The 72,089-nt window shown below is 48.2% G+C and overlaps 2 protein-coding genes across 2 annotated transcripts in view; one reads left to right on the top strand and one right to left on the bottom strand.

The window, feature by feature from the left end:
- The window catches only part of LOC141054056 (uncharacterized), a 30,231-nt gene extending 7,634 nt beyond the window's left edge, over positions 1-22,597 (bottom strand). Inside the window, exon 1 of the mRNA XM_073551226.1 lies at positions 22,413-22,597. Within this exon, the coding sequence (XP_073407327.1) occupies positions 22,413-22,463 (51 nt within the window). The 5' untranslated portion in view covers positions 22,464-22,597. The remainder of the gene's footprint in view (positions 1-22,412) is intronic.
- A 6,695-nt stretch (positions 22,598-29,292) lies between these two features.
- LOC141054055 (uncharacterized) lies at positions 29,293-70,220 on the top strand. Its single transcript, XM_073551225.1, has 7 exons — positions 29,293-29,477; positions 36,036-36,152; positions 36,227-36,301; positions 45,778-45,819; positions 60,499-60,594; positions 64,854-65,003; positions 69,676-70,220. Exons 1-7 carry the CDS (start codon positions 29,367-29,369, stop codon positions 69,688-69,690), a joined length of 606 nt encoding a protein of 201 aa, XP_073407326.1. The 5' UTR covers positions 29,293-29,366; the 3' UTR covers positions 69,691-70,220.
- Positions 70,221-72,089: the final 1,869 nt, after the last annotated feature.

Here is a 72,089-nt window from a genome sequence, read left to right as displayed (position 1 = left end):
GAGCCTTCTCCACCCTATGAACCGGGCAAAGGGATGGTAGTGAAATTTCCTCATTGAGGTGGAAGTTGGACACGACCTTCGGAAGGAAGGATGGGATCGTACGGAGAACTACCTTGTCCTGGTGAAAAGCCAGGAAGGGCCGTCTGCAAGAGAGTGCTGACAGTTCAGACACCCTGCGTAGCGAGGTGATTGCCACCAGAAAGACCACCTTCTGGGATAGAAGGCGGAGTGGGACTTCCTTAAGGGGTTCGAAAGGTGGTCCCTGCAATGCTGTCAGGACCAGGTTGAAGTCCCACGTTTCTAGTGGACGTCTGTAGGGGGGAACCAATCGGGAAACCCCCTGAAGAAAAGTCCTTACTTGCGGCTTGTTAGGAAGGCGTCTCTGAAAAAGCACTGAGAGCGCTGACACCTGGCTCTTAAGCGAGCCCAGGGACAGCTTGGCGTCCAGACACGATTGGAGAAAACCAAGCACTTTGGGGAGGGAATAAGGGAGTGGGATCTGGCCGTGAGATTCGCACCAGGTAAAGAAGGTTCTCCAGGTACGGTAATAAATTTCAGCGGAGGCTGGCTTCCGTGCCCTGATCATGGTTTCGATGACGTCCGGCGAGAGCCCTGCCTAGGTTAGAACCCAGGTTTCAAGGGCCAAGCCGTCAAATTGAGAGCCCCTGAGTTCTGGTGGTAGAACGGGCCTTGTGACAGAAGATCGGGACGGTCGGGGAGACGCCAGGGGGCGTCTGCTGTAAGTTGTACGATGTCGGCGTACCATGTACGTCTGGACCAGTCCGGCGCGATTAGGATGGTTGGAACTCCCTCTTGTTTGATCTTCCTCACCACTCTGGATATCAGGGGGAGAGGTGGAAAAATGTACAGAAGCTGGAACCGGGTCCAGTCCTGAACCAGGGCATCTGCTCCGAGCGACCGCGGATCATGTGTCCTGGCCATGAAATTGGGGACCTTGGTATTGAGATGGGATGCCATTAGGTCCACGTCCGGGGTCCCCCAGCGATGGCAGATCTGGCGAAAAATTTCAGGATGGAGAGACCACTCTCCCGAGTCCATTCCTTGTCTGCTGAGGAAGACTGCTTCCCAGTTGTCCACACCCGGAATGTGGACCGCAGAGATTACCGACCCCGTGTCTTCCGCCCAGTGGAGGATATGTGTCACTTCTCTCATCGCCTGGGTGCTGCGGGTCCCGCCTTGGAGGTTCACATATGCCACCGACATTGTCCGACTGTACTCTGATATGAGAGGCTGCCAGTAAGTGACGAAAGGCTCTCAACGCGAAGAAGATGGCCCGAATTTCCAGGATGTTGATGGGCATGTTCGCTTCCACTGGTGACCACTTGCCCTGTGATGTAGGTGCACCGCACCCCAACCTGTCAGGCTCGCATCGATGGTCAGGACCTTCCATTGACCTGTGAGGAAGGATTTCCCCGTTGCAAGCGAGGTTGGCTTGAGCCACCAGTGTAGGGACCTCCTGGTTGACGATGTTAGCTGGAACTCCCTGTCGAGGGAAAAAGGGTTCCTGTCCCAGGACCTAAGAATGGCTAGTTGAAGAGGCCTGAGGTGAAACTGGGCAAATAGGAACCGCTTCCATTGCTGCCGCCATCCAGCCGAGGACTCTCATGGCAAACTGGAGAGATCGGGGAGGGCTGCAGAGGAGGATGCGAACTCCTAGACGGAGAGCCAGTGCCTTGTCCTTGGGAAGGAGCACCAGACCCCTGGAGGTGTCGAATAGCATCCCCAGGAAGGTCAAAGACTGACTCGGGGTAGTCGCTGACTTTTGTAGGTTGACTAACCAGCCCAGGCGACTCAGAGTGTCGATTGTGATTGAAACGCTGATCTCGCAGTCCTTGAAGGTGGAAGCCTTGATGAGGAGATCATCCAGGTATGGAACGACTACTATGCCTCTGGAGTGTAGAACGTCCATGGTGGCTGCCATGATCTTGGTAAACGCTCTGGGAGCCGTGGCGAATCAGAAGGGGAGAGCCACGAACTGGTAGTGGTCTTGGTTGATTGCGAACCTGAGAAATCTCTGATGGGCGGGAGCAATCGGTATTTGCAGGTATGCCTCTTGTATGTCTATGGAGGCGAGATATTCTCCCTGCTCCATGGACGCAATGTTGGACCGAAGGGACTCCATGCGAAAATGACGAACCCGTACATATTTGTTGAGTTGTTTTAGGTCCAATATGGGCCGTACGCTGCCTCCTTTTTTGGGGACTACAAATAGATTGGAGTAGAACCCTCAGAAGCGCTCGGCCGCGGGAACCGGTACTATGACTCCTGCTTGAAGAAGGGAGGAAACCGCTTGGTGGAAGGCACGAGCCTTGGCTGGCGGTTTTGGGGGGACAGAGAGGAAGAACCGGTTCGGTGGGATGGAAGTGAACTCTATCTTGTATCCAGAAGACACTATTTCCCTGACCCACCTGTCTTCTGTAATAGGCAGTCAGACTTGCTGAAAGAGCAAAAGTCGTCCGCCTACGGGTGGGATGTCTTCCGGAGTTCGCGAGTCATGATGAGCAGAAAGTCTGAGGTTTTCCTCCTTTGGGCTTCGGCTGGCCTGCTTTTGACTGCCAGGTCTTGTCTGGCCTTTGCGTCGCACGTGAGTTGTCCCTGCGTGGGGACCGGTTACGAGTTTGTGCTGTACGCGAGACGGACCAGCCCGAAGCATTCCGAAAGGATCGGAATCGTGTTTGGTTACGCCTTTTGTAAGTGCGTTTAGGCTTCAGTTGAGGGAGAGAGATACTCTTACCCCCAGTGGCGTTGGATATCATTGTGTCCAACTTTTCACCGAAAAGTTGCCCACTGAGGTACGGGAGGTGCGTGAGGGACTTCTTCGAAGCCGCTTCCGCTTTCCATTCACGCAGCCTGAGGATACGCTGAATCGTGATGGCGTTTGATGCTATCCCCGCTACACTCCTTGAGGAATCCAGAGCTGCATGAAGCATGTAATCTGCTACAACTGCTATTTGAACCACTTGGTCCGACAGCTCAGGAGTTGATGCTTGGAGGCCCGCTTGTAATTTTTTGGCCCAAGCCAGAATGGCCTTGGCAGCCCAGACTGAAGCGAACGCGGGAGCCAGGGAGGCCCCTGCAGCCTAGAAAATTGAACGAGCCATGCGTTCTACCTGCTGCGTCCCTGAGGGTTTAACTATCTGGCAGTGAGAGGAGGGTTTGCGCGGCTAGCCTAGAGACTGGGGGGGTCCACTTCGAGTGGATCTGTCCATTCCTTGGTGTCCTTCTGCGGGAAGGGATACCTTGCCTCCAAATATTTGCGATTGGTGAATTTCTTCTCAGGCTGTGAAAACTGCTTGTTAAGGATTGCCTTAAATTCTGGGTGATTAGAGAAGACCTTAGGCGGTTTTAGAACACCTTCAAGGGAAATCTTGTGTTCTGGGGCCTCCGAGGGTGGATCAGAGATATGCAGCACCCGATGGATGGAAGAGATTACGTCCTCAACTAGCGCTGTATTGCTAGGGGGAATTGGGATCAGGGACCCCTCCGTTTCGTTGTCTGAGTCGGAGTCACAGATGCCTTCCGAATCTTGTGTATCACAGAGGCGTCCCCTGGTGGGTGAACTGGGTTGGGGGTCTTCTGTGGTCGGAGATGGCTGTGGAGATCTGCGTTGTCTGTCCCTGGTAGGGGACTGTCTAGGTGACCTGGAGCTACGGTGTCTTTCCCTAGAGGGGGATGACTGTGTGCTATAGGATGACACAGGTGAATGCGACCTGTGGGTCCGCTTACGTCTGGATGTGCCTTGAACCGCCTGACTCTGAGTTAAGCTCTCCCTTTGCTGGGTAACGTTCATAGCCGCGGCATGACACTGCACTGAAGCAATGTGGAGGTTAGGTTATCTATAGACTGTGTCACAGTTTGTGACATGAGAGTAGCCCATTCCGGCGTGGTAGCAGACACCGAAGCAGTGGTAGGGGATTCTTGGGGTTCCGACCCAGTAGCCTGCATACAGTCCCGGCAGTGCGGGTAGGTGCTGCCACTAGGGAGAGAGGTTTTGCAGGCTGTGCAGAATGCATAAAAGCAGTGCTGCCTGGTTCTCTTGGACCTTGAGCCCGGCATAGTGCACAGGGTGCAGAAGAGCCTCTATGCAGAGGACTCTACAGGGGTGGCTATGCAGAGGACCTATAGGGGAATATGGATTCACAGCCTGAATAAAAAAAAAACCCAGCTGTGATATCTTACCCCACCAGTTTGCCCCTAGGTCCAGCGCCGAAGATCCACAGTCCTGTGCCCCCCGGAGACTGGCTGGCCTGGTCCTGCTGATGTCTCTGCTGCAGCAGAAATGGCCGCCGAGAAGAGGAGGAAGGAGAAGGGGGCGGAGAGCAGAAAAAGCACAGCAGAGCTGTATGAAAACGCGCCCTGTCTTGATCCGCCCCCTCTATGTCATATTTGTCATCCGGGGGGCGGGCCGGGGGGCAGAGCGGACGCGGCCTAAATTAGCTGCCTGATGCCTGGAAAGGCTCCAGGCCAGCGCGGAAGTCCCGGAGGGGGGCGGATCTGAACCGGACCCCCCGGGTTTAGAGGCAGGATAGCGGTGGAGCAATAAGTGGAAGGGGGGCCCTGTGAGGGTCCCTTTGAGGCGCTTAGAGCTGGTGCTGCCGCAGAGACAGGGGAGCAGGGAGCCCTGTGTCTGTATTGTGCGCTGCCTGCCTGCACTACCCCCGGCCCCGACAGGAGCCCGCAGCAGGGCTGGGGTTCCTGGAAGCGGTGCAGAGTGCTGCTTGTACAGACCCTACCTGAGGCGTCTCAACCTAATGCCCCCAGAGGGGGATTAGGGAGGGTGCTGCTGTCACCATCAGGGGTCTTTATCCCCGCCTCGACCTCAACCCAGAGACCAAAAGGAATTGGGGAAGGAGGGGGGTCTCGACTTCGAACCAGTACCCGAGGGACTGGGGAAGGAGCGGCATGGGGAATAGCCATCTCGACTTCAACTAGGCACCCCGTAAAAGGGGACCGAGGAAGAAGCCATGCCAGGAGTCTCACAGGAGACCCACTCTTCTTCATCTGTAATCCTCGGAAAAAAACGGAGTAAAAAAAAAAAAATTTAGGTGTGCCTCCTTCCGAAACTAAGCAAAAAATGGAGAAGGCTAACGCCGTCCAGGGATGTATACTGCAGAGGAGGAGCCATAGTTAATCTTTTTCGGATTATGCATAGTGTCTCCTCCTAGTGGACAGCAGCATAACACCCATGGTTCTGTGTCCACCAATGAGGCGACAGAGTAATATGTGCAGAATAGTGAGTGCAGCTCTGGAGTATAATACAGGATGTAACTCAGGATCAGTAATGTAATGTATGTACACAGTGACTGCACCAGCAGAATAGTGAGTACAGCTCTGGAGTATAATACAGGATGTAACTCAGGCTCAGTAATGTAATGTATGTACACAGTGATTGCACCAGCAGAATAGTGAGTGCAGCTCTGGGGTATAATACAGGATGTAACTCAGGATCAGTAATGTAATGTATGTACAGAGTGACTGCACCAGCAGAATAGTGAGTGCAGCTCTTGGGTATAATACAGGATGTAACGCAGGATCAGTAGTGTACAGTTGTGGCCAAAAGTATTGACACCCCTGCAATTCTGTCAGATAATACTCAGTTTCTTCCTGAAAATGATTGCAAACACAAATTCTTTGGTATTATTATCTTCATTTAATTTGTCTTAAATGAAAAAACACAAAAAGAATTGTCCTAAAGCCAAATTGGATATAATTCCACAACAAACATAAAAAAAGAGGGTGGAAAAAAGTATTGGTACTGTTCGAAAAATCATGTGATGCTTCTCTAATTTGTGTAATTAACAGCACCTGTAACTTACCTGTGGCACCTAACAGGTGTTGGCAATAACTAAATCACACTTGCAGCCAGTTGACATGGACTAGAGTTGACTCAACCTCTGTCCTGTGTCCTTGTGTGTACCACATTGAGCATGGAGAAAAGAAAGAAGACCAAAGAACTGTGTTGTGAGCTCATTTTCCCCTTCACTACTGAGGCCCGAGGAACACCCTCTTCTGGTAAAGAAAGGTAGTGAGCCTGATTATCAAACACCTGAGTCTGATGATGATGACTGGCTGAGTGGAGTTACTGACTGGATATAAGGCTGCCGACGCCCTTCTGCCCTGCGGGTGATTTCTCTGTGGGATCCTTGGAGACCAGTCTGAATTCCTGCTCCTCTAAAGCTAAGTTTTCTGCTCAGCTTTTTGCATTTGTGCTTAGACTTTGTTTTGCTTTGTTCTTCTGGATTTCTGCCATTCCCTGCTGGGGTGTGCTGAATTCCTTTAGCTCTGTCTTCTGAAAATACCTGAGTGCTGATTTAGTTTTTGAAGCCTAGCTGCTTCAGGGTCTTTTTCATATCAGCTTGTTGGCTTATGTCTTTGATAGGGTTTTGGCAGATTGCAGACAGCAACCTTCCTTTCCTGTTCTGTTTAACTAGCTTGGGCCCCATCGTTTGCTCAGCCTATCTTTCTGTGTGAGTGTTTTTTCATCTTGCTTCACCGTCATTATATGTTGGGGGCTGCCTTTTACTTTGGGGTCTGCTCTGGGGCAGTTTAGATTTCCTTTTCTGTCTTTAGGCTATTTAGCGCTCCGGCTGTGATCGAGGGGTCTAGGGCATCGTAGGAACCCCCCACGGCTACTGCTAGTTGTGTTGATAGGTTCAGGGGTCTGCAATCTGATAGTTGCCAACTTCTCTGGTTTTCTGGACGTAGCTTCTATTTTTGTGTCTGCCTCCTACGGTGACTCAATCATAACAGAATCACCCGCCATACCGCAGATCCTAGGGTACTCAATAGCAGGAAAGAATTGTATAAAAAAAAAAAAAAAAAAAAAAGTGTATATTTTTTACTCTATATCTCTGAGGCCATAGGGGGAATTCTTTTTTTTTCTCTCAATGGAGATAAAGCAATTGTCTGATCGTGTGGAGCAGCTCGCTGCGGAAGTGCGGGGAATTTCCGCCTACCTTGCTCATTCACATGCTGCTGAACCAAAGATTCCTACACCTGATGTATTTTTTGGGGTCGGTCTAAATTTTTGAATTTCAAAAATAATTGTAAATTATTTTTTGCCTTGAAGCCTAACTCGTCAGGGAGCTCCGCGCAGCAGGTTAAAATTGTCATCTCTTTGCTGCGTGGCGATCCCCAGGATTGGGCGTTTTCTTTGAAACCAGATGATCCTATTCTGACTAATGTGAACGCATTTTTTCAGGCCTTGGGGTTGTTGTATGACGAACCTAATGCCATTGATCAGGCTGAAAAGACCCTGCTGGCATTGAACCAGGGTCGTGATTCTGCAGAATTGTACTGTCAAAAATTCCGAAAGTGGGCAGTACTTACTACCTAGAATGATAATGTCTTGGCTGCTCTCTTTCGGAAGGGGTTGTCAGAAGCCGTAAAAGATACTATGGTGGGATTTCCTGTTCCCTCTGGTCTTGACGATTCTATGTCATTAGCCATTCAGGCTGATCGGCGTTTGCGCGAACGCAAAGCTGCACGAGAGGTGTTGCCACCTGTTGAACAAATGTCTGAACCTATGCAATGTGATAGAGTTTTTTCCAGAGAGCAGCGTCAGGAGTTCAGAAGGTGTAATAAGTTGTGTTTTTTCTGTGGAGATGCCTCGCATATTATTTCTGTCTGTCCTAAACGAGAGAAACGCTTTGCACACACGTTTTCTGTTGGTGGTGATCAACCTAAGTTTCTTCTGGCTATTACTCTGATCTGCTCCCTGTCCACATTTTCCGCCAAGGCTTTTGTGGATTCGGGAGCAGCCCTAAACCTAATGGACTTGGATTTTGCTAAACGTTGTGGATTTCCGATGACACCTCTGCAGACGCCTATCCCTTTGAGGGGGATTGATGCTACTCCTTTGGCTAAAAATAAACCTCAGTTTTGGACCCAGATGGTAATGCGGGTCGCCCCAGACCATGAAGAAAATTGCAGATTTTTGGTGTTGCATAATCTGCATGATACTATTGTTCTGGGGTTTCCCTGGTTGCAAATTCATAATCCAGTTTTGGATTGGAAATCTGTGTCTGTGGTGAGTTGGGGTTGTCGGTGTGCCTTTAGTGAGGCTCCGGTGTTTTCCACCTCTCCTCAGTCGCATGATGTTCCTGATTATTTGGCGGACTTTTATGATGTATTTAGTGAGAATGAGTCTGCGTCTCTGCCTCCTCATAGGAGTTATGACTGTGCAATTGAACTGAGCCCGGGGTGTAAATTTCCCAAGGGTCGGCTCTTCAATTTATCTGTACCCGAGCACGAGGCTATGCGATCCTATATTAAGGAGGCGTTGGAGAAGGGTCATATTAGACCATCCTCGTCACCCTTAAGTGCCGGGTTTTTTTTTTGTAGCCAAAAAGGATGGATCATTAAGACCTTGTATTGATTATCGTGCCGTCAACAAAATTACTGTTAAATATCAGTATCCGTTACCCCTGATTTCTGATCTATTCTCCAGAGTTAAAGGTGCTTGCTGGTTTACCAAGCTTGACCTCAGGGGGGCGTATAATCTTATTTGCATTAAGCATGGGGATGAATGAAAGACGGCGTTTAATACTCCGGAGGGACATTTTGAGTACCTGGTGATGCCTTTTGGGCTCACTAATGCCCCTTCTGTCTTCCAGTGCTTCATGAACGATATTTTCCGAGATTTTGTCGATAAATTTTTGATTATCTATCTGGATGATATTTTGATCTTCTCCAAGGATTGGGATTCTCATGTGGAACATATTCGGACTGTGTTCCGGATCTTGAGGGAGAATTCCCTGTATGTCAAAGGATCTAAATGCCTTTTTGGAGTACAGAGGATTTCTTTTTTGGGATTTATTTTGTCCCCGTCAACTATTGAAATGGACCCGGCCAAGGTACAGGCCATTTACGAATGGGTTCAGCCCACTTCTTTGAAGGCCCTCCAGAAGTTTTTGGGTTTTGCTAATTTTTATCGGAAATTTATAGCAAAATTTTCTAGTATTGCCAAGCCATTGACTGATTTGACTAAGAAGGGTGCTGATGTGTTAAATTGGTCTCCGGAGGCTGTTTGTTCCTTTCAGGAGCTGAAGCGAAGATTCACCTCCGCCCCGGTTTTACGGCAACCTGATGTCTCACTTCCGTTCCAGGTAGAGGTGGATGCTTCTGAGATTGGTGCAGGAGCTGTTTTGTCCCAAAAGGATCCTGTAACATCTAAAATGAATCCCTGTGCTTTCTTTTCCCGAAAGTTCTCTCCATCTGAACGTAACTATGATGTGGGGAATCGGGAACTGTTGGCCATGAAATGGGCATTTGAGGAGTGGAGACATTGGTTGGAGGGAGCTAAGCATCAAGTCGTGGTCCTCACTGACCACAAGAATTTGATTTACCTAGAGTCGGCTAAGCGCTTGAACCCTAGACAGGCTAGGTGGGCCTTGTTTTTTACACGTTTTGATTTTGTGGTTTCTTTTCTTCCTGGAACTAAGAATGTCAAGGCAGACGCCCTCTCTAGGAGCTTCTTTGCTGATTCTCCTGTGGTGACCAAGCCTGCTACCATCTTAGGCGAAGGGGTAGTTCTTTCTGCCATCTCGCCCGATTTGAGACGTGCTCTGGAAGAGTTCCAGGAGGACAAACCTGAGCGTTGTCCCAGTGGAAAGTTGTATGTTCCTGACCAGTGGAAGAAGTGAGTGATGTCTGAAGTTCATTGCTCTGCTTTGGCTGGTCATCCAGGTATTTTTGGTACTAGAGATCTGGTGAGTCGGTCTTTTTGGTGGCCCTCCTTGTCTCGTGATGTCAGGAATTTTGTGCAGTCCTGTGGGACATGCTCCCGGTCTAAATCGTGTTCTCGCTCTAGTGGGTTGTTGATGCCTTTACCTGTCCCCAAGAGGCTATGGACCCATATTTCAATGGATTTCATCTCTGATATGCCTGTCTTTCAAAGGATGACTGTTATTTGGGTGATTTGTGATAGGTTCTCTAAGATGGTTCATCTTGTACCACTCCCTAAGTTGCCGTCTTCCTCTGAGTTGGTGCCCCTGTTTTTACAACAGGTGGTTCGCTTGCACGGGATTCCTGAGAACATTGTATCTGACAGAGGAGTCCAGTTTGTGTCTAGATTTTGGAGAACTTTCTGTTCCAAGCTGGGAATTCAGTTGTCCTTCTCCTCTGCTTTTCACCCTCAGACCAATGGGCAGACAGAGAGAACAAACCAGACCTTGGAGTCATATTTGAGATGTTTTATTTCTGCTGATCAGGATGATTGGGTTTCATTTTTGCCCTTGGCCGAATTTGCTTTAAATAATAGAGCTAGTTCTGCCACTTTGATGTCTCCTTTTTTTTGTAACTTTGGGTTTCATCCTCGATTTTTTTTCAGGGCAGGTAGAGCCCTCTGCCTGCCCAGGTGTTGACACTGTGGTGGAGAGAATGCACCAGATCTGGGACCAAGTGGTGGATAAGTTATCTCTCTCCCAGGAAAAGGCCCAGCGGTTTTCCAACCGACATAGGACCATTGGTCCCCAGTTTAAGGTTGGTGATATGGTGTGGTTATCAACAAAAAATATTGCTATGAAGGTGGCTTCTCCTAAGTTTAAGCCTAGATTTATTGGCCCTTACAAGATTTTGGAGATTATTAATCCGGTCTCTTTTCGTTTGGCTCTTCCTGTCACATTTAAAATCCATAATGTGTTCCATAAATCTTTGTTGAAGAGGTTTGTTGAACCTGTTGTTCCGGGGGGTGGCACCTCCAGACCCTGTATTGGTTGAAGGTAACATGGAATATGAGGTAGAGAAAGTACTGGATTCCCGTCTGGCTAGACGGAGACTCCAGTATTTGGTTAAGTGGAAGGGTTATGGTCAGGAGGATAATTCCTGGGTCTCTGCCTCTGATAATCATGCCAAAAGATTGGTGCGTGCCTTTTATCGGGCTCACCCTGATCGCCCTGGTGGCGTGGTTGAGGGTTCGGTGACCCCTCCTCAAGGGGGAGGTACTGTTGTGAGTTCATTTTCCCCTTCACTACTGAGGCCCGAGCAACTCCCTCTTCTGGTAAAGAAAGGTAGTGAGCCTGATTATCAAACACCTGAGTCTGATGATGATGACTGGCTGAGTGGAGTTACTGACTGGATATAAGGCTGCCGACGCCCTTCTGCCCTGCGGGTGATTTCTCTGTGGGATCCTTGGAGACCAGTCTGAATTCCTGCTCCTCTAAAGCTAAGTTTTCTGCTCGGCTTTTTGCATTTGTGCTTAGACTTTGTTTTGCTTTGTTCTTCTGGATTTCTGCCATTCCCTGCTGGGGTGTGCTGAATTCCTTTAGCTCTGTCTTCTGAAAATACCTGAGTGCTGATTTAGTTTTTGAAGCCTAGCTGCTTCAGGGTGTTTTTCATATCAGCTTGTTGGCTTATGTCTTTGATAGGGTTTTGGCAGATTGCAGACAGCAACCTTCCTTTCCTGTGTTGATAGGTTCAGGGGTCTGCAATCTGATAGTTGCCAACTTCTCTGGTTTTCTGGACGTTGCTTCTATTTTTGTGTCTGCCTCCTACGGTGACTCAATCATAACAGAACTGTCTGAGGACTTGAGAAACCAAATTGTGAGGAAGCATGAGAAATCTCAAGGCTACAAGTCCATCTCCAAAGACCTGAATGTTCCTGCGTCTACCGTGCGCAGTTTCATCAAGAAGTGTAAAGCCCATGGCACTGTGGCTAACCTCCCTAGATGTGGACGGAAAAGAAAAATTGACAAGAGATTTCAACGCAAAATTGTGCCGATGTTGGATAAAGAACCTCGACTAACATCCAAACAAGTTCAAGCTGCCCTGCAGTCCGAGGGTACAACAGTGTCAACCCGTACTATCCGTCGGCGTCTGAATGAAAAGGGACTGTATGGTAGGAGACCCAGGAAGACCCCACTTCTTACCCCGAGACATAAAAAAGCCAGGCTGGAGTTTGCCAAAATTTACCTGAAAAAGCCTAAAACGTTTTGGAAGAATGTTCTCTGGTCAGATGAGACAAAAGTAGAGCTTTTTGGGCAAAGGCATCAACATAGAGTTTAAAGGAGAAAAAAAGAGGCATTCAAAGAAAAAAACACAGTTCCTACAGTCAAACATGGCGGAGGTTCCCTGATGTTTTGGGGTTGCTTTGCTGCCTCTGACACTGGACTGCTTGACCGTGTGCATGGCATTATGAAGTTTGAAGACTACCAACAAATTTTGCAGCATAATGTAGGGCCCAGTGTGAGAAAGCTGGGTCTCCCTCAGAGGTCATGGGTCTTCCAGCAGGACAATGACCCAAAACACACTTCAAAAAGCACTAGAAAATGGTTTGAGAGAAAGCACTGGAGACTTCTAAGGTGGCCAGCAATGAGTCCAGACCTGAATCCCATAGAACACCTGTGGAGAGATCTAAAAATGGCAGTTTGGAGAAGGCACCCTTCAAATATCAGGGACCTGGAGCAGTTTGCCAAAGAAGAATGGTCTAAAATTCCAGCAGAGCATTGTAAGAAACTCATTGATGGTTACCGGAAGCGGTTGGTCGCAGTTATTTTGACTAAAGGTTGTGCAACCAAGTATTAGGCTGAGGGTGCCAATACTTTTGTCTGGCCCATTTTTAGAGTTTTGTGTGAAATGATCAATGTTTTGCTTTTTGCTTCATTCTCTTTTGTGTTTTCTCATTTAAGACAAATTAAATGAAGATAATAATATAAAAGAATTTGTGTTTGCAATCATTTTCAGGAAGAAACTGAGTATTATCTGACAGAATTGCAGGGGTGTCAATACTTTTGGCCACAACTGTACACAGTGACTGCACCAGCAGAATAGTGAGCACAGCTCTGGAGTATAATACAGGATGTAACTCAGGATCAGTAATGTAATGTATGTACACAGTGACTGCACCAGCAGAATAGTGAGTGCAGCTCTGGAGTAGAATACAGGATGTAACTCAGGATCAGTAATGTAATGTATGTACACAGTGACAGCACCAGCAGAATAGTGAGTGCAGCTCTGGAGTATAATACAGGAGGTAATTCAGGATAAGTAATGTAATGTATGTACACAGTGACTGCACCAGCAGAATGGTGAGTGCAGCTCTGGAGTATAATACAGGATGTAACTCAGGATCAGTAATGTAATGTGTTGTGAGCTCATCTGTTCATTCATCTTTTGTGATCGAGGATCTCCCTCTTCTGGTGAAGGAAGGTAGTGAGGCTGATTTAGATGAAAGAAACCAAACACCTGATCAGGTGGATTGCGACTGGGTAACGGGAACTTCAGACTGGATATAAGGCAGCCGACGCCCTTCTGAGTCGCTGGTGATTTCTCTGCTGGATTCTTGGAGACCAGTCTGATTCCTGCTTCCCAAAGATAAGTTTTTGCTCTGCTATTGAACTTATTAGTTTTGGTTTTGTTTACTTTGTTTTTTTTTAGTTCAGCCATCCCCGGCCGGGGGTGTGCTGGATTCTTTTTCCTTGATCAGTGTTCTCTTTTGCTCTGCTTCCAGAATATTCTGAGTGTTGATATAGGGTTTGAAGTCTAGTGACTTCAGGGTTCTTTTTGCTTATCAGTTGTGTTGGTAATACTTTTAGCAGGGTTTTCTCGGATTGCAGACAGCAGCTTTTCGGTCCTGTCCTTTTTAGTTAGCTTGGGCCCCATCGTTTGCTCAACCTATCTTTCTATCTGTGTTAGTGTTTTCATCTTGCTTCACCGTCATTATATGTTGGGGGCTGCCTATTGCTTTGGGGTCTGCTCTGGGGCAGTCAGTTTTTCCCTTTTCTCTCTTTAGGCTTATGTAGATTTCCGGCTGTGACGAGGTGTCTAGGATCACCATAGGAACACTCCACGGCTACTGCTAGTTGTGTGATAGGATTAGGGGTCTGCAATCCGCTAGTTTCCAACCTCTCTGATTTTCTGGGCTGAGTTTGTGTTTTGTTTTTTCCTCCTCGGTGACTCAATCATAACAGAATCACCAGCAGCCATACCGCAGATTCTAGGGTACTCAAAAGCAGGAGAGAATTGTTTAAAAAAAAAAAGGTGTCAGAATTTTTTTTTTTTGTGTGTATATTTTTTCCTCTTTATCTCTGAGGCCGTAGGAGGAATATATATATATTTTTTCTGATGGAGTTTAAGCAATTGTCTGATCGCGTGGAGCAGCTTGCTGCTGAAGTGCGAGGAATTTCCGCCTATCTTGCTCATTCACATGCTGCTGAACCAAAAATCCCCACTCCTGATGTGTTTTTTGGGGATCGGTCTAAATTTTTGAATTTTAAGAATAATTGTAAATTATTTCTTGCCTTGAAGCCTAACTCATCGGGGAGCTCTGTGCAGCAGGTTAAAATTGTCATCTCTTTGCTGCGCGGCGATCCAAACGCCCAAGGATTGGGCGTTTTCTTTAGTACCAGATGATCCTATTCTAACTAATGTGGACGCATTTTTTCAGGCCTTGGGGTTGTTGTATGATGAACCTAATGCGATTGATCAAGCTGAAAAGACCCTGTTGGCATTGAGCCAGGGTCAAGATTCTGCAGAACTGTACTGTCAAAAATTCCGAAAGTAGGCGGTCCTCACCACTTGGAATGATGGTGCCTTGGCAGCTCTCTTTCGGAAGGGTTTGTCAGAAACCGTAAAAGATACTATGGTGGAATTTCCTGTTCCCTCTGGTCTGGATGGCTCTATGTCATTAGCCATTCTGGTTGATCGGCGTTTACGTGAGCGTAAAATTATACGGGAAATGCTGCCACCTGTTGAACAAATGTCTGAACCTATGCAATGTGATGGGGTTTTGTCTAGGGCGCAACGTCAGGAGTTCAGAAGGCGTAATAAGCTGTGTTTTTTCTGTGGAGATGCCTCTCATATTATTTCTGTCTGCACTAAATGAGAAAAACGTTTTGCACACACATTCGTAAGTTTATAGCCAATTTTTCTGTTATTGCCAAACCATTGACTGATTTGACTAAGAAGAGCGCTGATTTGCTGAATTGGTCTCCAGAGGCTGTTTCTTCTTTTCAGGAGCTGAAGCGGAGGTTCACTTCTTCTCCGGTTTTGCCACAACCCGATGTCTCACTTCCATTTCAGGTGGCAGAGACCACGGCCATGTCTGACTACATCCGGGAAAACTTGGCTCGAGATTTCATTCGGAAGTCATCATCCCCTGCCGGAGCAGGATTCTTTTTCGTCCGGAAGAAAGACGGATCCCTTCGTCCGGGTATTGATTACCGAGGTCTAAACAGCATTACAGTCAAAAATAGGTATCCTCTTCCATTGATCCCAGAACTCTTCGGCCGTCTGAGAGGAGCTCGGGTCTTTACTAAACTGGATCTACGGGGAGCCTATAACTTGATCCGAATCCGTGCCGGGGACGAGTGGAAGATGGCATTCAATTCTCGGGACGGCCATTACGAGTACTTGGTTATGCCTTTTGGTCTCTGCAATGCCCCGGCGGTTTTCCAGGAGTTCGTTAATGAAATCTTCCGAGACCTACTGTACTCTTGTGTCGTCGTGTATCTTGATGACATCCTCATTTTTTCACCCGACTTGTCCACCCACCGGAGGAGTGTTCGACTGGTCCTGCAACGTCTACGGGAGAACCGACTCTATGCTAAATTGGAGAAATGCCTCTTCGAGCAAACCTCATTACCCTTTCTAGGGTACATTATCACGGACTCCGGGGTGAAGATGGACCCTGAGAAATTGGCTGCAGTACTCAAATGGCCACGTCCGGTTGGAGTAAAAGCTATCCAACGGTTCTTGGGTTTTGCAAATTATTACAGGCAGTTCATTCCCCACTTCTCTTCTGTGACCAAGCCCATCTCCTCCCTGACCCAAAAAGGGACCAAAGCACATGTCTGGCCACCAGAGGCCGAAGAAGCCTTCCTTGCCTTGAAACGATCCTTTGCTACCGCCCCGATTTTACATCGGCCGACAGCTAATAGGCCCTTCACCCTAGAGGTGGATGTGTCCTCCATTGGAGCCGGGGCGGTCCTCTCTCAGCGGACGTCTTCTGGTCACTTGGTGCCTTGCGGGTTTTTCTCTAAATCCTTCTCTCCCGCAGAATGCAACTATTCAATTGGAGATCTGGAATTACTGGCCATTAAGATGGCACTGGAGGAGTGGTGGTATCTTCTGGATGGGGCGGTCCATCCATTCACAATCTTCACGGACCACAAGAATTTGGCGTATCTTCAGGCTGCGCAAAGGCTCAACTCCAGGCAAGCCAAGTGGTCGCTATATTTTTCCCGCTTTGACTTCAAACTCCATTTTCGGCCTGGCGATAGGAATACCAAGGCGGATGCCCTATCTAGGTCATTGCAATCACCCGAGACTGAGGAGGCTCCTTCATATATCATTGAGCCTGCCAAAGTTATCACCGTGGCGCCCGTGACGCTCTCCTCCATTCCGCCAGGCAAGACCTTCGTTCCACCGAATAAGAGGTCGGAAATCCTAGACTGGGGGCACTCCTCCAAAATTGCGGGCCACGTTGGGGTCAAGAAAACCCTCTGCCTTCTCTCTCGCTACTATTGGTGGCCTTCCCTTCGTTATGATGTGACAGATTTCGTAGCCTCCTGCACGACTTGCGCCCAGAACAAAGTTCCTAGGGGCCTGCCGTCCGGCCTGCTTCATCCTCTGCCTCCTCCTGAGGCCCCTTGGCGACAGATTGGTATGGACTTCATTACCGATTTACCTCGCTCTTCTGGATGTACCACTATCTTGGGGGTGGTCGACCGCTTCTTCAAGATGGCCCATTTTATCCCGTTCTCTGGTTTACCCACGGCACCCGAGTTGGCCAAGGTCTTCATTCACCAGATCTTCAAGCTTCATGGACTCCCTCAACGTATCGTCTCCGATCGAGGGGTCCAGTTTACCTCCCGATTCTGGAGGTCGCTCAGCAGGCTCATGGGGATATCTCTGGACTTCTCCTCCGCCTATCACCCCCAGTCCAACGGGCAAGTGGAACGGATCAATCAGGTACTAGCAGCCTACCTGCGTCACTTCTCTAACGCCCATCAAGACAACTGGGTCTCCCTCCTGCCATGGGCGGAGTTCGCCCATAACAACTACCCCAACGAGTCCACCACTAAAACACCGTTCTTCGTGGTTTTTGGCCAAAACCCTGGTGTTCCGCTACCCCTCTTCTCGCCTTCGGGTGTTCCTGCTGCAGATGCCCTCTCTTCGGAGTTCTCTCAAGTCTGGAGGGAGACCAGAGAGGCACTTGAAGAATCCAGTATCCGGATTAAAAGACATGCAGACAAAAGATGCAGGGACCTTCCACCATACCAACCTCGTGACAAAGTCTGGCTGTCAACTAAGCATATCTGCCTAAAGATGCCTTCTTACAAACTGGGTCCCCGGTACATCGGTCCGTTTGAGATTCTTGGACGCATTAACAACGTGGCTTATAAATTGAGGTTGCCGGCTTCACTCCGGGTCCCTAATGCCTTCCATGTATCGCTCCTTACACCTGTTGTTCTTAATCAGTATCGCCCGCTTCCACCTCCTGTCCCTCAACCAGTGGGGGCCGATGATACCTTTGAAGTAAGAGATATTTTGGACATGAAAAGAGTTCGAGGGCGAACCTTCTTCCTTGTCGATTGGAAGGGTTTTGGTCCGGAGGAGAGGTCCTGGGAGCCCAGAGAGAATGTTAATGCTCCTCTTCTTTTAAAGAAGTTTTTCTCCAACCTCAGGAGGGGGGGAGACGTAAAGGGGGGGGTACTGTCACGTCGGCGGCGGTGACCGCCGCCGTGCCTGCAGCGGCGTTGCCCGCCGCCGCCTGTACTCACCTGCCCCCATCTCGCCGCGCTGTGTTGGTCTCCCAGCGCTCGTCCTCCCGGTGTGTGGTCCTCACGCGCAAGCGCCTTAGGCCGCGGTCGCGCGCCATGCAGGGTTCTTAACCCTGCAGCGCCCGCCCTAAGGTCCTGTCCTCCTATCAGGTCACAGCCTGGGGTATATCAGGCGTCTCCAACATGGTGGAGACGCCTGATTATCGTGTGCCTAGCCCGCGGTGCTCTGACCAGCTTGCAGGAGTTCTTCCTGTAACTTTCTCCTATTCCTTTCCTTGCCTCAGTCCTGTGTTCGTTTTCCAGTCCTGTACTCCGTGTCTCCGTCCTGTACTCCAGTGCCCAGTCCTGTGCTCCGTGTCTCCGTCCTGTACTCCAGTGCCCAGTCCTGTACTCCGTGTCTCCGTCCTGTACTCCAGTGCCCAGTCCTGTACTCCGTGTCTCCGTCCCGTACTCCAGTGCCCAGTCCTGTACTCCGTGTCTCCGTCCTGTACTCCAGTGCCCAGTCCTGTACTCCGTGTCTCCGTTCCATACTTTGACCTGCACCTCTTCTCCGCTCTGCATTCTATCCTCAGTTCTGTACCTCTCACTCAGTCCTGAGCCGCCCCTCTTGGTTCTAGCAGTCGCGGCATCTGTCTTCCGAGGGCCTTCCCCTAACGGCCCCTGTATAGGGGTCGGCATCACCTGGCGTGCTCGTCCCCGGGAGCTCCAGCGCCGCGACCCAGAGGGTCCACTCTCGGACGTACCTTCCTGGTCGTCACAGAGGTGGATGCTTCAGAGACTGGTGCAGGAGCTGTTTTGTCCCAAAAAGATCCTGTAACATCTAAAATGAACCCCTGTGCCTTCTTTTCCCGAAAGTTCTCCCCATTCGAACGCAACTATGATGTGGGGAATCGAGAACTGTTGGCCATGAAGTGGGCATTTGAGGAGTGAGACATTGGTTGGAGGGAGCTAGACATCAAGTTGTGGTCCTCACTGACCACAAGAATTTGATCTACCTTGAGTCGGCTAAATGCTTGAATCCGAGACAGGCCAGGTGGGCCTTGTTTTTCACACGTTTTGATTTTGTGGTCTCCTTTCTCCCGGGCACTAAGAACGTTAAGGCTGATACCCTCTCTAGGAGTTTTTTGGCCGATTCTCCTATTGTGACCAAGCCTGCTACCATCTTAGCTGAGGGGGTGGTTCTTTCTGCCATCTCGCCTGATTTGAGACGTGCTCTGAAGAAGTTTCAGGAGGATAAGCCTGAGCGTTGTCCCAGTGGTAGGTTATATGTTCCTGACCAGTGGAGGAGGAAAGTGATGTCTGAGTTTCATTGCTCCGCGTTGGCTGGTCATCCAGGTATTTTTGGTACTAGAGATTTGGTGAGTCGGTCTTTTTGGTGGCCTGCCTTGTCTCGTGTGTCAGAAATTTTGTGCAGTCCTGTGGGACTTGCTCTCGATCTAAGCCTTGCTCTTGTTCTAGTGGGTTGTTGATGCCTTTGCCAGTGCCCAGGAGGCCATGGACCCATATTTCAATGGATTTTATTTCTGATCTGCCTGTCTCTCAGAGGATGACTTATCTGGGTGATTTGTGATGGATTCTCTAAGATGGTCCATCTTGTACCACTCCCTAAGTTGCCATCTTCCTCAGAGTTGGTGCCCTTGATTTTGCAACAGGTGGTTCTCTTGCACGGGATTGCTGAGAACATTGTATCGGACAGAGGAGTTCAGTTTGTCTCTAGATTCTGGAGGACTTTTTGTTCCAAGTTGGGAATTCAGTTGTCCTTCTCCTCTGCATTTCACCTTCAGACCAATGGGCAGACGGAGAGAACAAACCAGACTTTGGAGGCTTATTTGAGATGTTTTCTATCTGCTGATCAGGATGATTGGGTCTCATTTTTACCCTTGGCCGAATTTGCTTTAAATAATAGAGCTAGTTCTGCCACTTTGATGTCACCCTTTTTCTGTAACTTTGGGTTTCATCCTCGATTTTCTTCAGGGCAGGTGGAGTCCTCTGCCTGTCCAGGGGTTGACACTGTGGTGGAAAGAATGCAGCAGATTTGGGACCAAGTGGTGGATAAGTTGTCTCTTTCCAAGGAAAAGGCCCAGCGGTTTTCTAACCGGCATAGGACCATTGGTCCCCGGTTTAAGGTGGGTGATATGGTCTGGTTGTCATCAAAGAATATCTCTTTGAAAGTGGCTTCTCCAAAGTTTAAACCTAGATTTATTGGACCTTATAAGATTTTGGAGATTATTAATCCGGTCTCTTTTCGGTTGGCTCTTCCTGTCACATTTAAGATTCATAATGTGTTTCATAAGTCCTTGTTGAAGAGGTTTGTTGAACCAGTGGTTCCTATGGCGGCACCTCCTGACCCTGTGTTGGTTGAAGGTAACATGGAATATGAGGTAGAGAAGATACTGGATTCCCGTCTGGCTAGACGGAGACTCCAGTATTTGGTTAAGTGGAAGGGTTATGGTCAGGAGGATAATTCCTGGGTCTCTGCCTCGGATATTCATGCCGAAAGATTGGTGCGTGCTTTTCATCGAGCTCATCCTGATTGGCCTGGTGGCTTGGATGAGGGTTCGGTAACCCCTCCTCAAGGGGGAGGTACTGTTGTGAGCTCATCTGTTCATTCATCTTTTGTATCCGAGGATCTCCCTCTTCTGGTGGAGGAAGGTAGTGAGGCTGATTCAGATGAAAGAAACCAAACACCTGACCAGGTGGATGGTGACTGGATAACGGGAACTTCAGACTGGATATAAGGCAGCCGACGCCGTTCTGAGTCGCTGGTGATTTCTCTGCTGGATTCTTGGAGACCAGTCTGATTCCTGCTTCCCAAAGATAAGTTCAATAGCAGAGCAAAAACTTATTAGTTTTGGTTTTGTTTACTTTGTTTTTTGAGTTCAGCCATCCCCGGCCAGGGGTGTGCTGGATTCTTTTTCCTTGATCAGTGTTCTCTTTTGCTCTGCTTCCAGAATTTTCTGAGTGCTGATATAGGGTTTGAAGTCTAGTGACTTCAGGGTTCTTTTTGCTTATCAGTTGTGTTGGTAATACTTTTAGCAGGGTTTTCTCGGATTGCAGACAGCAGCTTTTCTGTTCTGTCCTTTTTAGTTAGCTTGGGCCCCATCGTTTGCTCAACCTATCTTTCTATCTGTGTTAGTGTTTTCATCTTGCTTCACCGTCATTATATGTTGGGGGCTGCCTATTGCTTTGGGGTAGTCAGTTTTTCCCTTTTCTCTCTTTAGGCTTATATAGATCTCCAGCTGTGACGAGGTGTCTAGGAATACTCCACGGCTACTGCTAGTTGTGTGATAGGATTAGGGGTCTGCAATCCGCTAGTTTCCAACCTCTCTGATTTCTGGGCTGAGCTTGTGTTTTGTTTTTTCCTCCTCGGTGACTCAATCATAACAGTAATGTATGTACACAGTGACTGCACCAGCAGAATAGTGAGTGTAGCTCTGGAGTATAATACAGGATGTAACTCAGGATCAGTAATGTAATGTATGCACACAGTGACTGCACCAACAGAATAGTGAGTGCAGCTCTGGAGTATAATACAGGAGGTAACTCAGGATCAGTAATGTAATGTATGTACACAGTGACTGCACCAGCAGAATAGTGAGTGCAGCTCTGGAGTATAATACAGGAGGTAACTCAGGATCAGTAATGTATGTACACAGTGACTGCACCAGCAGAATAGTGAGTGTAGCTCTGGAGTATAATACAGGAGGTAACTCAGGATAAGTAATGTAATGTATGTGCACAGTGATTGCACCAGCAGAATAGAGAGTGCAGATCTGGAGTATAATACAGGAGGTAACTCAGGATAAGTAATGTATGTACACAGTGACTGCACCAGCAGAACAGTGAGTGTAGCTCTGGGGTATAATTCAGGGTGTAACTCAGGATCAGTAATGTAATGTTTGTACACAGTGACTGCACCAGCAGAATAGTGAGTGCAGCTCTGGAGTATAATACAGGATGAAACTCAGGATCAGTAATGTAATGTATGTACACAGTGACTGCACCAGCAGAATAGTGAGTGTAGCTCTGGAGTATAATACAGGATGTAACTCAGGATCAGTAATGTAATGTATGTACACAGTGACTGCACCAGCAGAATAGTGAGTGTAGCTCTGGAGTATAATACAGGATGTAACTCAGGATAAGTAATGTAATGTATGTGCACAGTGACTGCACCAGCAGAATAGAGAGTGCAGATCTGGGGTATAATTCAGGGTGTAACTCAGGATCAGCAATGTAATGTATGTACACATTGACTGCACCAGCAGAATAGTGAGTGCAGCTCTGGAGTATAATACATGATGTAACTCAGGATCAGCAATGTAATGTATGTACACATTGACTGCACCAGCAGAACAGTGAGTGCAGCTCTGGAGTATAATACATGATGTAACTCAGGATCAGTACTGGATTAGCAGTGTAATGTATTAACAATCTGGTTATGTAGGATTGTTCTTTATATTAATTGCATAATTTTATAGGTAATTAGTAATAATGTAATTTGATCAGTCCCTTAATGCAACTATTTATGCTCTGGCAGCCGCTCCTGATCTTACTGATATAATGCAGGCTTCACTATCTGACATCATACATCAGTTATTACTGATTTACGGTTGAGTTTATAATCCCCCGGTTATTGGTAGGCAGTAAGAGTCAATCATGAGTACATACCTGCCCAGGGGTCATAGTGATGCCAGGGGCTGGGATGCTGCAGAGTGACATCTGTGTGACATGGGAGCAGGAAGCTGCAGGGTCTCTGTGTCACCTCTGCTGCTCCGCACACGGCAGTACAAGGGTTAAATACTGTGCATAGTGCAGAGGCCAGGAGCCACAGCCTCCTCCCAGCATGCACTGCTTCACACAGCCTCTACTTCCTGATAGCCCATCTGGAAAACTACAATTCCCAGAGTCCTCAGGTTTGCGCCCCCTGTGGCTATTAAATGTACTGCAATTGGGAAAGAGGAAAGGACAAATGACAACAATCATCATCTGGAGCCGTGTATCTAATCCTCTCCTGTGTGATACTGACTGCTGAGCCGTGTATCTAATCCTATCCTGTGGGATACTGTCTGCTGAGCTGTGTATCTAATCCTGTCCTGTGTGATACTGACTGCTGAGCCGTGTATCTAATCCTCTCCTGTGTGATACTGACTGCTGAGCTGTGTATCTAATCCTATCCTGTGTGATACTGACTGCTGAGCTGTGTATCTAATCCTATCCTGTGTGATACTGTCTGCTGAGCCGTGGATCCAATCCTCTCCTGTGTGATACTGTCTGCTGAGCCGTGTATCTAATCCTATCCTGTGTGATACTGTCTGCTGAGCCGTGTATCTAATCCTATCCTGTGTGATACTGACTGCTGAGCCGTGTATCTAATCCTATCCTGTGTGATACTGACTGCTGAGCTGTGTGTCTAATCCTATCCTGTGTGATACTGTCTGCTGAGCCGTGTATCTAATCCTATCCTGTGATACTGACTGCTGAGCCGTGGATCCAATCCTCTCCTGTGTGATACTGTCTGCTGAGCCGTGTATCTAATCCTCTCCTGTGTGATACTGTCTGCTGAGCCGTGTATCTAATCCTCTCCTGTGTGATACTGACTGCTGAGCTGTTTATCTAATCCTATCCTGTGTGATACTGTCTGCTGAGCCGTGTATCTAATCCTATCCTGTGTGATACTGACTGCTGAGCTGTGTATCTAATCCTATCCTGTGTGATACTGACTGCTGAGCTGTGTGTCTAATCCTATCCTGTGTGATACTGACTGCTGAGCCGTGGATCCAATCCTCTCCTGTGTGATACTGTCTGCTGAGCCGTGTATCTAATCCTCTCCTGTGTGATACTGTCTGCTGAGCTGTGTATCTAATCCTATCCTTTGTGATATTGTCTGCTGAGCCGTGGATCCAATCCTCTCCTGTGTGATACTGTCTGCTGAGCCGTGTATCTAATCCTATCCTGTGTGATACTGTCTGCTGAGCCGTGTATCTAATCCTATCCTGTGTGATACTGACTGCTGAGCCGTGTATCAATCCTGTCCTGTGTGATACTGTCTGCTGAGCCGTGGATCTAATCCTCTCCTGTGTGATACTGTCTGCTGAGCCGTGTATCTAATCCTCTCCTGTGTGATACTGTCTGCTGAGCCGTGTATCAATCCTATCCTGTGTGATACTGTCTGCTGAGCCGTGTATCTAATCCTCTCCTGTGTGATACTGACTGCTGAGCCGTGTATCTAATCCTATCCTGTGTGATACTGACTGCTGAGCCGTGTATCTAATCCTATCCTGTGTGATACTGACTGCTGAGCTGTGTATCTAGTCCTATCCTGTGTGATACTGACTGCTGAACTGTGTATCCAATCCTCTCCTGTGTGATACTGACTGCTGATCCGTGTATCTAATCCTATCCTGTGTGATACTGACTGCTGAGCTGTGTATCTAGTCCTATCCTGTGTGATACTGACTGCTGAACTGTGTATCCAATCCTCTCCTGTGTGATACTGACTGCTGATCCGTGTATCTAATCCTATCCTGTGTGATACTGACTGCTGAGCTGTGTATCTAATCCTATCCTGTGTGATACTGACTGCTGAGCTGTGTATCTAGTCCTATCCTGTGTGATACTGACTGCTGAACTGTGTATCCAATCCTCTCCTGTGTGATACTGACTGCTGATCCGTGTATCTAATCCTCTCCTGTGTGATACTGACTGCTGAGCAGTGTATCTAATCCTCTCCTGTGTGATACTGACTGCTGAGCCGTGTATCTAATCCTATCCTGTGTGATACTGACTGCTGAGCCGTGTATCTAATCCTCTCCTGTGTGATACAGTCTGCTGTTTCTAATCCCCTCCTGTGTGATGCTGTCTTCTGTATCTAATCCCCTCCTGTGTGATACAGTCTGCTGTATCTAATCCCCTCCTGTGTGATAGTCTGCTGTATCTAATCCTCTCCTGTGTGATACAATCTGCTGTATCTAATCCTCTCCTGTGTGATAGTGTGATGTATCTAATCCCCTCCTGTGTGATGCTGTCTGCTGTATCTAATCCACTCCTGTGTGATACAGTCTGCTGTATCTAATCCCCTCCTGTGTGATAGTCTGCTGTATCTAATCCCCTCCTGCTTGATGCTGTCTGCTGTTTCTAATCCCCTCCTGTGTGATACTGTATGCTGTATCTAATCCCCTCCTGTGTGATACTGTATGCTGTATCTAATCCCCTCCTGTGTGATACTGTCTCCCGTATCTAATTCCCTCCTGTGTGATACTGTCTGCTGTATGTAATCCCCTCCTGTGTGATACAGTCTGCTGTATCTAATCCCCTCCTGTGTGATGCTGTCTCTAATCCACTCCTGTGTGATACTGTCTCCCGTATCTAATTCCCTCCTGTGTGATACAGTCTGCTGTATCTAATCCCCTCCTGTGTGATACAGTCTGCTGTATCTAATCCCCTCCTGTGTGATACAGTCTGCTGTATCTAATCCCCTCCTGTGTGATACTGTATGCTGTATCTAATCCCCTCCTGTGTGATACTGTATGCTGTTTCTAATTCCCTCCTGTGTAGTAGTCTGCTGTATCTAATCCCCTCCTGTGTGGTACTGTCTGCTGTATCTAATTCCCTTCTGTGTGATGCAGTCTGCTGTATCTAATCCCCTCCTGTGTGATACTGTCTCCCGTATCTAATTCCCTCCTGTGTGATACTGTCTGCTGTATCTAATCCCCTCCTGTGTGATACTGTCTCCCGTCTCTAATTCCCTCCTGTGTGATACAGTCTGCTGTATCTAATCCCCTCCTGTGTGATACTGTATGCTGTATCTAATCCCCTCCTGTGTGATACTGTCTGCTGTATCTAATCCCCTCCTGTGTAGTAGTCTGCTGTATCTAATCCCCTCCTGTGTGGTACTGTCTGCTGTATCTAATTCCCTTCTGTGTGATGCAGTCTGCTGTATCTAATCCCCTCCTGTGTGATACTGTCTCCCGTATCTAATTCCCTCCTGTGTGATACTGTCTGCTGTATCTAATCCCCTCCTGTGTGATACAGTCTGCTGTATCTAATCCCCTCCTGTGTGATGCTGTCTGCTGTATCGAATCCCCTCCTGTGTGACAGTTTGCTGTATCTAATCCTCTCCTGTGTGATGCTGTCTGCTGTATCTAATCTTATCCTGTGTGATACTGTCTGCTGAGCTGTGTATCTAATCCCCTCCTGTGTGATACTGTCTGCTGTATCTAATCCCCTCCTGTGTGATACAGTCTGCTGTATCTAATCCCCTATTGTGTGATACTGTCTGCTGAGCTGTGTATCTAATCCCCTCCTGTGTGATACTGTCTGCTGTATCTAATCCCCTCCTGTGTGATACTGTCTGCTGTATCTAATCCCCTCCTGTGTGATACAGTCTGCTGTATCTAATCCCCTCCTGTGTGATGCTGTATGCTGTAGCTAATCCTCTCCTGTGTGATGCTGTCTCCCGTATCTAATTCCCTCCTGTGTGATACTGTCTGCTGTATCGAATCCCCTCCTGTGTGACAGTTTGCTGTATCTAATCTTATCCTGTGTGATACAGTCTGCTGTATCTAATCCCCTCCTGTGTGATACAGTCTGCTGTATCTAATCCCCTCCTGTGTGATACAGTCTGCTGTATCTAATCATCTCCTGTGTGATACTGTCTGCTGAGCTGTGTATCTAATCCCCTCCTGTGTGATACTGTCTGCTGTATCTAATCCCCTCCTGTGTGATAGTCTGCTGTATCTAATCATCTCCTGTGTGATACTGTCTGCTGAGCTGTGTATCTAATCCTATCCTGTGTGATACTGACTGCTGAGCCGTGTATCTAATCCTATCCTGTGTGATACTGACTGCTGTATCTAATCCCCTCCTGTGTGATGTTGTCTGCTGTATCTAATCCCCTCCTGTGTGATGCTGTCTGCTGTATCTAATCCCCTCCTGTGTGATACAGTCTGCTGTATCTAATCCCCTCCTGTGTGATGCTGTCTGCTGTATCTAATCCCCTCCTGTGTGATGCTGTCTGCTGTATCTAATCCCCTCCTGTGTGATGCTGTCTGCTGTATCTAATCCCCTCCTGTGTGATGCTGTCTGCTGTATCTAATCCCCTCCTGTGTGATACAGTCTGCTGTATCTAATCCCCTATTGTGTGATACTGTCTGCTGAGCTGTGTATCTAATCCCCTCCTGTGTGATACTGTCTGCTGAGCTGTGTATCTAATCCCCTCCTGTGTGATACAGTCTGCTGTATCTAATCCCCTCCTGTGTGATGCTGTCTGCTGTATCTAATCCCCTCCTGTGTGATGCTGTCTGCTGTATCTAATCCCCTCATGTGTGATGCTGTCTGCTGTATCTAATCTTATCCTGTGTGATAGTCTGCTGTATCTAATCCCCTCATGTGTGATACAGTCTGCTGTATCTAATCCTCTCCTGTGTGATACTATCTGCTGAGCCGTGTATCTAATCCTATCCTGTGTGATACTGTCTGCTGAGCTGTGTACCTAATCCCCTCCTGTGTGAGGCTGTCTGCTGTATCTTATCCCCTCCTGTGTGATGCTGTCTGCTGTATCTAATCCCCTCCTGTGTGATGCTGTCTGCTGTATCTAATCCCCTCCTGTGTGATACTGTCTGCTGTATCTAATCCCCTCCTGTGTGATACAGTCTGCTGGTTCTAATCCCTCCTGTGTGATACAGTCTGCTGTATCTAATCCCCACCTGTGTGATGCTGTCTGCTGTATCTAATCCCCTCCTGTGTGATACTGTCTGCTGATCTGTGTATCTAATCCCCTCCTGTGTGATACTGTCTGCTGATCTGTGTATCTAATCCCCTCCTGTGTGATGCTGTCCGCTGTATCTAATCCCCTCCTGTGTGATGCTGTCTGCTGTATCTAATCCCCCTCCTGTGTGATAGTCTGCTGTATCTAATCCCCTCCTGTGTGATACAGTCTGCTGTATCTAATCCCCTCCTGTGTGATGCTGTCTGCTGTATCTAATCCCCTCATGTGTGATGCTGTCTGCTGTATCTAATCTTATCCTGTGTGATAGTCTTCTGTATCTAATCCCCTCATGTGTGATACAGTCTGCTGTATCTAATCCTCTCCTGTGTGATACTATCTGCTGAGCCGTGTATCTAATCCTATCCTGTGTGATACTGTCTGCTGAGCTGTGTACCTAATCCCCTCCTGTGTGAGGCTGTCTGCTGTATCTTATCCCCTCCTGTGTGATGCTGTCTGCTGTATCTAATCCCCTCCTGTGTGATGCTGTCTGCTGTATCTAATCCCCTCCTGTGTGATACTGTCTGCTGTATCTAATCCCCTCCTGTGTGATACAGTCTGCTGTATCTAATCCCTACTGTGTGATACAGTCTGCTGTATCTAATCCCCACCTGTGTGATGCTGTCTGCTGTATCTAATCCCCTCCTGTGTGATACTGTCTGCTGATCTGTGTATCTAATCCCCTCCTGTGTGATACTGTCTGCTGATCTGTGTATCTAATCCCCTCCTGTGTGATGCTGTCCGCTGTATCTAATCCCCTCCTGTGTGATGCTGTCTGCTGTATCTAATCCCCCTCCTGTGTGATACAGTCTGCTGTATCTAATCCCCTCCTGTGTGATAGTCTGCTGTATCTAATCCCCTCCTGTGTGATGCTGTCTGCTGTATCTAATCCCCTCCTGTGTGATACAGTCTGCTGTATCTAATCCCCTCCTGTGTGATGCTGTCCGCTGTATCTAATCCCCTCCTGTGTGATGCTGTCCGCTGTATCTAATCCCCTCCTGTGTGATGCTGTCCGCTGTATCTAATCCCCTCCTGTGTGATGCTGTCTGCTGTATCTAATCCCCTCCTGTGTGATACAGTCTGCTGTATCTAATCCCCTCCTGTGTGATGCTGTCTGCTGTATCTAATCCCCTCCTGTGTGATACAGTCTGCTGTATCTAATCCCCTCCTGTGTGATACAGTCTGCTGTATCTAATCCCCTCCTGTGTGATGCTGTCCGCTGTATCTAATCCCCTCCTGTGTGATACAGTCTGCGGTATCTAATCCCCTCCTGTGTGATACAGTCTGCTGTATCTAATCCCCTCCTGTGTGATGCTGTCTGCTGTATCTAATCCCCTCCTGTGTGATGCTGTCTGCTGTATCTAATCCCCTCCTGTGTGATACAGTCTGCTGTATCTAATCCCCTCCTGTGTGATGCTGTCTGCTGTATCTAATCCCCTCCTGTGTGATGCTGTCTGCTGTATCTAATCCCCTCCTGTGTGATACAGTCTGCTGTATCTAATCCCCTCCTGTGTGATACAGTCTGCTGTATCTAATCCCCTCCTGTGTGATGCTGTCTGCTGTATCTAATCCCCTCCTGTGTGATACAGTCTGCTGTATCTAATCCCCTCCTGTGTGATGCTGTCTGCTGTATCTAATCCCCTCCTGTGGATACTGCCCCTCTGGGTTGTGTCCTGTTGGGGGGTCGCTGCATTCTCCACAGATGTTTAACCCCATAGTGGCTTCATCCAGAGGGGGGAAGGGACAGAGACATTTCTGCCCCGCGGCTCCATCACACAGGAAGAGGGGGGAGGGCGGCTGTGACTGCAGCGCGGGGATCAGACTTTTGCATTGTTAATAGTGGGGAGCGTCCGGCAGAGATGAGGGCGCTGCTGGTGCTGGGGTGCCTGGCTCTGGGCCTCTTGTTGGTGGCCGCGTCTCATCAGGACCTGGAGGAGTCCGACAAAGAAGCTGGGAACGAGAGAGTCCAGGTAAGTGACCACAGGACAGGATGGAGGGCAATGTGACTGCGAGAGAGCGCAGCCTTATAGGTCCTGGATAGAGAGAGCGTAGCCTTAAAGGTCCTGGATAGGGAGAGCGTAGCCTTAAAGGTCCTGGATAGAGAGCGACATGAGAGATAGAGAGAGCACAGCCTTATAGGTCCTGGATAGAGAGAGGTAGAGAGAGCGCAGCCTTATAGATCCTGGATAGAGAGAGGTAGAGAGAGCGCAGCCTTATAGGTCCTGGATAGGGAGAGCGTAGCCTTAAAGGTCCTGGATAGAGAGCGACATGAGAGATAGAGAGAGCACAGCCTTATAGGTCCTGGATAGAGAGAGGTAGAGAGAGCGCAGCCTTATAGATCCTGGATAGAGAGAGGTAGAGAGAGCGCAGCCTTATAGGTCCTGGATAGAGAGAGGTAGAGAGAGCGCAGCCTTATAGGTCCCGGATAGAGAGAGATAGAGAGAGCGCAGCCTTATAGATCCTGGGTAGAGAGAGGTAGAGAGAGCGCAGCCTTATAGGTCCTGGGTAGAGAGAGCGCAGCCTTATAGGTCCTGGATAGAAAGAGGTAGAGAGAGCCCAGCCTTATAGGTCCTGGATAGAAAGAGGTAGAGAGAGCGCAGCCTTAGAGGTCCTGGATAGAGAGAGGTAGAGAGAGCGCAGCCTTAGAGGTCCTGGATAGAGAGAGGTAGAGAGAGCGCAGCCTTATAGGTCCTGGATAGAAAGAGGTAGAGAGAGCGCAGCCTTAGAGGTCCTGGATAGAGAGAGGTAGAGAGAGCGCAGCCTTATAGGTCCTGGATAGAGAGAGGTAGAGAGAGCGCAGCCTTAGAGGTCCTGGATAGAGAGAGGTAGAGAGAGCGCAGCCTTATAGGTCCTGGATAGAGAGAGGTAGAGAGAGCGCAGCCTTAGAGGTCCTGGATAGAGAGAGGTAGAGAGAGCGCAGCCTTAGAGGTCCTGGATAGAGAGAGGTAGAGAGAGCGCAGCCTTATAGGTCCTGGATAGAGAGAGGTAGAGAGAGCGCAGCCTTATAGGTCCTGGATAGAGAGAGGTAGAGAGAGCGCAGCCTTATAGGTCCTGGATAGAGAGAGGTAGAGAGAGCGCAGCCTTATAGGTCCTGGATAGAGAGAGGTAGAGAGAGCGCAGCCTTATAGGTCCCGGATAGAGAGATGTAGAGAGAGCGCAGCCTTATAGGTCCTGGATAGAGAGAGGTAGAGAGAGCGCAGCCTTATAGGTCCCGGATAGAGAGAGGTAGAGAGAGCGCAGCCTTATAGGTCCTGGGTAGAGAGAGGTAGAGAGAGCGCAGCCTTATAGGTCCTGGATAGAGAGAGGTAGAGAGAGCGCAGCCTTATAGGTCCTGGATAGAGAGAGGTAGAGAGAGCGCAGCCTTAGAGGTCCTGGATAGAGAGAGGTAGAGAGAGCGCAGCCTTAGAGGTCCTGGATAGAGAGAGGTAGAGAGAGCGCAGCCTTAGAGGTCCTGGATAGAGAGAGGTAGAGAGAGCGCAGCCTTAGAGGTCCTGGATAGAGAGAGGTAGAGAGCGCAGCCTTATAGGTCCTGGGTAGAGAGAGGTAGAGAGAGCGCAGCCTTATAGGTCATGGATAGAGAGAGCGCAGCCTTATAGGTCCTGGATAGAGAGCAACATGAGAGATAGAGAGAGCGCAGCCTTATAGGTCCTGGATAGAGAGAGGTAGAGAGAGCGCAGCCTTATAGGTCCTGGATAGAGAGAGGTAGAGAGAGCGCAGCCTTATAGGTCCTGGATAGAGAGAGCGTAGCCTTAAAGGTCCTGGATAGAGAGCGACATGAGAGATAGAGAGAGCACAGCCTTATAGGTCCTGGATAGAGAGAGGTAGAGAGAGCGCAGCCTTATAGGTCCTGGATAGAGAGAGGTAGAGAGAGCGCAGCCTTATAGGTCCTGGATAGAGAGAGGTAGAGAGAGCGCAGCCTTATAGGTCCCGGATAGAGAGAGATAGAGAGAGCGCAGCCTTATAGATCCTGGGTAGAGAGAGGTAGAGAGAGCGCAGCCTTATAGGTCCTGGATAGAGAGAGCGCAGCCTTATAGGTCCTGGGTAGAGAGAGCGCAGCCTTATAGGTCCTGGATAGAAAGAGGTAGAGAGAGCCCAGCCTTATAGGTCCTGGATAGAAAGAGGTAGAGAGAGCGCAGCCTTAGAGGTCCTGGATAGAGAGAGGTAGAGAGAGCGCAGCCTTAGAGGTCCTGGATAGAGAGAGGTAGAGAGAGCGCAGCCTTATAGGTCCTGGATAGAAAGAGGTAGAGAGAGCGCAGCCTTAGAGGTCCTGGATAGAGAGAGGTAGAGAGAGCGCAGCCTTATAGGTCCTGGATAGAGAGAGGTAGAGAGAGCGCAGCCTTAGAGGTCCTGGATAGAGAGAGGTAGAGAGAGCGCAGCCTTATAGGTCCTGGATAGAGAGAGGTAGAGAGAGCGCAGCCTTAGAGGTCCTGGATAGAGAGAGGTAGAGAGCGCAGCCTTATAGGTCCTGGGTAGAGAGAGGTAGAGAGAGCGCAGCCTTATAGGTCATGGATAGAGAGAGCGCAGCCTTATAGGTCCTGGATAGAGAGCAACATGAGAGATAGAGAGAGCGCAGCCTTATAGGTCCTGGATAGAGAGAGGTAGAGAGAGCGCAGCCTTATAGGTCCTGGATAGAGAGAGGTAGAGAGAGCGCAGCCTTATAGGTCCTGGATAGAGAGAGGTAGAGAGAGCGCAGCCTTATAGGTCCTGGATAGAGAGCGACATGAGAGGTAGAGAGAGCGCAGCCTTATAGGTCCTGGATAGAGTGAGGTAGAGAGAGCGCAGCCTTATAGGTCCTGGATAGAGAGAGGTAGAGAGAGCGCAGCCTTATAGGTCCTGGATAGAGAGAGGTAGAGAGAGCGCAGCCTTATAGGTCCTGGATAGAGAGAGGTAGAGAGAGCGCAGCCTTATAGGTCCTGGATAGAGAGAGGTAGAGAGAGCGCAGCCTTATAGGTCCTGGATAGAGAGCAACATGAGAGATAGAGAGAGCGCAGCCTTATAGGTCCTGGATAGAGAGAGGTAGAGAGAGCGCAGCCTTATAGGTCCTGGATAGAGAGAGGTAGAGAGAGCGCAGCCTTATAGGTCCTGGATAGAGAGAGGTAGAGAGAGCGCAGCCTTATAGGTCCTGGATAGAGAGAGGTAGAGAGAGCGCAGCCTTATAGGTCCTGGATAGAGAGAGGTAGAGAGAGCGCAGCCTTATAGGTCCTGGATAGAGAGAGGTAGAGAGAGCGCAGCCTTAGAGACTCCATGAAAAGTGGCAAAAAGAAATGACAGTGCAACTTACATCTTACAATTTGCTCTGCTAAAATGAAAACTGTGCTGTGATTGGTCGCTAGGGGCAACAAAGACCGATTTACATTTTGGATGATCAGGGATGATGGGAGTGATACATTGTGTGAGATCTGTGATCCAGAGATGATGGAAGTGATATATTGTGTGAGATCCAGGGATGATGGGAGTGATACATTGTGTGAGATCCAGGGATGATGGGAGTGATCCATTGTGTGTGATCCAGGGATGATGGGAGTGATACATTGTGTGAGATCCAGGGATGATGGGAGTGATATATTGTGTGAGATCCAGAGATGATGGGAGTGATACATTGTGTGAGATCTGTGATCCAGAGATGATGGGAGTGATACATTGTGTGAGATCCAGAGATGATGGGAGTGATACATTGTGTGAGATCCAGAGATGATGGGAGTGATACATTGTGTGAGATCCAGGGATGATGGGAGTGATACATTGTGTGAGATCCAGGGATGATGGGAGTGATACATTGTGTGAGATCTGTGATCCAGAGATGATGGGAGTGATACATTGTGTGAGATCCAGGGATGATGGGAGTGATACATTGTGTGAGATCCAGGGATGATGGGAGTGATACATTGTGTGAGATCTGTGATCCAGAGATGATGGGAGTGATACATTGTGTGAGATCCAGGGATGATGGGAGTGATACATTGTGTGAGATCCAGAGATGATGGGAGTGATACATTGTGTGAGATCCAGGGATGATGGGAGTGATACATTGTGTGAGATCCAGGGATGATGGGAGTGATACATTGTGTGAGATCTGTGATCCAGAGATGATGGGAGTGACACATTGTGTGAGATCTGTGATCCAGAGATGATGGGAGTGATACATTGTGTGTGATCCAGGGATGATGGGAGTGATACATTGTGTGAGATCCAGGGATGATGGGAGTGATACATTGTGTGAGATCCAGGGATGATGGGAGTGATACATTGTGTGAGATCCAGAGATGATGGGAGTGATACATTGTGTGAGATCCAGGGATGATGGGAGTGATACATTGTGTGAGATCCAGGGATGATGGGAGTGATACATTGTGTATGATCCAGGGATGATGGGAGTGATACATTGTGTATGATCCAGGGATGATGGGAGTGATACATTGTGTGTGATCCAGGGATGATGGGAGTGATACATTGTGTGGGATCTCTGATCCAGAGATGATGGGAGTGATACATTGTGTGAGATCCAGGGATGATGGGAGTGATACATTTTGTGAGATCCAGAGATGATGGGAGTGATACATTGTGTGAGATCCAGGGATGATGGGAGTGATACATTGTGTGAGATCCAGAGATGATGGGAGTGATACATTGTGTGAGATCCAGGGATGATGGGAGTGATACATTGTGTGAGATCCAGAGATGATGGGAGTGATACATTGTGTGAGATCCAGGGATGATGGGAGTGATACATTGTGTGAGATCCAGGGATGATGGGAGTGATACATTTTGTGAGATCCAGAGATGATGGGAGTGATACATTGTGTGAGATCCAGAGATGATGGGAGTGATACATTGTGTGAGATCCAGGGATGATGGGAGTGATACATTGTGTGAGATCCAGAGATGATGGGAGTGATACATTGTGTGAGATCCAGGGATGATGGGAGTGATACATTGTGTGAGATCCAGGGATGATGGGAGTGATACATTGTGTGAGATCCAGAGATGATGGGAGTGATACATTGTGTGAGATCCAGAGATGATGGGAGTGATATTGTGTGAGATCTGTGATCCAGAGATGATGGGAGTGATACATTGTGTGAGATCTGTGATCCAGAGATGATGGGAGTGATACATTGTGTGAGATCCAGAGATGATGGGAGTGATACATTGTGTGAGATCCAGAGATGATGGGAGTGATACATTGTGTGAGATCCAGGGATGATGGGAGTGATACATTGTGTGTGATCCAGGGATGATGGGAGTGATACATTGTGTGAGATCCAGGGATGATGGGAGTGATATATTGTGTGTGATCCAGGGATGATGGGAGTGATATATTGTGTGTGATCCAGGGATGATGGGAGTGATACATTGTGTGAGATCCAGGGATGATGGGAGTGATACATTGTGTGATATCCAGGGATGATGGGAGTGATACATTGTGTGAGATCCAGGGATGATGGGAGTGATACATTGTGTGAGATCCAGGGATGATGGGAGTGATACATTGTGTGAGATCCAGGGATGATGGGAGTGATACATTGTGTGAGATCCAGGGATGATGGGAGTGATACATTGTGTGTGATCCAGGGATGATGGGAGTGATACATTGTGTGAGATCCAGGGATGATGGGAGTGATACATTGTGTGAGATCCAGGGATGATGGGAGTGATACATTGTGTGAGATCCAGGGATGATGGGAGTGATACATTGTGTGAGATCCAGGGATGATGGGAGTGATACATTGTGTGTGATCCAGGGATGATGGGAGTGATACATTGTGTGTGATCCAGGGATGATGGGAGTGATACATTGTGTGTGATCCAGGGATGATGGGAGTGATACATTGTGTGATATCCAGGGATGATGGGAGTGATACATTGTGTGAGATCCAGGGATGATGGGAGTGATACATTGTGTGAGATCCAGAGATGATGGGAGTGATACATTGTGTGAGATCCAGAGATGATGGGAGTGATACATTGTGTGAGATCCAGGGATGATGGGAGTGATACATTGTGTGTGATCCAGGGATGATGGGAGTGATACATTGTGTGAGATCCAGGGATGATGGGAGTGATATATTGTGTGTGATCCAGGGATGATGGGAGTGATATATTGTGTGTGATCCAGGGATGATGGGAGTGATACATTGTGTGAGATCCAGGGATGATGGGAGTGATACATTGTGTGTGATCCAGGGATGATGGGAGTGATACATTGTGTGAGATCCAGGGATGATGGGAGTGATACATTGTGTGAGATCCAGGGATGATGGGAGTGATACATTGTGTGAGATCCAGGGATGATGGGAGTGATACATTGTGTGAGATCCAGGGATGATGGGAGTGATATATTGTGTGTGATCCAGGGATGATGGGAGTGATACATTGTGTGATATCCAGGGATGATGGGAGTGATACATTGTGTGAGATCCAGGGATGATGGGAGTGATACATTGTGTGAGATCCAGGGATGATGGGAGTGATACATTGTGTGAGATCCAGGGATGATGGGAGTGATCCATTTTCTGATTCTTTGTCAGGATGATTTTGTGAAGGACAGAGACATCAGATCAACGGGAGGAAAGAAAAGTAAATCGCTCAGGAAAACTGGAACATGGAGCACGCTGGCGAGACCGTCCAAGCCGAGGGAGAGGAGGGTCAGTGTGCAGCGCCTGCGGACCGTCACCGGGTCCGGGCAACCGATCTGTAATACTCCCATCATCTCTTACAGGGCGCTAAAGAATCCTCCCCTCAACAAGGGAAACCCAAGAGATGTCGCGGATGTTTCACATCTTTGATTACAATGGTATGTAACGTCCTCAACCTCCAAACCTTCTGTTGTGAGACTACAATTCCCAGCATGTCCTGACAGCCGCGGCCAATGACAACCATCTTTTCACACAAGTTTCCTAAAAATCCTCCACTCACGGAGGTAAATGGTAGAGGGGAAGTTCTGTCACTATTTCACATTATATAATTTTCTGTAACTTTCTGTGACTCTGACTTTGGCTCCTGGTGGACGTGGGGGAGAAGTTGAATCAATACGAATCATCTCTAGGTCTCGTCGTAGGGTGGCCACCGATCCTTTTTGTGGACGCTGCGCCCCTTAGTAGCCCTCCGGAGGAGCAATGTCCGAGTTTCAGGCTTCCATAAGTTTCTGGACCTGGTTGAAAAATATTAGAATTTGAGCGTCCTCAGTGGTTGATGCCTTTTGATGGCGAACTGAAAAGATGGTAACACATTGCAGATCTCTTCATCAGGCAGCGAATAATACAAAATCTGAAGAATCACAGATTTATAAACATCAGGACACACAATAAAAGCAATAGATAAGACAAGTGATGGGAAGCAGAACTATCAGTGTGGGCAGGGCAGTTTCTAGGGAATTTTGCCAACAGGGCGAACATCGAAAAAGCGTCCCCCCCCCCCCCGAACATTAACATACACAATGCATAGGACCCCAGATATTGGCACCCCCCCGATATTACACACACACAGTGCTAAGTACCCCAGATATTCATTCCCCGACCCCCGATATTATACACACACACCCAAATTATTATTTTCTGCCAGCTGTTTCACTTCAGGGAGGGGGTTATCGCATGCCTGCCTGTGCTTGTAGGCAGGGCCGGCTCCAGGTTTTTGAGGGCCCCAGGCAAAAAAGTCTCAGTGGGCCTCCCCTTAACACATACCACGATTCATGCCATGTGACATCCATGGTGACGGCCAAAAACGGACTTGTCTCCGTGTGGATCACACGGACACTCGCTCTGTGGCAAAACACGTTCATGTGAAGGAAGCTACTGATTAGTAGTGTACGCATGAAAGAAAGGAGAGAGAAAGAACAGAGATAGAACAAAGAGAAGAAAGAAAGAGGGGAAATAAAGAACAGAGAGAAAGAAAGGAAGAACAGAGAGAGAAAGAGAAAGAACAGAGAAAGAAAGAACAGAGAAAGAAAGAAGGGAAATAAAGAACTGAGAGAAAGGAAGAACAGAGAGATAAAGAGAAAGAAAAGAACAGAGAGAAAGAGAAAGAAAGAGGGGAAAGAAAGAACAGATAGAGATAGAAAGAGGGGAAAGAACAAAGAAAGAAAGAGTGGACAGAAAAAAAGAACACAGAAAGAAAGTACGAAAGAGGGGAAAAAAGAACAGAGAGGGAGAGAGAAAAAAAGAGGGGAAAGAAAGAACGGAGAAAGAAAGAACAGAGAGAAAAAGAGTCGACAGAAAAAAAGAACAGGGAGAGAGAGAGAAAAAGAAGGCGGGGAAAGAAAGAAAGAACAGAGAGGTAGAGAGAAAAAGGAGGGGAAAGAACAGAGAGAAAGAAAGAGGGGGAAAGAAAGAACAGAGAGAAAGAGAGGAAAGAGAGAACAGACAGAGAGAGAGAAAGAACAGAGACAGAAAGAAAGAAAGAGAACAGAGAGAGAGAAAGAGAACAGAGAGAGAGAAAAAAAAAAAAAAAAAGATTAGAGAGAAAGAAACAGAGAAAGAAAAATTCTATAAAGATACCATAGCAGCCTGGCTCCCACTGTAATGCCCACCTGAGCCTCCTGGTGCAGGACATATCATGATCCGCTCATATGGCCGACATCCCTGATTCCAAGGCGATCCCGCTGTCTGCTCTGTCAGAGGAGGACACGGTGATGGATCTGAAGCATTCCCTGAAGTGCCTTCGTGGTTCTGTCACAATCTCTTACTGAAATTACCTAATTTCTGGTCAGCTTCCAGCACGTCACTTCCGGTAGAACGTTACGTGCGAGTTTTAAATTGCTCCTTGGGGCTCCGCTGTGTACTCCTGTGTCCCGCGGGGAAAGTAAGCTCCTGGCTGGGGCAGTCTCTCTCTCAAAATCAGGACTGTCTCGCTGGATCCGGGACGGTTGGGACTCGGGAGGTATAAATGCTCCCCACCATACACCTCGTACACGCACGGCTCCGCTTTGTATGCCTCGTACACACATGACTTCGCTCCGTACACCTTGTACACACGCTGCTTCAATCCGTACACCCCCGGCTCTGCTCCGCTCCATAAACACACGGCTCAGCTCCGTACACACAGGGCTCCGTTCCGAACACCTCGTACACACACGGCTCTGCTCCATACACCTCGTACACACACGGCTTTGCTCCGTACACCTTGTACACACACGGCTTTGCTTCGTACACACACGGCTCCGCTCCGTACACCTCGTACACACACGGCTCCGCTCCGTACACCTCGTACACACACGGCTCCGCTCCGTACACCTCGTACACACACGGCTCTGCTCCATACACCTCGTACACACACGGCTCTGCTCCGTACACCTTGTAAACCCCTCCTGACCCCACCCAAGAACACACACGGCTCTGCTACATCCACCTTGTAAAACCCCTCCTGACCCTACACAAGTACACACACGACTCTGCTACATTCACCTTGTAAAACCCCTCCTGACCCTACACAAGTACACACACGGCTCTGCTACATCCACCTTGTAAAACCCCTCCTGACCCCACACATAAGTACACACATGGCTCTGCTACATCCACCTTGTAAACCCCTCCTGACCCTACAGAAGTACACACACGGCTCTGCTACATCCACCTTGTAAAACCCCTCCTTACCCTACACAAGTACACACACGGCTCTGCTACATCCACCTTGTAAACTCCTCCTGACTCCACACAAGTACACACACGACTCTGCTACATTCACCTTGTAAAACCCCTCCTGACCCTACACAAGTACACACACGACTCTGCTACATCCACCTTGTAAAACCCCTCCTGACCCTACACAAGTACACACACGGCTCTGCTACATCCACCTTGTAAAACCCCTCCTCCTGACCCCACACAAGTACACACACGGCTCTGCTACCTTCACCTTGTAAAACCCCTCCTGACCCCACACATAAGTACACACACGGCTCTGCTACATCCACCTTGTAAACCCCTCCTGACCCCACACAAGTACACACATGGCTCTGCTACATCCACCTTGTTAAACCCCTCCTCCTGACCCCACACAAGTACACACACGGCACTGCTACATCCACCTTGTAAAACCCCTCCTCCTGACCCCACACAAGTACACACGCGGCTCTGCTACATCCACCTTGTAAAACCCCTCCTCCTGACCCCACACAAGTACACACGGCTCTGCTACATCCACCATGTAAAACCCCTCCTGACCCCACACAAGTACACACACGGCTCTGCTACATCCACCTTGTTAAACCCCTCTTGACACCACACAAGAACACACATGGCTCTGCTACATCCACCTTGTAAAACCCCTCCTGACCCCACACAAGTACACACATGGCTCTGCTACATCCACCTTGTTAAACCCCTCCTCCTGACACCACACAAGTACACACGTGGCTCTGCTACATCCACCTTGTTAAACCCCTCCTCCTGACACCACACAAGTACACACACGGCACTGCTACATCCACCTTGTAAAACCCCTCCTCCTGACCCCACACAAGTACACACGCGGCTCTGCTACATCCACCTTGTAAAACCCCTCCTCCTGACCCCACACAAGTACACACACGGCTCTGCTACATCCACCATGTAAAACCCCTCCTGACCCCACACAAGTACACACACGGCTCTGCTACATCCACCTTGTTAAACCCCTCCTGACACCACACAAGAACACACATGGCTCTGCTACATCCACCTTGTAAAACCCCTCCTGACCCCACACAAGTACACACATGGCTCTGCTACATCCACCTTGTTAAACCCCTCCTCCTGACACCACACAAGTACACACATGGCTCTGCTACATCCACCTTGTTAAACCCCTCCTCCTGACCCCACACAAGTACACACACGGCACTGCTACATCCACCTTGTAAAACCCCTCCTCCTGACCCCACACAAGTACACACGCGGCTCTGCTACATCCACCTTGTAAAACCCCTCCTCCTGACCCCACACAAGTACACACGGCTCTGCTACATCCACCTTGTTAAACCCCTCCTGACACCACACAAGAACACACATGGCTCTGCTACATCCACCTTGTTAAACCCCTCCTCCTGACACCACACAAGTACACACATGGCTCTGCTACATCCACCTTGTTAAACCCCTCCTCCTGACACCACACAAGTACACACATGGCTCTGCTACATCCACCTTGTTAAACCCCTCCTCCTGACCCCACACAAGTACACACACGGCACTGCTACATCCACCTTGTAAAACCCCTCCTCCTGACCCCACACAAGTACACACGCGGCTCTGCTACATCCACCTTGTAAAACCCCTCCTCCTGACCCCACACAAGTACACACACGGCTCTGCTACATCCACCATGTAAAACCCCTCCTGACCCCACACAAGTACATACACGGCTCTGCTACATCCACCTTGTTAAACCCCTCCTGACACCACACAAGTACACACATGGCTCTGCTACATCCACCTTGTAAAACCCCTCCTGACCCCACACAAGTACACACACGGCTCTGCTACATCCACCTTGTTAAACCCCTCCTGACACCACACAAGTACACACACGGCTCTGCTACATCAACCTTGTTAAACCCCTCCTGACCCCACACAAGTACACACGGCTCTGCTACATACACCTTGTTAAACCCCTCCTGACCCTACACAAGTACACACACGGCTCTGCTACATCAACCTTGTTAAACCCCTCCTGACCCCACACAAGTACACACATGGCTCTGCTACATCCACCTTGTAAAACCCCTCCTGACCCCACACAAGTACACACACGGCTCTGCTACATCAACCTTGTTAAACCCCTCCTGACCCCACACAAGTACACACATGGCTCTGCTACATCCACCTTGTTAAACCCCTCCTGACCCTACACAAGTACACACACGGCTCTGCTACATCAACCTTGTTAAACCCCTCCTGACCCCACACAAGTACACACACGGCTCTGCTACATCCACCTTGTTAAACCCCTCCTGACACCACACAAGTACACACACGGCTCTGCTACATCAACCTTGTTAAACCCCTCCTGACCCCACACAAGTACACACGGCTCTGCTACATACACCTTGTTAAACCCCTCCTGACCCTACACAAGTACACACACGGCTCTGCTACATCAACCTTGTTAAACCCCTCCTGACACCACACAAGTACACACATGGCTCTGCTACATCCACCTTGTAAAACCCCTCCTGACCCCACACAAGTACACACACGGCTCTGCTACATCCACCTTGTTAAACCCCTCCTGACACCACACAAGTACACACACGGCTCTGCTACATCAACCTTGTTAAACCCCTCCTGACCCCACACAAGTACACACGGCTCTGCTACATACACCTTGTTAAACCCCTCCTGACACCACACAAGTACACACACGGCTCTGCTACATCAACCTTGTTAAACCCCTCCTGACCCCACACAAGTACACACGGCTCTGCTACATACACCTTGTTAAACCCCTCCTGACCCCACACAAGTACATACACGGCTCTGCTACATCCACCTTGTTAAACCCCTCCTGACACCACACAAGTACACACATGGCTCTGCTACATCCACCTTGTAAAACCCCTCCTGACCCCACACAAGTACACACACGGCTCTGCTACATCCACCTTGTTAAACCCCTCCTGACACCACACAAGTACACACACGGCTCTGCTACATCCACCTTGTTAAACCCCTCCTGACCCCACACAAGTACACACACGGCTCTGCTACATCCACCTTGTTAAACCCCTCCTGACCCTACACAAGTACACACACGGCTCTGCTACATCCACCTTGTAAACCTCTCCTGACCCTACACAAGTACACACGGCTCTGCTACATACACCTTGTTAAACCCCTCCTGACCCCACACAAGTACACACACGGCTCTGCTACATCCACCTTGTTAAACCCCTCCTGACCCTACACAAGTACACACACGGCTCTGCTACATCCACCTTGTAAACCCCTCCTGACCCCACCAAAGAACACACACGGCTCTGCTACATCCACCTTGTTAAACCCCTCCTGACCCTACACAAGTACACACACGGCTCTGCTACATCCACCTTGTTAAACCCCTCCTGACCCCACACAAGTACACACAGGGCACTGCTACATCCACCTTGTAAACCCCTCCTGACCCCACACAAGTACACACACGGCTCTGCTACATCCACCTTGTAAACCCCTCCTGACCCCACACAAGTACACACACGGCTCTGCTACATCCACCTTGTTAAACCCCTCCTGACCCTACACAAGTACACACACGGCTCTGCTACATCCACCTTGTTAAACCCCTCCTGACCCCACACAAGTACACACACGGCACTGCTACATCCACCTTGTAAACCCCTCCTGACCCCACACAAGTACACACACGGCTCTGCTACATCCACCTTGTTAAACCCCTCCTGACCCCACACAAGTACACACACGGCTCTGCTACATCCACCTTGTTAAACCCCTCCTGACCCCACTGTCCCACACATAAACGTTACCTCATCCATCCAGACCAGCACCATAATGATAAGCGACCAGCACAGCAGAATCCTGCAGCCACCCTGATCATGTGACCCCTGACTCCTCCCCTCCTGTGACCTCATCACAGGTCCTGTGCCGGCGCCGCACACAAGATTACAGCTGAAGGAAGCGATGATCATTGCTGGCTGTAAGGGGCTGCGTCACTGCGTGGGTCCCTCGCGGAGGGCGCAGGATGGGGTCAGTACATGGGGGGCGTGGCGGCGGCCGGCGGGTATCCCAGACAGCGTGAGTGGGTCCTCCCATCTCGCCAGGGCCCCGGCACTTGCCCGGGTGCTGACGCCGGCCCTGCTAGGGAGATAGACACAGACAGCTAGGCACTAGGCAGGCGCCCCGGGCGATCGCACCCCCCCGGGCGATCGCACCCCCCCGTCCCCCCCTAAAAACGGCCCTGAGTATGGGAGAGGGAGAAACAGTTGTGGCCGTAAATATCGGAACAGCTCATAGTAGTCACCTACAACCCAAATCTGGAGGTGCTAAGGGGAGCTGCACGGAAATGACAACCTTTACTACAGAAAGATGCCCGGTTACAATCCATATTTCCAGGCCCCCCACTGCTGTGTTTTAAGCAGCCCCCAGATCTAAGAAGCGTCATTGTCAGAAGCTCCCTGTCCTCCCCAACAGCTGCAGGAACCTTTCCTTGCAAACAGAAAAAGGTAAAACCTGTCCATATATAATGACCACGGACACGATAAAGATCCCAACTCACATCAGGACTACAAGATCCCAGGTACTCTCAGCTGCATCACATCTAATGGGGTGTACTTAATTATTTGAACTAAATGTCCAACTGGGGGTCTGTATGTGGGGGAGACAGGGAAAAAGCTTAGAACAAGGATGAATGCTCATCGTTACACAATGAGAGAAAAAAGAATGGATCTACCTGAGGCCAAACATTTTTGTATCCCTGGTCATAGCATGGTGGACAGGAAATTACTGGTATTAAAAGGTAACTTCACATCTCAGAGAGAGTGAAGAGTCTGTGCGTACAAACTCATGACGACCTTTGACACTCTCAATGCTGGAATCAATGTGTCTCATGAATTTTTGTCTTTTTACGTCAATTAAGAAATCATAGAATGGTAGAGTTGGAAGGGACCTCCTGGGCCATCTGGTCCAACCCCCTGCTCAAAGCAGGATTCGCTAAATCATCCCAGACAGATGTCTGTCCAGCCTCTGTTTGAAGACTTCTATTGAAGGAGAACTCACCACCTCTCTTGGCAGCCTGTTCCACTCATTGATCACTCTGTCAAAAAGTTTTTTCTAATATCTAATCTGTGTCTCCTCCCATTCAGTTTCATCCCATTGCTTCTAGTCTTTCCTTGTGCAAATGAGAATAAAGTTGATCCTTCTACAATGTGACAGCCCTTTAGATATTTGTAGACAGCTATTAAGTCTCCTCTCAGTCTTCTCTTCTGCAAGCTAAACATTCCCAAATCCTGCAACCTTTCCTCATAAGACAGGGTTTGCAGACCGGTCACCATTCTGGTCGCTCTTTTCTGAACTTGCTCCAGTTTGTTGATGTCTTTTTTAAAATGTGGTGCCCAAAACTGGACACAATATTCCAGATGGTGTCTAACCAAAGAGGAGTAGAGGGCAATAATGACTTCACGTGATCTAGACTGTATGCTTCTGTTAATACATCCTAGAATTGCATTTGCCTTTTTTGCTGCTGCATCACACTGTTGACTCATATTCAGTCTGTGATCAGTTAGTATACCCAAGTCTTTCTCACATGTGCTGTTGCTTAGCCCTATTCCTCCCATTCTGTATATGCTTTTTTCATTTTTATTGCCCAGATGTAGTACTTTGCATTTTTCCCTGTTAAAAACCATTCTGTTAGTTGCTGCCCACTGCTCCAGTTTATTTATATATTTTTGAATCCTCTCTCTGCTCTAGTATTAGCTATCCCTCCTAGCTTTGTGTCATCAGCAAATTTAATCAGTTTACCCTCAATTCCTTCATCTAAATCGTTGATAAAGATGTTGAACAATACAGGGCCCAGGACAGAGCCCTGTGGTACCCCACTTGAGACATTCTTCCAACTGGATGTGCAGCCATTTACGACCACTCTTTGGGTCCGATCACTAAGCCAGTTATGAATCCACCTAACAGTTGCCTTGTCCATTCCATACTTAGCCATTTTTCCAATAAGGATTGTGTGAGATACTTTGTCAAATGCTTTGCTGAAGTCAAGATATACTATACCTACAGCATTTCGATGATCCACCCAGTCAGTGATTCTGTCATAGAAGGAAATTAAGTTAGTCTGACATGACTTATTAGTTAGAAACCCATGCTGACTCTGGTTAATCACTTCATTCTTATCCAGGTACTGATATACATGTTGTTTAATAATTTGTTTAAGGAATTTGCTCCTAAGACCTTGTGGGGGCATCACACAACACAGAACCAGACACCAATCAGAGGACAATAAAACTTTCACTCCTTATCTTTGAACTGTTCCAATATTTATGGACACAACTGTTTATCCCCCTCCTATCATGAAAGTTCTGCTTCCCGTCACTTGTCTTATCTATTGCATTTATTCTCTGCTGTGTTGTGTATAAATATGTGATTCTTCAGATTGTGTATTTTTCTCTGCCTGATGAAGAGACCAGAGGAGTCTCGAAAGCTGCAATGTGTTACCATCAGTTAAACACATCAACCACTGAGGACGCTCGAATCTAAATATTTATCCATCTACTGGCTAACACGGTACAAATGGACGTGGATATTAATCGTTGTTACTTTTATATTTATCTTGATGTTTCAGGAGGAATTGAAAAAATTCAACCCGCCTGTACGACATCATCGGGTAAGTGAGACTGAAAACTTGCTAATGTGAAGACAATAAGCAGACAGGAGGGGTAAAGTGACCCAGGGGCCTTAATTCTAAATCTGGGGCCCCCACATGTTATGTGCCACTATATAACCCAGACCTTTGCCCCCTTAGTGCAGAGTTGAGTGCTGCCCCTATAACTGTGGCCCTGGGGTTCTAAATTTTGTTCTTAAAGGGACAGATCATGACTTCAGTTACCAGACCAATCAGAAGTGAAAGAGAGCTGAAGCCACACCCCTCAGTCATTTCAGGCATAGACATGGCGCTCCTCCATGGCATTTAAAGGGAAACTCTATTAAAATCATTAGGTTGCTAGTTTAAAATGACAAAAGGGTTCTCTGCAGATCCTGGTGAGATCTGGATATGTTACTTTTTCTACAAGAGCTTGAAGCATTCCGATTAGCGGAGACCCCCAGGTGTGCAGTGCACCAAAAATTTCGGGCCCCTCCATATTGCTGCTACATGGGGGTATATGCACCCTCACATATGGATCCTAAGACTCTTGAGCAATAGATGGACGCCCACAGGGAAATTCCTCCTTCATTTTTGCAGAACAGACGACAGGCGGCAGCTGGTTCTTGAAGGGCGACATCTGGATTTAACAAAAAGTCTGTAAACAAAGCGAGAAGCAGACGAGACAAGAGCATCTAAGATTAATGAGAGGAAATAGGACATAACCATCTGCAGACTTGTTTCTTAGTAATAGGGAATTTTTTTCTTTGCCTTCACCGCATCCTGCGAGTCGTCACATATTTGGAATCCTGTGAAAACTGAATCAAAATGGACTGAACATAGAGAAAATAAATATACAAAACGTGAAAATGTGCTTCACAAGGATCAGTCCAGTGATAGGGTTAGGTTCCTGCTAAAATACCCTCTGGGGGCGCTGTTCCACTAGTGTCTATGGAAAAACTTGTTGGAATAGTGGTGAGAAATGGTACTGCACCTTATGGAAGTATGGTATCTGTAACCTGCAGATTTAGAGGAAGCATCTCCCAGAAATGACAGGTCCTCCGCAGAACACAGCAGTCCTGACATGCTCTGTGCTGCTGGGGACCTTGAAATGTATAATATCCAAATTGTCCCCTTCCATTTAACATCCGGCATAAGACAGAGACTCATATAAAGCCTCCTAGAAACATCAGCCCTTTATTTGTGAACTCCTCTCCTGAAATACTCTGTGCTGCTTGACAGACTATTAGACAAGACTATGGTCTCACACAAAAAGAACATACTGCTCTCCTGTAATCCTATGTGCTTCTGTGAACGTTGTACTTTGTATTTGTCATTCTGTGACTTGCTGCAAGATCAGCACACTCCTCTCCTAAAATACTCTGTGCTGTTACACTGACGATGCGACACTGTGACCCCACACAAGATCAGCACACTCCTCTCCTGAAATACTCTGTGCTGCTGGACTGACTCTGCGACACTGTGACCCCACACAAGATCAGCACACTCCTCTCCTGAAATACTCTGTGCTGCTACACTGACTGCAACACTGTGACCCCACACGAGATCAGCACACTCCTCTCCTGAAATACTCTGTGCTGCTGGACTGACTCTGCGACACTGTGACCCCACACAAGATCAGCACACTCCTCTCCTGAAATACTCTGTGCTGCTACACTGACTGCAACACTGTGACCCCACACGAGATCAGCACACTCCTCTCCTGAAATACTCTGTGCTGCTGGACTGACTCTGCGACACTGTGACCCCACACAAGATCAGCACACTCCTCTCCTGAAATACTCTGTGCTGCTACGCTGACTGCAACACTGTGACCCCACACGAGATCAGCACACTCCTCTCCTGAAATACTCTGTGCTGCTACACTGACTCTGCGACACTGTGACCCCACACGAGATCAGCACACTCCTCTCCTGAAATACTCTGTGCTGCTACACTGACTCTGCGACACTGTGACCTCACACGAGATCAGCACACTCCTCTCCTGAAATACTCTGTGCTGCTACACTGACTCTGCGACACTGTGACCCCACACAAGATCAGCACACTCCTCTCCTGAAATACTCTGTGCTGCTGGACTGACTCTGCGACACTGTGACCCCACACAAGATCAGCACACTCCTCTCCTGAAATAATCTGTGCTGCTACACTGACTCTGCGACACTGTGACCTCACACGAGATCAGCACACTCCTCTCCTGAAATACTCTGTGCTGCTACACTGACTGCGACACTGTGACCTCACACAAGATCAGCACACTCCTCTCCTGAAATACTCTGTGCTGTTACACTAACTCTGCGACACTGTGACCTCACACAAGATCAGCACACTCCTCTCCTGAAATACTCTGTACTGCTACACTGACTGCGACACTGTGACCCCACACAAGATTAGCACACTCCTCTCCTGAAATACTCTGTGCTGTTACACTGACTCTGCGACACTGTGACCCCACACGAGATCAGCACACTCTTCTGCTGAAATACTCTGTGCTGCTACACTGACTCTGCGACACTGTGACCCCACACAAGATCAGCACACTCCTCTCCTGAAATACTCTGTGCTGCTGGACTGACTCTGCGACACTGTGACCCCACACGAGATCAGCACACTCTTCTGCTGAAATACTCTGTGCTGCTACACTGACTGCGACACTGTGACCCCACACGAGATCAGCACACTCTTCTGCTGAAATACTCTGTGCTGCTGGACTGACTCTGCGACACTGTGACCCCACACGAGATCAGCACACTCTTCTGCTGAAATACTCTGTGCTGCTACACTGACTGCGACACTGTGACCTCACACGAGATCAGCATACTCTTCTCCTGAAATACTCTGTGCTGCTACACTGACTCTGCGACACTGTGATCTCACACAAGATCAGCACACTCCTCTCCTGAAATACTCTGTGCTGCTACACTGACTCTGCGACCCCACACAAGATCAGCACACTCCTCTCCTGAAATACTCTGTGCTGCTACACTGACTCTGCGACACTGTGACCTCACACGAGATCAGCACACTCTTCTCCTGAAATACTCTGTGCTGCTACACTGACTGCGACACTGTGACCTCACACGAGATCAGCACACTCCTCTCCTAAATACTCTGTGCTGCTACACTGACTCTGCGACACTGTGACCCCACACAAGATCAGCACACTCTTCTCCTGAAATACTCTGTGCTGCTGGACTGACTCTGCGACACTGTGACCCCACACAAGATCAGCACACTCCTCTCCTGAAATACTCTGTGCTGCTACACTGACTGCGACACTGTGACCTCACACGAGATCAGCACACTCCTCTCCTGAAATACTCTGTGCTGCTACACTGACTCTGCGACACTGTGACCTCACACGAGATCAGCACACTCTTCTCCTGAAATACTCTGTGCTGCTACACTGACTGCGACACTGTGACCTCACACGAGATCAGCACACTCCTCTCCTAAATACTCTGTGCTGCTACACTGACTCTGCGACACTGTGATCTCACACAAGATCAGCACACTCCTCTCCTGAAATACTCTGTGCTGCTACACTGACTCTGCGACACTGTGACCCCACACAAGATCAGCACACTCCTCTCCTGAAATACTCTGTGCTGCTACACTGGCTCTGCGACACTGTGACCTCACACGAGATCAGCACACTCTTCTCCTGAAATACTCTGTGCTGCTACACTGACTCCGACACTGTGACCTCACACGAGATCAGCATACTCCTCTCCTGAAATACTCTGTGCTGCTACACTGACTCTGCGACACTGTGACCCCACACAAGATCAGCACACTCTTCTCCTGAAATACTCTGTGCTGTTACACTGACTGCGACACTGTGACCTCACACGAGATCAGCACACTCCTCTCCTGAAATACTCTGTGCTGCTACACTGACTCTGCGACACTGTGACCTCACACAAGATCAGCACACTCCTCTCCTGAAATACTCTGTGCTGCTGGACTGACTCTGCGACACTCTGACCTCACACAAGATCAGCACACTCCTCTCCTGAAATACTCTGTGCTGCTGGACTGACTCTGCGACACTGTGACCTCACACAAGATCAGCACACTCCTCTCCTGAAATACTCTGTGCTGCTGGACTGACTCTGCGACACTGTGACCTCACACGAGATCAGCACACTCCTCTCCTGAAATACTCTGTGCTGTTACACTGACTGCGACACTGTGATCTCACACGAGATCAGCACACTCCTCTCCTGAAATACTCTGTACTGCTACACTGACTGCGACACTGTGACCTCACACGAGATCAGCACACTCTTCTCCTGAAATATTCTGTGCTGCTACACTGACTGCGACACTGTGATCTCACACAAGATCAGCACACTCCTCTCCTGAAATACTCTGTGCTGCTGGACTGACTCTGCGACACTGTGACCCCACACAAGATCAGCACACTCCTCTCCTGAAATACGCTGTGCTGCTACACTGACTGCGACACTGTGACCCCACACAAGATCAGCACACTCCTCTCCTGAAATACTCTGTGCTGCTACACTGACTCTGCGACACTGTGACCCCACACAAGATCAGCACACTCCTCTCCTGAAATACTCTGTGCTGCTGGACTGACTCTGCGACACTGTGACCCCACACAAGATCAGCACACTCCTCTCCTGAAATACTCTGTGCTGTTACACTGACGCTGCGACACTGTGACCCCACACAAGATCAGCACACTCCTCTCCTGAAATACTCTGTGCTGCTGGACTGACTCTGCGACACTGTGACCCCACACAAGATCAGCACACTCCTCTCCTGAAATACTCTGCGCTGCTACACTGACTGCGACACTATGACCCCACACGAGATCAGCCCACTCCTCTCCTGAAATACTCTGTGCTGCTGGACTGACTCTGCGACACTGTGACCCCACACAAGATCAGCACACTCCTCTCCTGAAATACTCTGTGCTGTTACACTGACTCTGCGACACTGTGACCCCACACAAGATCAGCACACTCCTCTCCTGAAATACTCTGTGCTGCTGGACTGACGCTGCGACACTGTGACCCCACACAAGATCAGCACACTCCTCTCCTGAAATACTCTGTGCTGCTGGACTGACTCTGCGACACTGTGACCCAACACAAGATCAGCACACTCCTCTCCTGAAATACTCTGTGCTGCTACACTGACTCTGCGACACTGTGACCTCACACAAGATCAGCACACTCCTCTCCTGAAATACTCTGTGCTGCTGGACTGACTCTGCGACACTGTGACCCCAGACGAGATCAGCACACTCCTCTCCTGAAATACTCTGTGCTGCTGGACTGACTCTGCGACACTGTGACCTCACACGAGATCAGCACACTCCTCTCCTGAAATACTCTGTGCTGCTACACTGACTGCGACACTGTGACCTCACACGAGATCAGCACACTCTTCTCCTGAAATACTCTGTGCTGCTACACTGACTCTGTGACACTGTGATCTCACACAAGATCAGCACACTCCTATCCTGAAATACCCTGTGCTGCTACACTGACTCTGCGACACTGTGACCCCACACAAGATCAGCACTCTCCTCTCCTGAAATACTCTGTGCTGCTACACTGACTCTGCGACACTGTGACCTCACACGAGATCAGCACACTCCTCTCCTGAAATACTCTGTGCTGCTACACTGACTGCGACACTGTGACCTCACACGAGATCAGCACACTCCTCTCCTGAAATACTCTGTGCTGCTACACTTACTCTGCGACACTGTGACCCCACACAAGATCAGCACACTCCTCTCCTGAAATACTCTGTGCTGTTACACTGACGCTGCGACACTGTGACCCCACACAAGATCAGCACACTCCTCTCCTGAAATACTCTGTGCTGCTGGACTGACTCTGCGACACTGTGACCCCACACAAGATCAGCACACTCCTCTCCTGAAATACTCTGCGCTGCTACACTGACTGCGACACTATGACCCCACACGAGATCAGCCCACTCCTCTCCTGAAATACTCTGTGCTGCTGGACTGACTCTGCGACACTGTGACCCCACACAAGATCAGCACACTCCTCTCCTGAAATACTCTGTGCTGTTACACTGACTCTGCGACACTGTGACCCCACACAAGATCAGCACACTCCTCTCCTGAAATACTCTGTGCTGCTGGACTGACGCTGCGACACTGTGACCCCACACAAGATCAGCACACTCCTCTCCTGAAATACTCTGTGCTGCTGGACTGACTCTGCGACACTGTGACCCAACACAAGATCAGCACACTCCTCTCCTGAAATACTCTGTGCTGCTACACTGACTGCGACACTGTGACCTCACACGAGATCAGCACACTCTTCTCCTGAAATACTCTGTGCTGCTACACTGACTCTGTGACACTGTGATCTCACACAAGATCAGCACACTCCTATCCTGAAATACCCTGTGCTGCTACACTGACTCTGCGACACTGTGACCCCACACAAGATCAGCACTCTCCTCTCCTGAAATACTCTGTGCTGCTACACTGACTCTGCGACACTGTGACCTCACACGAGATCAGCACACTCCTCTCCTGAAATACTCTGTGCTGCTACACTGACTGCGACACTGTGACCTCACACGAGATCAGCACACTCCTCTCCTGAAATACTCTGTGCTGCTACACTTACTCTGCGACACTGTGACCCCACACAAGATCAGCACACTCTTCTCCTGAAATACTCTGTGCTGCTACACTGACTCTGCGACACTGTGACCTCACACAAGATCAGCACACTCCTCTCCTGAAATACTCTGTGCTGCTGGACTGACTCTGCGACACTGTGACCCCAGACGAGATCAGCACACTCCTCTCCTGAAATACTCTGTGCTGCTGGACTGACTCTGCGACACTCTGACCTCACACAAGATCAGCACACTCCTCTCCTGAAATACTCTGTGCTGCTGGACTGACTCTGCGACACTGTGACCTCACACGAGATCAGCACACTCCTCTCCTGAAATACTCTGTGCTGTTACACTGACTGCGACACTGTGATCTCACACGAGATCAGCACACTCCTCTCCTGAAATACTCTGTACTGCTACACTGACTGCGACACTGTGATCTCACACAAGATCAGCACACTCCTCTCCTGAAATACTCTGTGCTGCTGGACTGACTCTGCGACACTGTGACCCCACACAAGATCAGCACACTCCTCTCCTGAAATACTCTGTGCTGCTACACTGACTGCGACACTGTGACCCCACACAAGATCAGCACACTCCTCTCCTGAAATACTCTGTGCTGCTACACTGACTCTGCGACACTGTGACCCCACACAAGATCAGCACACTCCTCTCCTGAAATACTCTGTGCTGCTGGACTGACTCTGCGACACTGTGACCCCACACAAGATCAGCACACTCCTCTCCTGAAATACTCTGTGCTGCTGGACTGACTCTGCGACACTGTGATCTCACACGAGATCAGCACACTCCTCTCCTGAAATACTCTGTGCTGCTACACTGACTACGACACTGTGACCCCACACGAGATCAGCACACTCTTCTCCTGAAATACTCTGTGCTGCTGGACTGACTCTGCGACACTGTGACCTCACACAAGATCAGCACACTCCTCTCCTGAAATACTCTGTGCTGCTGGACTGACTCTGCGACACTGTGACCTCACACGAGATCAGCACACTCCTCTCCTGAAATACTCTGTGCTGCTGGACTGACTCTGCGACACTGTGACCTCACACAAGATCAGCACACTCCTCTCCTGAAATACTCTGTGCTGCTGGACTGACTCTGCGACACTGTGACCTCATACGAGATCAGCACACTCCTCTCCTGAAATACTCTGTGCTGTTACACTGACTGCGACACTGTGATCTCACACGAGATCAGCACACTCCTCTCCTGAAATATTCTGTACTGCTACACTGACTGCGACACTGTGATCTCACACAAGATCAGCACACTCCTCTCCTGAAATACTCTGTGCTGCTACACTGACTGCGACACTGTGATCTCACACAAGATCAGCACACTCCTCTCCTGAAATACTCTGTGCTGCTGGACTGACTCTGCGACACTGTGACCTCACACGAGATCAGCACACTCCTCTCCTGAAATACTCTGTGCTGCTGGACTGACTCTGCGACACTGTGACCTCACACAAGATCAGCACACTCCTCTCCTGAAATACTCTGTGCTGCTGGACTGACTCTGCGACACTGTGACCTCATACGAGATCAGCACACTCCTCTCCTGAAATACTCTGTGCTGTTACACTGACTGCGACACTGTGATCTCACACGAGATCAGCACACTCCTCTCCTGAAATATTCTGTACTGCTACACTGACTGCGACACTGTGATCTCACACAAGATCAGCACACTCCTCTCCTGAAATACTCTGTGCTGCTACACTGACTGCGACACTGTGATCTCACACAAGATCAGCACACTCCTCTCCTGAAATACTCTGTGCTGCTGGACTGACTCTGCGACACTGTGACCCCACACAAGATCAGCACACTCCTCTCCTGAAATACTCTGTGCTGCTGGACTGACTCTGCGACACTGTGACCCCACACAAGATCAGCACACTCCTCTCCTGAAATACTCTGTGCTGCTACACTGACTGCAACACTGTGACCCCACACGAGATCAGCACACTCCTCTCCTGAAATACTCTGTGCTGCTACACTGACTCTGCGACACTGTGACCCCACACGAGATCAGCACACTCCTCTCCTGAAATACTCTGTGCTGCTACACTGACTCTGCGACACTGTGACCTCACACGAGATCAGCACACTCCTCTCCTGAAATACTCTGTGCTGCTACACTGACTCTGCGACACTGTGACCCCACACAAGATCAGCACACTCCTCTCCTGAAATACTCTGTGCTGCTGGACTGACTCTGCGACACTGTGACCCCACACAAGATCAGCACACTCCTCTCCTGAAATAATCTGTGCTGCTACACTGTCTCTGCGACACTGTGACCTCACACGAGATCAGCACACTCCTCTCCTGAAATACTCTGTGCTGCTACACTGACTGCGACACTGTGACCTCACACAAGATCAGCACACTCCTCTCCTGAAATACTCTGTGCTGTTACACTAACTCTGCGACACTGTGACCTCACACAAGATCAGCACACTCCTCTCCTGAAATACGCTGTACTGCTACACTGACTGCGACACTGTGACCCCACACAAGATTAGCACACTCCTCTCCTGAAATACTCTGTGCTGTTACACTGACTCTGCGACACTGTGACCCCACACGAGATCAGCACACTCTTCTGCTGAAATACTCTGTGCTGCTACACTGACTCTGCGACACTGTGACCCCACACAAGATCAGCACACTCCTCTCCTGAAATACTCTGTGCTGCTGGACTGACTCTGCGACACTGTGACCCCACACGAGATCAGCACACTCTTCTGCTGAAATACTCTGTGCTGCTACACTGACTGCGACACTGTGACCCCACACGAGATCAGCACACTCTTCTGCTGAAATACTCTGTGCTGCTACACTGACTGCGACACTGTGACCTCACACGAGATCAGCACACTCTTCTCCTGAAATACTCTGTGCTGCTACACTGACTCTGCGACACTGTGATCTCACACAAGATCAGCACACTCCTCTCCTGAAATACTCTGTGCTGCTACACTGACTCTGCGACCCCACACAAGATCAGCACACTCCTCTCCTGAAATACTCTGTGCTGCTACACTGACTCTGCGACACTGTGACCTCACACGAGATCAGCACACTCTTCTCCTGAAATACTCTGTGCTGCTACACTGACTGCGACACTGTGACCTCACACGAGATCAGCACACTCCTCTCCTAAATACTCTGTGCTGCTACACTGACTCTACGACACTGTGACCCCACACAAGATCAGCACACTCTTCTCCTGAAATACTCTGTGCTGCTGGACTGACTCTGCGACACTGTGACCCCACACAAGATCAGCACACTCCTCTCCTGAAATACTCTGTGCTGCTACACTGACTGCGACACTGTGACCTCACACGAGATCAGCACACTCCTCTCCTGAAATACTCTGTGCTGCTACACTGACTCTGCGACACTGTGACCTCACACGAGATCAGCACACTCTTCTCCTGAAATACTCTGTGCTGCTACACTGACTGCGACACTGTGACCTCACACGAGATCAGCACACTCCTCTCCTAAATACTCTGTGCTGCTACACTGACTCTGCGACACTGTGATCTCACACAAGATCAGCACACTCCTCTCCTGAAATACTCTGTGTTGCTACACTGACTCTGCGACAATGTGACCCCACACAAGATCAGCACACTCCTCTCCTGAAATACTCTGTGCTGCTACACTGGCTCTGCGACACTGTGACCTCACACGAGATCAGCACACTCTTCTCCTGAAATACTCTGTGCTGCTACACTGACTCCGACACTGTGACCTCACACGAGATCAGCATACTCCTCTCCTGAAATACTCTGTGCTGCTACACTGACTCTGCGACACTGTGACCTCACACGAGATCAGCACACTCTTCTCCTGAAATACTCTGTGCTGTTACACTGACTGCGACACTGTGACCTCACACGAGATCAGCACACTCCTCTCCTGAAATACTCTGTGCTGCTACACTGACTCTGCGACACTGTGACCTCACACAAGATCAGCACACTCCTCTCCTGAAATACTCTGTGCTGCTGGACTGACTCTGCGACACTCTGACCTCACACAAGATCAGCACACTCCTCTCCTGAAATACTCTGTGCTGCTGGACTGACTCTGCGACACTGTGACCTCACACAAGATCAGCACACTCCTCTCCTGAAATACTCTGTGCTGCTGGACTGACTCTGCGACACTGTGACCTCACACGAGATCAGCACACTCCTCTCCTGAAATACTCTGTGCTGTTACACTGACTGCGACACTGTGATCTCACACGAGATCAGCACACTCCTCTCCTGAAATACTCTGTACTGCTACACTGACTGCGACACTGTGACCTCACACGAGATCAGCACACTCTTCTCCTGAAATATTCTGTGCTGCTACACTGACTGCGACACTGTGATCTCACACAAGATCAGCACACTCCTCTCCTGAAATACTCTGTGCTGCTGGACTGACTCTGCGACACTGTGACCCCACACAAGATCAGCACACTCCTCTCCTGAAATACGCTGTGCTGCTACACTGACTGCGACACTGTGACCCCACACAAGATCAGCACACTCCTCTCCTGAAATACTCTGTGCTGCTACACTGACTCTGCGACACTGTGACCCCACACAAGATCAGCACACTCCTCTCCTGAAATACTCTGTGCTGCTGGACTGACTCTGCGACACTGTGACCCCACACAAGATCAGCACACTCCTCTCCTGAAATACTCTGTGCTGTTACACTGACGCTGCGACACTGTGACCCCACACAAGATCAGCACACTCCTCTCCTGAAATACTCTGTGCTGCTGGACTGACTCTGCGACACTGTGACCCCACACAAGATCAGCACACTCCTCTCCTGAAATACTCTGCGCTGCTACACTGACTGCGACACTATGACCCCACACGAGATCAGCCCACTCCTCTCCTGAAATACTCTGTGCTGTTACACTGACTCTGCGACACTGTGACCCCACACAAGATCAGCACACTCCTCTCCTGAAATACTCTGTGCTGCTGGACTGACGCTGCGACACTGTGACCCCACACAAGATCAGCACACTCCTCTCCTGAAATACTCTGTGCTGCTGGACTGACTCTGCGACACTGTGACCCAACACAAGATCAGCACACTCCTCTCCTGAAATACTCTGTGCTGCTACACTGACTGCGACACTGTGACCTCACACGAGATCAGCACACTCTTCTCCTGAAATACTCTGTGCTGCTACACTGACTCTGTGACACTGTGATCTCACACAAGATCAGCACACTCCTATCCTGAAATACCCTGTGCTGCTACACTGACTCTGCGACACTGTGACCCCACACAAGATCAGCACTCTCCTCTCCTGAAATACTCTGTGCTGCTACACTGACTCTGCGACACTGTGACCTCACACGAGATCAGCACACTCCTCTCCTGAAATACTCTGTGCGGCTACACTGACTGCGACACTGTGACCTCACACGAGATCAGCACACTCCTCTCCTGAAATACTCTGTGCTGCTACACTTACTCTGCGACACTGTGACCCCACACAAGATCAGCACACTCTTCTCCTGAAATACTCTGTGCTGCTACACTGACTCTGCGACACTGTGACCTCACACAAGATCAGCACACTCCTCTCCTGAAATACTCTGTGCTGCTGGACTGACTCTGCGACACTGTGACTCCAGACGAGATCAGCACACTCCTCTCCTGAAATACTCTGTGCTGCTGGACTGACTCTGCGACACTCTGACCTCACACAAGATCAGCACACTCCTCTCCTGAAATACTCTGTGCTGCTGGACTGACTCTGCGACACTGTGACCTCACACGGGATCAGCACACTCCTCTCCTGAAATACTCTGTGCTGTTACACTGACTGCGACACTGTGATCTCACACGAGATCAGCACACTCCTCTCCTGAAATACTCTGTGCTGCTACTCTGACTGCGACACTGTGACCTCACACGAGATCAGCACACTCTTCTCCTGAAATACTCTGTGCTGCTACACTGACTCTGTGACACTGTGATCTCACACAAGATCAGCACACTCCTATCCTGAAATACCCTGTGCTGCTACACTGACTCTGCGACACTGTGACCCCACACAAGATCAGCACTCTCCTCTCCTGAAATACTCTGTGCTGCTACACTGACTCTGCGACACTGTGACCTCACACGAGATCAGCACACTCCTCTCCTGAAATACTCTGTGCTGCTACACTGACTGCGACACTGTGACCTCACACGAGATCAGCACACTCCTCTCCTGAAATACTCTGTGCTGCTACACTTACTCTGCGACACTGTGACCCCACACAAGATCAGCACACTCTTCTCCTGAAATACTCTGTGCTGCTACACTGACTCTGCGACACTGTGACCTCACACAAGATCAGCACTCTCCTCTCCTGAAATACTCTGTGCTGCTGGACTGACTCTGCGACACTGTGACCCCAGACGAGATCAGCACACTCCTCTCCTGAAATACTCTGTGCTGCTGGACTGACTCTGCGACACTGTGACCTCACACGAGATCAGCACACTCCTCTCCTGAAATACTCTGTGCTGCTGGACTGACTCTGCGACACTGTGACCTCACACGAGATCAGCACACTCCTCTCCTGAAATACTCTGTGCTGTTACACTGACTGCGACACTGTGATCTCACACGAGATCAGCACACTCCTCTCCTGAAATACTCTGTACTGCTACACTGACTGCGACACTGTGACCTCACACGAGATCAGCACACTCCTCTCCTGAAATACTCTGTGCTGTTACACTGACTGCGACACTGTGACCTCACACGAGATCAGCACACTCCTCTCCTGAAATACTCTGTGCTGCTGGACTGACTCTGCGACACTGTGACCCCACACAAGATCAGCACACTCCTCTCCTGAAATACTCTGTGCTGCTGGACTGACTCTGCGACACTGTGATCTCACACGAGATCAGCACACTCCTCTCCTGAAATACTCTGTGCTGCTACACTGACTACGACACTGTGACCCCACACGAGATCAGCACACTCTTCTCCTGAAATACTCTGTGCTGCTGGACTGACTCTGCGACACTGTGACCTCACACAAGATCAGCACACTCCTCTCCTGAAATACTCTGTGCTGTTACACTGACTGCGACACTGTGACCTCACACGAGATCAGCACACTTCTCTCCTGAAATACTCTGTGCTGCTGGACTGACTCTGCGACACTGTGACCCCACACAAGATCAGCACACTCCTCTCCTGAAATACTCTGTGCTGCTGGACTGACTCTGCGACACTGTGATCTCACACGAGATCAGCACACTCCTCTCCTGAAATACTCTGTGCTGCTACACTGACTACGACACTGTGACCCCACACGAGATCAGCACACTCTTCTCCTGAAATACTCTGTGCTGCTGGACTGACTCTGCGACACTGTGACCTCACACAAGATCAGCACACTCCTCTCCTGAAATACTCTGTGCTGTTACACTGACTGCGACACTGTGATCTCACACAAGATCAGCACACTCCTCTCCTGAAATACTCTGTGCTGCTGGACTGACTCTGCGACACTGTGACCTCACACGAGATCAGCACACTCCTCTCCTGAAATACTCTGTGCTGCTGGACTGACTCTGCGACACTGTGACCTCATACGAGATCAGCACACTCCTCTCCTGAAATACTCTGTGCTGTTACACTGACTGCGACACTGTGATCTCACACGAGATCAGCACACTCCTCTCCTGAAATATTCTGTACTGCTACACTGACTGCGACACTGTGATCTCACACAAGATCAGCACACTCCTCTCCTGAAATACTCTGTGCTGCTGGACTGACTCTGCGACACTGTGACCCCACACAAGATCAGCACACTCCTCTCCTGAAATACTCTGTGCTGCTGGACTGACTCTGCGACACTGTGACCCCACACGAGATCAGCACACTCTGCTCCTGAAATACTCTGTCGCTGTGTTACTATTGATCACTCATTTGTTTCCTGTACAGGACACAGAAGAACATGTGAAAATAAAGAAGTATCTGAAGTCAAAGAATAAAGAAAAGAGAAGAAGAAGCAAGGGCCACAAGCACTCCCACTATCCGGTAATGCACGCTCACTATCCGGTAATGCACGCTCACTATCCGGTAATGCACGCTCACTATCCGGTAATGCATTCTCACTATCCGATAATGCACGCTCACTATCCGGTAATGCATTCCCACTATCCGGTAATGCACGCTCACTATCCGGTAATGCACGCTCACTATCCGGTAATGCATTCCCACTATCCGGTAATGCACGCTCACTATCCGGTAATGCATTCCCACTATCCGGTAATGCACGCTCACTATCCGGTAATGCATTCCCACTATCCGGTAATGCACGCTCACTATCCGGTAATGCACGCTCACTATCCGGTAATGCATTCTCACTATCCGATAATGCATGCTCACTATCCGGTAATGCATTCCCACTATCCGGTAATGCACGCTCACTATCTGGTAACGCGCTCCCACTATCTGGTAACGCGCTCCCACTATCTGGTAACGCGCTCCCACTATCTGGTAACGCGCTCCCACTATCTGGTAACGCGCTCCCACTATCTGGTAACGCGCTCCCACTATCCGGTAATGCGCTCCCACTATCCGGTAATGCACGCTCACTATCTGGTAATGCGCTCCCACTATCCGGTAATGCACTCCCACTATCTGGTAATGCACTCCCACTATCTGGTAATGCACTCCCACTATCTGGTAATGCACTCCCACTATCTGGTAATGCACTCCCACTATCTGGTAATGCACTCCCACTATCTGGTAATGCACTCCCACTATCTGGTAATGCACTCCCACTATCCGGTAATGCACGCTCACTATCCGATAATGCACGCTCACTATCCAGTAATGCACGCTCACTATCCGGTAATGCACTCCCACTATCCGGTAATGCACGCTCACTATCCGGTAATGCACGTGTCGCCCACTATCCGGTAATGCACGCTCACTATCCGGTAATGCACTCCCACTATCCGGTAATGCACTCCCACTATCCGGTAATGCACGCTCCCTGCAGTAGAATCTCAGCCAGGATCACAAAGGGTTAATCATTCAACTTTGCAATCAAACCTTCTGTAACTTTGCATTTGTGCCCATTTTGTCTGTTTTTCGTGTTTTTCACCCGTTTGTCCTTTGTGTTCACCGTCTTTGTTTTTTCGTTTTTCTTTAGTGCTCCCCATGTGATTGAGGTTTGGGGGTTTCTAACTGTTTTCAGCCAATCCTTTATTTGTGGCTGTTTAACCCCTCCACAATATATGATGTACAGTAATGCCCTATGTCGTGATTCTGACTTTTCGATGTCCACATCTTTCCCATCATTCCACGCACCTATTGGCGCTCCCGTCACCGTGATCTCAGCTGGGGGTCTGCTGAAGACCCCCGTGACTGTCATTACTCTTGTGAAAGCCAGCGTTTAGCACTGGACCAGGACTTTTGCCATACGTAGCACTACTGTGGAATCGCTGCGTATAGTACAAGCGATCCGACGATCACGGGCTCAAGTTAAATACAGTTAAAAGTGAAAAAAATGTTTTTAAAAATATTTTTTTTTTTTTAAATCAAATACTTTATATTTTAGAAATATTACATACATAAATATACAGTAGAGTACAAATTATAATAATTTCCCCATTTTTTAATAAATGCAAATACACCAAACACATCCCCCCCCCCCCCGTCACGCATCTGCGATCCTTATCCATGCGTTACAATGTTGTACACTTTTTTTTATAACCCTAATATCCTATTTTTGACGAGTTCTGCAGAAGCCAATTCGGGAAAGTCCATCCGGCCCCCCCAGATATTCTCTTGCCTCTTTTCATGTAGATGCTTCGTTCCATGAGGATTACAGAATTAACTCTACAGATTAAAGCAGTCTGGCTATTGCTGGCCTACCCCATGCCTCCGACGCCACCTCCTCTACATGTCCTAAAATACACGCCAATGGATCCCGAGTAATATTTTGCTTCCGTCACTCTTTCCACTAAATTTTAGGACCCCAATCCAAAATGCCTGTAATCTTGGACAAGACCATAGCGTCTAAAGAATGTCCGCTTCATCCATCGTACATCTCGGCCATCCAGAGTCTGCCCTTAGTCCAGCCTTTTTCATCCACACAGGTGTCCTGTATACCCTATGTATAGTGTGTAACTGCGACCCCCTCCCAGATCCACTCATAGATATTCCCACTGCTCGTCCGATATGTCTCCCAGATCCCTTGTCCATTTGGATCTCGCCATCAATGGGTGTCTATCCAAAAACGTACCCAGCAATCCCCTGTAAATTATCGATATAAGACCCCCTAGTGCCCCTCTGGGGGCCAAGTGTATTCAACATACTGTCATGCTGTATCACTATCGGAGTGTCGCAGCTGCAGATACTGGTAAAACATAGTATGCTCCAAAGGGAACTCTTCCCGAAGTGTCTCACCATCTAGCAACTGCGACACATGCCATATACCTAGTCTTCTCCACTGTCCAGAATTCCGTAGACTTAGCAGTTCAGTCAGCCGGGGGGTCAAACCAAATGGCTGTGCACCTCGTGTATTCCCCTATACCCCTCCATAGCTTTATTTTTTTCCATAGTTTTTCAAGCAACGCCAAAGTTGGAAACCTTTTAGGATTCAGACAAAATTTACCCGCCTCCCGAGCAGCCAGCGGCGGGCCCCTCCGTGCCACATGAGATATAACCTTCCCCGCTGAGCTTATAAGATCATGATCCCCCCCATCCTATCAAATGCTGGCACTGGGACCCAATATAACAACCACCATGGGTTGGGAACCGCCATCAACTTTTGGACGTTGCAACAGTTCCAACTTAATACGAGCTCGACCTCCTTTCTGTATCAAATCACGGAAAATGGCGTTAATTTTATAAAATCTCTTTTGAGGCGGCCAAACCGGTGCATTGTGTGGCTGAGGCATAAGTGTCATCTTTATTAAGTTAGCACGCCCAGCCATTGTGAAATTTAATTTCCTCCGTGCCGTAATTTTCTGTGTAAATTTACCGAGCAGCGGGTTCAAATTAAGTCTTTCCTAATCTTCAATATTATTTGACGCCCTAATGCCCAAGTAAGTGAATTCTGTCACCACCTGATCCGGAGTCCCGTCACCCAGCAGCAACAAAACGGACTGATCCCAAATAATGCAGATATACTAGAATATCCGTCTAGAACCCTCATCACCATCTCCCAAAAATAGCAACGTGTGGTCAGCATAGAGCGCCCCTTTTTCCTCCTGTATCCCATATTTAAATCCTACCATCTTTTGATCCCTTGTAATCGTTGCTGCCAGTGGCGGCTCTATTGCTACAGCAAACAATAAAGGGGATAAAGGGCTTCCCTGCCGTGCGCCTCTAAACAAGGAAACCCCTCAGACATTGGCCCATGTACCCGGACCTTGGCCCTAGGAGCAGTATATAGCAACTGAACCCATCTGATAAACACTTCCCCAAAGCCCAAGCGCTGCAGCGTAGCCCACCAGGATTTCCATTCTACGCTATCGAACGCTCTGGCCGCGTCCAACGACGAGATCGCTCCATGCCCGTCACTATCCGCCTTCACTTGCATATTAATAAAAAGTCTCCTCAAATTCGTCGCTGTGGACTTGTTAGATCCCATGCACTATAGATGTCATCACTTTATTTAGCCATCATTTTAGCCAGAAGTTTTGCATCCGTCGTTAGTAGTGAGATTGGGCGATACGAGGCCGGCTCAGTAGGGTCCTTGCCAATAATTGCCTCCCGCCTGGACCGGGGAAGCTCACCTCTATCTAACCCTGCCTTGTATACTTCACCAGGCGAGCCATCCATCCCTGGAGCCTCTTCATTAGCCATAGAGGCCAGCGCCACCTCCAGCTCCTCCAAGCTAAACGGTCGATCCAATCATTGCTGACTCTCTGCAGACAATCGGCTCTGACCCAGAAACCATTCATCTCTGGATCTGTCGGATGTGCCTCTGACCTATATAATTTAATAGCATGCCCACAGGATCTCTAACCTCCTGCCCGTCGTCTCCCCTCAAGGCTATTAATATTTTTAAAATATTTTTAAAAAATTACAAAAGCTAAAATCATCTTCGCGTTGATCCATTAAAAGTAAACAGAGAGATAACACACAGCAATCATCAGTGATCAAGTGATCGCCAGGACCGATAGTGGCCAAATCATCTCTCCAGAGTCTCTACACCTGACTTCACCACTGAGCGCCCCCTGCTGTACACTCCCAGTAGTGCAGAGCTTATATGCAGCAAGAAACAGCATTACTGTATTTAGATAAACCGCAAAACCGCGTATTTGTCATCAACGCAGACCGAGGATCCAGAGATCGGACACAACAAGAGGCGCAAACATCACAAAGGGAAGAAGGAAAGAGATCATGTCAGAACCGAGGCTTTCACTGGTCTTTCAGGAATCTCACCTAACATGGAGAAAGTGCGTCCGGACAATCGTAACCCACAGGTAACGATCCACATAAGGAAGGAATATAAAGCGTGGTGCGTTCTTGTATATAGGGGCAGTATTAGCCGGAGTCACGCTAGAGAGAAATATGGACGAGTGCTATGCGAGAAAAAAATCACAGCACTCGTCCCAATGTTCATCTATGGGGCGGCTCCCATCATCATCTGGGTTTTCTCTCGCCTGTATTATACGTGCGGGTATATGGCAGCATGCTGCACCGTATTACGCCCGAGCCTCGCCGATGCAAGTCTATGGGGGCGAGAAAACAACAGATTGCACACGGACCATGCGTGTGACTGGCGAGAAATACGCACCGATGTCGTTTAGAAAAGCCGGCAATTCTGAAGATCTGTGGGGCGGAAGGATGGATTGTCCGGGTGTGGCATCTGTTGACGGGTAGGTCGGGAGTCGGTTAATTACCTCTGCAGAAGTTGTACTTGTGCGGCTGAGCTTTTGTGAAGTGGGGTATAAATTTATAACTATACCAGTTTGATAATAAAGGATATTGCGATGGGGTTTGGGGGGAGGTGGAGAGGGGGGTACTAGGTATAGGGGCTAGTTCATGGTAAATGAAAATGTTTCAATCTACTTTGTAATTTTGCGTATCTGTCTGAAGTTTGTGTCAGACTGTATTACATTTTTGATATATGCCTTAATAAAAAGTACTTGATTAAAAAGAAAAGAGAAAAGCCGGCAATTCAGTGCACTGTACTGTAAAATCACACTGACATGTTAAAATAGAATAGATAGAATACATGTATACACATAGTATAAGTATATATATGTATGTCATTGACACACACACACATATATACAGTATATATATAATTTCATATAGGTGGCAGAATAGTGAAAATTCAATTGTCGGCATCTATAAAATTATTACAGAACCCGACAGGATATGAGACGTGGTTGTTTACATACATTAAACCATTGCATATCCGTTAGATTTATATATGTCCCTCACTAATAATGTTAGTAGTGTGTGTGTGTAAAATTTTGGAGCTGTAGGTGTTTAATTAAAAGATTAATTCACAGAAAAAACTTGCGTGGGCTCCCGTGCAATTTTCTCCGCCAGAGAGGGCAAGCCAGTAACTGAGGGCAGATATTAATAGCCTAGAGAGTGACCATGGTTATTGGGCCCCCTCGGCTAAAAAAATCTGCCCCCAGCCACCCAGAAAAAGCACATCGGTAAGATGCTCCAATTCTGGCACTTAGGGTCCCTTTTCACTTAGTGACGCACCAGCGATCCCGACAACGATACGACCTGGTAAGGATCACTGGTGCATCGCTAAATGGTCGCTAGTAAGCTGCCAAACAGGCAGATCTCTTCAGCGACGCAGCAACCATCCAGCGATCCTCGCCGGTCGTTGGGACCTTGTCACACAACAGCTTTTCTGACGATTCCAGCCTGCGTCCCTGGCGAGGTCGCTGTTGCGTCACAAAATCGGTGACGCTTCAGCGATCTCGCTAGCGATCTCACTATGTGAGACGGGGGCTTAACCCTCTCTCTTCCCACTTGCCCTGTAGCGGGTGCATATGGGGTAATAAGGGGTTAATGTCACCTTGCTATTGTAAGGTGACATTAAGCTTGGTTAATAATGGAGAGGTGTCAATAAGACACCTCTCCATTATTAATCCACTAGTCTGAAATGGTTAAAAAAACACACATTAAGAATATAGACTTTTAATGAAATCAATAAACACGCATTTTTTCCATCTTTATTTCACATCCAATCGAAGCCATCGTTCTCCTGTAAAAAATCCAAAATAAAAAAGCAACAATATCTCATACCTGTCCGCCGTACAGTCAAGTTCCACGCTGCAATCCATCTGAAGGGGTTAAATAGTTTACAACCGGGAGCAGTGCTACTGTGACCACCCCGGCTGTAAACCACGGAGGAATGAAGGAAAAGCTGCCTGCAAAGCCTCCCTGCCAGACCGGAGATGAACTAATTAGCGTGGGAACGTTTCTGAACTTTTTCCCACGATGTCGGTTCACCGCGAGTCAGGCGGGGAGTCAGCGCAGCCTCAGTGACTATCGCTGACTAGTGGATTAATAATAGATAGAAGTCTTATTGACACCTCTCCATTATTAACCAGGCTTAATGTCACCTTACAATAGCAAGGTGACATTAACCCCTTATTACCCCATATGCCACCCGCTACAGGGCAATGGGACGAGAGAGGGTAAGTGCCAGAATTGCACAAAAACAGTGGTCCCTCTCTTGGCTACTAATTTCTGCCCTCAGTCACTGGCTTGCCCTCTTTGGCGGAGAAAATAGGGCGGGAGCCCACGCAAGTTTTTCTGTGAATTAATCCTTTAATTTAACACCTACAGCTCCTAAACTTTACACATACACACACTACTAACATTATTAGTGAGGGTCATATATAAATCTAACGGATATGCAATGGTTTACTGTATGTAACCCATGTCTCATATCCTGTCGGGTTCTGTAATGATTTTACAGAAGTTGACAATTGAATTATCACCTATTCTGCTATCTACCTCTGTATGAAATATAAATATATATATATATATATATATGTGTATATATATAACCACTCTGCCCTGAAGGGCAGCATCCCGGAGTCGCCTCTTCACTGTAGACGCTGACACTGGCGTTTTGTGTGTACTATTTAAAGAAGCTGCCAGTTGATGACCTGTGAGGCGTCAATTTCTCAAACTACAGACTCTGTTACTTGTCTTGTTGCTCAGTTGTGCAGCGGGGACTCCCACTTCTCTTTCTACTCTGGTTAGAGTCTGTTTGTGCTCTCCTCTGAAGGGAGTAGTACACACCGTTGTAGGAAATCTTCAGTTTCTTGGCAGTTTCTCTCATGGAATAGCCTTCATTTCTAAGAACAAGAATAGACTGTCGAGTTTCACATGAAAGTTTTTTTCTGGCCATTTTGAGAGTTTAATGGAACCAACAAATGTAATGCTCCAGATTGTCAACTAGCTCAAAAGAAGGTCAGGTTTATAGCTTCCCTAATCAGCCAAACTGTTTTTAGCTGTGCTAACGAACTTGCACAAGGGTTTTCAAGGGTATTCTAACCATCCATTAGCCTTCTTACACAGTTCGCAAACACAAAGTACCATAAGAACACTGGAGTGATGGTTGTTGGAAATGGGCCTCTATACACCTATGAAGATATTGCATTACAAAACAGACATTTGCAGCTAGAATAGTCATTTACCACATTAACAATGTATAGAGTGTATTTCTGAATCATTTAATGTTAGCTTCATTGGAAAAAACTGTGCTTTTCTTTAAAAAATAAGGACATTTCTAAGAGACCCTAAAAATATTCAGAATTGAGAGTCCTCAGTGGTTGATACCTTTTAATGGCTAACTGAAAAGGTATCAACCACTGAGGAATCTCTGAATATTTTTCTATCTACTGGCTAACACGGTAGTGTATATATAGACTGTATATATGTTTTCACGAATAGTTTAGGCCATGCATCCATTATATGTCCATACGGATGCTTAGATGCGAGTAAATCGCATCCTCGCATTGCACACGGATGGCATACGGATCACTGTTCAGTGAACATTTGTGCGATTCTCGACCGTATTTTTATACGTTGTGTGTGACTCCAGCTTTATAGTAGTTATATTCTTGTCTATAGGGGCAGTATTATTGTATATATATTCTTGTACATAGGGGACAGTATTATAGTAGTTATATTCTTGTACATAGGAGCAGTATTATAGTAGTTATATTATTGTACATAGGGGCAGTATTATAGTAGTTATATTCTTGTACATAGGAGCAGTATTATAGTAGTTATATTATTGTACATAGGGGACAGTATTATAGTAGTTATATTCTTGTACATAGGAGCAGTATTATAGTAGTTATATTATTGTACATAGGGGCAGTATTATAGTAGTTATATTCTTGTACATAGGAGCAGTATTATAGTAGTTATATTATTGTACATAGGGGCAGTACTATAGTAGTTATATTCTTGTACATAGGGGCAGTATTATAGTAGTTATATTCTTGTATATAGGAGCAGTATTATAGTAGTTATATTCTTGTACATAGGAGCAGTATTATAGTAGTTATATTCTTGTATATAGGAGCAGTATTATAGTAGTTATATTCTTGTACATAGGGGCAGTATTATAGTAGTTATATTCTTGTACATAGGGGACAGTATTATAGTAGTTATATTATTGTACATAGGAGCAGTATTATAGTAGTTATATTCTTGTACATAGGGGCAGTATTATAGTAGTTATATTCTTGTACATAGGAGTAGTATTATAGTAGTTATATTCTTGTACATAGAGGCAGTATTATAGTAGTTATATTCTTGTATATAGGAGCAGTATTATAGTAGTTATATTCTTGTACATAGGAGTAGTATTATAGTAGTTATATTCTTGTACATAGAGGCAGTATTATAGTAGTTATATTCTTGTACATAGGGGCAGTATTATAGTAGTTATATTCTTGTCCATAGGGGGCAGTATTAGAGTAGTTATATTCTTGTACATAGGAGTAGCGAGCTCCTGTAAGATGAAGTCTGTGCTTCATGACGGGGTTATAGCACCAAAAAGAATAAAATAATGGAATTTATAGAATGTAGTATGTGATTGTTGTCGTGTGACTGATTCCTGTGTTTTTGTTGTTTTCTTCTCTACTCGTATTACAGGATATGACCGAATGAAGATAAATCCATCGTCCCATTATCCTGTGATCATTAGTTGCGCTGCGGAGAGATGGAGGACTTCTTTACTGCATGCCCTTTGTAGTATTTAGCATCTTTAGTCTCACAATATTGAATGTTTAGTCCATAGGACACAATGTATCTCTGTACTCTCACAGGAACTGATGGCTCTTCTGCTGCTGCTGGGAAGCGACTGTCGGCGGCAGAGAACATTACACAGTTTAGATTCATTAGGAGCCGGCGCTTGTAGGAAATAAAGTCAGTAACTTAACTTTGATTTGTTGTTTTGTGCAACTGATGAAAGTTCAAATGCTGATTCCTCCACGGCCCATCTCCCCAGATCAGAAGCCTGAGAAAAACGAAGGAGCTTGGACACAGAGTTGCCAGCAGCCATCACTTCTATTGCAACAGCCGTGACTTCAGAGAACTATATAATCCGCATTGACAGCTCAGTGTCACAATAGTCTGCTGAGTGAGCGCTTAAAACATTTTACCTGCAAAGAAAGTTCAATAAACAATAGTACCAAAGAGTTCTGTATAAAATGTTAATGTTAGTGTTAGTTCATTGCCCTGCCCATACAGCTTTGTATAGCATCTGTTGTGACAAAGAATTAATGGGATAATGTAATAAGTATATTTTTGAATGTAAAAACTACTTCTAACTCTACAGCCACCACTAGGGGGAGCTCCCTGTATACAGAGATACATGATAAGATCCTGTCTGCAGCCACCACTAGGGAGAGCTCCCTGTATACAGAGATACATGATAAGATTCTGTCTGCAGTCACTACTAGGGGGAGATCTCTGTATACAGAGATACATGATAAGATCCTGTCTGCAGCCACCACTAGTGGGAGCTCCCTGTATACAGAGATATATGATAAGATCCTGTCTGCAGCCACCACTAGGGAGAGCTCCCTGTATACAGAGATACATGATAAGATCCTGTCTGCAGTCACCACTAGGGGGAGCTCCCTGTATACAGAGATACATGATAAGATTCTGTCTGCAGTCACTACTAGGGGGAGATCTCTGTATACAGAGATACATGATAAGATCCTGTCTGCAGCCACCACTAGTGGGAGCTCCCTGTATACAGAGATACATGATAAGATCCTGTCTGCAGTCACCACTAGGGGGAGCTCCCTGTATACAGAGATACATGATAAGATTCTGTCTGCAGCCACCACTAGGGGGAGCTCCCTGTATACAAAGAATACATGATAAGATTCTGTCTGCAGCAACCACTAGGGGGAGCGCCCTGTATACAGAGATACATGATAAGATTCTGCAGCCACCACTAGGGGGGAGCTCCCGGTATACAGAGATACATGATAAGATCCTGCAGCCATCACTAGGGGGAGCTCCCTGTATACAGAGATACATGATAAGATCCTGTCTGCAGTCACCACTAGGAGGAACTCCCTGTATACAGAGATACATGATAAGATGCTGTCTGCAGCCACCACTAGGGGGAGCACCCTGTATACAGAGATACATGATAAGATCCTGTCTGCAGCCACCACTAGGGGGAGCGCCCTGTATACAGAGATACATGATAAGATCCTGTCTGCAGCCACCACTAGGGGGAGCGCCCTGTATACAGAGATACATGATAAGATGCTGTCTGCAGCCACCACTAGGGGGAGCACCCTGTATACAGAGATACATGATAAGATCCTGTCTGCAGCCACCACTAGGGGGAGCGCCCTGTATACAGAGATACATGATAAGATTCTGACTGCAGCCACCACTAGGGGGAGTGCCCTGTATACAGAGATACATGATAAGATCCTGTCTGCAGCCACCACTAGGAGGAGCACCCTGTATACAGAGATACATGATAAGATCCTGTCTGCAGCCACCACTAGGGGGAGCTCCCTGTATACAGAGATACATGATAAGATCCTGTCTGCAGCCACCACTAGGAGGAGCTCCCTGTATACAGAGATACATGATAAGATCCTGTCTGCAGCCACCACTAGGAGGAGCGCCCTGTATACAGAGATACATGATAAGATCCTGTCTGCAGCCACCACTAGGAGGAGCGCCCTGTATACAGATACATGATAAGATCCTGTCTGCAGCCACCACTAGGGGGAGCTCCCTGTATACAGAGATACATGGTAAGATTCTGTCTGCAGCCACCACTAGGAGGAGCTCCCTGTATACAGAGATACATGATAAGATCCTGTCTGCAGCCACCACTAGGAGGAGCGCCCTGTATACAGAGATACATGATAAGATTCTGTCTGCAGCCACCACTAGGGGAAGCTCCCTGTATACAGAGATACATGATAAGATCCTGTCTGCAGCCACCACTAGGAGGAGCGCCCTGTATACAGAGATACATGATAAGATCCTGTCTGCAGCCACCACTAGGGGGAGCTCCCTGTATA

Source organism: Dendrobates tinctorius, unplaced genomic scaffold (genome assembly GCF_039654945.1).
Source record: "Dendrobates tinctorius isolate UK_male_01 unplaced genomic scaffold, ASM3965494v1 ptg000173l, whole genome shotgun sequence".
Classification (NCBI taxonomy): domain Eukaryota; kingdom Metazoa; phylum Chordata; class Amphibia; order Anura; family Dendrobatidae; genus Dendrobates; species Dendrobates tinctorius.
This window is presented reverse-complemented; position numbering and strand designations above follow the sequence as displayed.

Coding starts and splice junctions, on each gene's coding strand:
- LOC141054055 (XM_073551225.1), top strand. CDS start 29,367: ATGAGGGCGCTGCTGGTGCTGGGGTGCCTGGCTCTGGGCCTCTTGTTG. Junction 36,153..36,226: donor CCAAGCCGAGGGAGAGGAGG/GTCAGTGTGCAG, acceptor CATCTCTTACAG/GGCGCTAAAGAATCCTCCCC. Junction 36,302..45,777: donor TCACATCTTTGATTACAATG/GTATGTAACGTC, acceptor TTGATGTTTCAG/GAGGAATTGAAAAAATTCAA.